Source organism: Oryctolagus cuniculus, chromosome 10 (assembly GCF_051225735.1).
Source record: "Oryctolagus cuniculus isolate XC-2025 breed Fujian yellow rabbit chromosome 10, ASM5122573v1, whole genome shotgun sequence".
NCBI classification, from domain to species: Eukaryota; Metazoa; Chordata; class Mammalia; order Lagomorpha; family Leporidae; genus Oryctolagus; species Oryctolagus cuniculus.
The window spans coordinates 31,898,632-31,970,002 of NC_142876.1; the positions used below are offsets into that span (position 1 = coordinate 31,898,632).

General features: G+C 48.3%; 1 protein-coding gene across 1 annotated transcript; it reads right to left on the minus strand.

Moving 5' to 3' along the window:
• Positions 1–833: 833 nt before the first annotated feature.
• SLC14A2 (solute carrier family 14 (urea transporter), member 2) lies at positions 834–28,596 on the minus strand (the record flags this gene model as incomplete). Its single annotated transcript, NM_001082340.1, is given in 11 exon segments — positions 834–1,878; positions 5,570–5,619; positions 9,666–9,800; positions 10,619–10,766; positions 13,385–13,577; positions 14,353–14,481; positions 15,105–15,294; positions 16,315–16,474; positions 17,418–17,500; positions 19,491–19,613; positions 27,802–28,596. Coding segments are annotated over 8 exon segments (1,194 nt in total). The 3' UTR covers positions 834–1,677.
• Positions 28,597–71,371: the final 42,775 nt, after the last annotated feature.

A 71,371-nucleotide genomic window follows, 5' to 3' on the forward strand; every position in this document is an offset into this window, starting at 1 on the left:
CCCCAGACAGCTATAATTCTATGGTTGTGAAAATACAGCCTGAGACCTTCTTGGCCTCAAGGTGTGATCGCAAACTCAGAGCTGGCCTCTGGAGTGTGACTTGCTCCCTTTCCTGCGCGGAGCACGCGTCTCTATAGACAAGTGCTCCTTTTTCCTGGAAAAGTCAGTGTACACTGGCTGTGATCTGGCAGAGAAATATGCTGCCCAGTGCTCTTGGGCTGGTGAAAGATGGCTGGGATCTTGGGACAGCCAGAGAAAAGAAAAATATAGAAACTAGCTTTTTCTAAAGGATTGATTTTAGTAAAATGTAATTCTTTTTGGAAAACTGCATTCAGAGAGGGTCTGTCTCCTCTCTCTTCCCTCCCCTGCCCCCTCTGCTGTCATCACCCATCATGCTAAACTGGAAGCGTGTGTGTAGAGGGGTTCTCACTGTGGCACTAGAGGAGGCTTGTCCTCCTCTGAGGAAGGGGTGTGGGGGCTGCCACGTGGCTTCCCACAGCAGAGTTCTGAGGTTTAGGAGCTCAGTGCTGTAATCAGTGACGAAAGACATTCAAGAGGGATTGGGTTGGGCTTGGGAGGCATAAGTCTAAGAAGTTCTCCCTGAAAAAGCAAGACAGATTATTAACAAATTGTGGTTAACCCAAACAGATGACAACGTCCCTGCTTGTTGCTGTATAATTCTCTACATAATCAGATCAAAGCCTTTCTGAGAATGTTGTAGCCTGTCCTAGTCTCTTTTCAGACACATACTTGGCTGTGGGAAACCCCTCAAGGGGGCAGTGCTGAGCCCCATTGTAGGGGAGCTCTTGTAAGGATACTCGGACACCTGCTGGCATCCTTAAACACTTTAATGACAGCATGATTATGAATACAACAAAAGGAAAGGCATTTGTTTACAATGTGATTTGAATGCTGAAAAAAATCAGTTTCTAAGGACATTTCCAGCAATGTTTGTGTTATGTAAAGGAAGGCACATTGGCGTTGTCAGTGAATTTAGGTTCTTAACCCCAAATCTGAAGAGTATCTTCCCATCATCCAAGAATAACCCTGCATGGAACATTAACATTTTTTTCTGCCTCTTCTCAGGGTAACCCTTCTATCTTTTCCTTAAGGCAATTACTGGTCAACACTGATTTCATCAGTTTATAGGAGAGAGAATCAACAGTTCTAGAGTCGAAGGGACTTTGGAGACCCTCCCTGTCGTGAAGAAATCCCTGCCAGGCAGAAATCAAGGCTGAGTGGGAAAGGACCTAGTGGAGCCAGGAGCAGAACCCAGCCCTTGGGCCTGCCAGGCCCAGGCACATTTCCTGGCACTGGGCTTTGCTATACTCAGTGACCATATCACCCATCTCTGCCCTCTCCTTGGGGACTTCCCTGTACATAGGACACTTCTTTTGCAGAAGAGGGCAAGTTCTTCACAACAGGAGCTCTTATAGGCCCAGCTATGGGTACAAAGTCTAACATATCTGATAAGGGTTGTGCATTTAAGAAGGGAGAGCTTCTTAAATGGTGACCACACATGTTTCCCTGTGTTTGGGAAGAACTGTGGTGGAGGCTTGATTGGCAGGGGTAGGGGAGAATCACAGAATAGTCAGGAGGGGAGGTTGGGTGGCTTTTGGCCTGGGGACCCGGGCAGCCTCGTGAAGGCTGAATTTCCAGTGTTTTGGAAAGGGTAACTTAGGAGACATCGTAGGCCTGATACTTCGTTATGGTTGATGACCTTCTGTTTCTCTCCTGGGTCAGGTAGTAGGTGCGGTTGGCTTCTGGGTAGGTGACTTTGCTGAGCGGGAGTTTGTAGATGGCAGGGTTGTTGGTCGTCAGGAGCAGGAAGATGAGTGCTGAGATGCAGAAGGGCCAGGTGCAGGTTGGTAATCCAAACTGGAGGCAGGGAGAACATGAGAGAAGCCTTGGTTACATCAGATGGTTGTGCCTGTTTGTTTAATCAGCCCTTACCAATCACCGCTGCCTTGGGTGCTCTGTGTGCATTGCTAAGGATAGTGTTTGATTGACAACAAATATAAATAAAATTGTTCCAGTCACCTAGTTCTGTATTGCAATAAGTGAGCACACACTCTTCAACATGTGGGCATTGGGACCCTAATAGGGCTTAATAAGCCTTTATGTTTCATCTGAGGGCTGTGGCTGACCAGGCTACATCCTCAGCTTTAAAAACTACGACCATTCTATCCCATCGCCCAACACCCTGTTGAAGGACCTTTTTCTCTTTGGTCACAGCTGATTGGGCTGAAAATAGGCACCTAACTCAAATGCAGCTTCCCAATGGCAGGTGACCTGAGCCAATAGAATCCCTCTCTGATAATTTGAACTAAGAAGCATCGACAGAATGCTTATAGGGCTCTTGAACAGAAAAGACTGGAGAACAACCAGCAATAGGTGGTCATCTGGGGGCCATGTGCAGTAGAAATCCATCCTAGAGAGACACAAGGAAGCAGAGCAGACATGGGGAGAGGTCGAGGTACCACATTCGGTTCCAGGGAGCTGGGGGTGGAGAGTAGCTGCTTCTCTCCTTAAGTTCTCTCCAATCCCCAGTTACCTTTCTCATCATATTGATATGATTTTTCTATTTATTTAGATGCCTTTAGGCTTTTTAATACTCCTTCCAAATCTTCATTTGAGATATCTTAGTGGATTTCTAACAAAGAGTACAAACTCAGCTACGAGGCAGATCAGACCACAACCCCTCTCCTCCAAACATTGCTTTATCAGAAGTAGTACAAGCCTCAGATAAGACCATGGGAGTAATAATGCCAGTCATCAGGTGTCCAAAGATAGCACAATCAGATGGGACTTGGGGAAGGACAAGGACAGCCTGGTACCAGAACTGAGGCTGTAAAGAATACTCATGAGTGATGAGCTCCATTCAAAGAGTCTTGCCAAAGTCCTACTGGGGACTGCAAAGGTGTTTGGGAAAACATCCCCTGGGGTCCTACAATGGCACAGGTGTGAGTTCGGAGTTCCACAGACATAGACCCAAGTCTCAACTCTAATCCAATCTGACATTTCTGGGAGCTATTTCCTCAATAGTGAACTAAGGATACAAGTACCTGTAGTTCTGGCGCCGCGGCTCACTAGGCTAATCCTCCGCCTTGCGGCACCAGCACACCGGGTTCTAGTCCTGGTTGCCCCTTTTCCAGGCCAGCTCTCTGCTGTAGCCAGGGAGTGCAGTGGAGGATGGCCCAAGTCCTTGGGCCCTGCACCCCATGGGAGACCAGGACAAGTACCTGGCTCCTGCCATCGGATCAGCCCGGTGTGCCGGCCGTGGCGACCATTGGAGGGTGAACCAACAGCAAAAGAAGACCTTTCTCTCTGTCTCTCTCTCTCTCACTGGCCACTCTGCCTGTCAAAAAAAAAAAAAAAAAAAAAAAAAAAAAAACCCAAGTACCTGTAGCAGCTATCAAAAGTTGGTGCAGGGCCGGCACCGCGGCTCAATGGGCTAATCCTCCACCTAGCAGCACTGGCACACCGGGTTCTAGTCCCGGTTGGCACGCCAGATTCTGTCCCTGTTGCCCCTCTTCCAGGCCAGCTCTCTGCTGTGGCCAGGGAGTGCAGTGGAGGATGGCCCAAGTGTTTGGGCCCTGCACCCCATGGGAGACCAGGATAAGCACCTGGCTCCTGCCTTCGGATCAGCGCGGTGCGCCGGCTGCAGCACACCAACTGTGGCGGCCATTGGAGGGTGAACCAACGGCAAAAGGAAGACCTTTCTCTCTGTCTCTCTCACTATCCACTCTGCCTGTCAAAAAAAAAAAAAAAAAAAAAAAGAGTTGGTGCAGAGTACAGACTAAGTACTTAGCAAATGGTCTTGAGTACATGGTTACTATCATCAAGCAGATGGTGGTATTGTTGGAGACACGGGGCCCCGCATACATGTGACAGAAAGAAAAAAAAGGCAGTTTCTAAGAGCTCATCTGAGAAAACCTTAAATGGGCTTATATTAGACAGCATTTTATATTCTGTTCCTCAGTGAGGTTGGAAATTCTGCCTGGATGAGTTAATAGCCTGTATGTTTTTGTATTCCTGACAGTAGTCAACAGCGTGTTAAACTCAGTAGCACACAGGAAGTAGATTTGATTTTGTTTTGAAAAATATCTGAATTGAATGGCATAATATATAACCTCCTGGTGAATAGAGGAAAGGGCCAGCCACTATGGTCAAGGCCTATGATCAGGAACCAAGCCTCCCAGTTTTGTACCTCTTCCAGGGCCAAAGAAGGCACATGGCATGGATGGAAGACAGGGCAAGTGGGTGAGTGCTAGAAGAGACAGCAAAGCCTGAAGTGGAAGGGAGCTTCAGGGCCCACAATCCATCCTTTTGATTCCATCACTCTTTCTGATGGTTGGCTGTTCATCCCCAGTTCTTGTATTCTCCATGGTGGAGGCTTACCATCTTAGTGCTTCATTCAATCAGTATTTCCTGGGCACTCACTACCTACTGGGCACTGTACTATGTAAAGATAAAGATGAGAATATGACACGGCCCCTGTTCTGCAGGAGCACATGGGCTGAGCTGGAGGAGGACCAGTGAGTATAGACTTGTCACAAACCATACATCAAGTGTAATAGCCAAGGTGTGTACAAAATGTAATGGTGCTCACAGGAAGGACTTAGTCCATTGCAGGAGACAGTACAGTATCAGAGATGGCTAACTCTACTGCTAAGAACGTCCCCTTCCATGCTAAGCCCAAGCTCTCATTTCTTTTTTTTTTAACTTTTATTCAATAAATATAAATTTCCAAAGTACGGTTTATGGATTACAATGCCCCCCCCCAACTTCCCTCCCACCTGCAACCCTCCCATCTCTCGCTCCCTCTCCCATTCCATTCCAAGCTATCATTTCTACCAGAAACTAGGGAGAGGTTTAGTCATGCATATCCATCCTGTCCTCACCTGCAGCATCAACAGCATTTTTCCTGGTTGTTCATGAGAAATGTGCTCTTACAGCCTTGTCTAAGATGAAGAGGCATTGACTGCAAGCTGAGCCATGAGCACTCAGTGCAGGGCTTGGGCTGGCCAGACGATTCCTTCCGTCCTCACCCACCAGTCTATGCTGGGGCCCAGATGAGGTAGGGGTTCTGGGACTGCTTCATGTGCCCATTAGCCAGCAGCTCTGGCTACTCTCTGGCTTGGTGAGGGCTTGGTTCCCCCCTCTTCCTTGAAGCCTCTCATAGTGTCCCCCCTAAAACATGATGATTTCTAGAGGACAAGAAAGATGTTTACTGACCCGCAAGCCAGTTGGGAGCATGATTTAGGGATACCCACAACACTGAGAAAAGGATTAATAATAGTTCTAGAGGATGATACAACTGAAAGGAGTTAGTTTGTCCTATAAAGAGGCCATTGGCAATGGACTTGGTTGACTGGCAGTTGACATTTAAACTTTCGAGACCCAACTTGTCTGTCTTGGAGATGATGAGGTGGATGGTGTGATCTGAAACAAACGGGATGAACCAGGGAAGGGTTTCTGGAGGAAGGGTTTTAGAGCTAGCTTTGGAAGCTGAGAGCAGACCAGGGGGTTCTGTGGGCACACTGACAGCCCTCCCTCATGGACTCACCACAGATAATACGTTGGTCAGGGCAGCACCCACGTAGGCCGCAAACAGGGCTGGGAAAAGAACCAACAAGACTCCAGTAAGGATTTTTTGAAAGTGCCTCAAGCTTAGTCCACATATATTCTCCCCATAAATTTTATGCTACAAATGCAGGTTCTCAGATTAAGAAAAAGTTGTATTACATTTCCATTGCTTGGTAGCTTTAAAAGGGCTAAATTCCTTGCAAATGTCAGCACAGTTAAGATAGCAGATGAACTTTGTTCAAAAGGGCCAGAATTTAGCTGTTATGGTTCTCTTGGGTCCTACCACCTTGCATTCCAGCGAAGAAACATTCAACAGTATAAACCATAAGTGGAAATTTTACAACACAGCAAAGGCAAGTAAGTCCCAGAACTCCTTGCTGGAATATTTCATCACAAGTAATTAACATGATATGGGTTTCCATGGAGGAGTGGCCTCCTGCAAGCTTGAGGAAGACCAAATGCACCTGCCCTCCTTTTTTCTAAGCTATATGGGGGGAGGGGGTGAGCAGGTTGGCTACCAGAAAGACCCAAGGGCACTGAATTGAGAAGCTATAAAAATGGGTCAGTGTCATTGGGCTTTGTATCTGAACTCTTAATTTCTCAACTGAGAGCCTCTCAATTGTCCTTAAGATGTTAACAATGGTTAACCTTTATTAGAAAGTTACCATTAGCAATGCCAACCATTTTCTATAGCATTGCTTCAACATAAGTATGAGTATATCTTCAGTTCACAAATGAGAAAACTGAGGTGCAGAGAGGTATAATAACATGACTGTACTGCCTGTCTTTGAGTTGGAGATGTCCCTATTGGTTTAGAGGTGGGGACTCAAGGTGAAAGAGTTGGAGGAGATTAAATATGAGTTTATGAAACATGAGGCAGGGAAGAGTTTCATGGTTTCATGGGTCACACTGGAGAACTGATTTTTCAAGAGGGAATGGGAGCCCATGCCATTCTTTGTAGTTCTCAATGACTACAGATGATAAGGGCTCAACACTTCTTGGGCACTGCCTATGTTTCAGACATTATTCTGCTTATATTCATGAATTACTGGGTTTGATCCTAACATAGCTTGAACAGGTGGGCGTGGTTAGTGTCAGAGAGTTCAAGTGACTTGCTCAAGATTACAGGGTTGGGGCCAGCGCTGTGGCTTAGTGGGTAAGGCCGTTGCCTGCCATGCTGGCATCCCATATGGGCACCAGTTTGAGATCCGGCTGCTCCTCTTCTGATCCAGCTCTCTGTTATGGCCTGGGAAAGCAGTAGAAGATAGTGCAAGTCCTTGGGCCCCTGCACCTACATGGGAGACCCAGAAGAATCTCCTGGCTCCTGGCTTCGGATCAGCACAGCTCCGGCTGTTGCAGCTGTCTGGGAAGTGAACCGGTGGATGGGAGACCCCACCCCCTGCATCTCCTCTCTCTTTGTAACTGTGACTTTCAACTAAAATAAATAAATCTTCTAAAAAAAGAAATGGTGTTATTTTATAATACATTATTGGTGTATTTGGTCTAGATATTTCTTGAATGGATCATTCTATATATTATCATTGCTTTTACATGGTTGAGAAAAAGCCTAGCTGTTGTTCTAATTATCAGCTATGTGCAGTAATAATCTATTAGTGGATCCATCCAGGGAAATGAATTTCCCTGGTGACTGGGCACTTCTGGGGATATTTGGATGAGCTCTATCAGAGCAAAATTAATTGGTTCATGTTTCAAAGAAGATTAAGAATTATTTAGCATTTAAATGCTATGACTTGCAGGATCCTAGATGACTAACCCAAATAGTCATTACTGCTGTGCACCTTTCTTTTTTTAAGATTTATTTATTTATTTGAGGGGCAGAGTTACAGGGAGGCAGGTACAGAACCCTGGCTGCTTGGCGCCAGGAGTGGGCTTTGAACCACTGTGCAACACAGCCTCTAGGATCTGAGGTTAGAAAGAGAACAGCACTTGGAGAGGCAAATCCAAGCACTACCAAGGCCTTAGAATCCAGGGCAGCCAGAAGGCCTTTGTGGAGCTCTGGAGCTGGTGTTTGAGGAATGGAAAGCCCCAATGCACCTGACTCTTTCTTGTACTCTGGGATCCAGAGCCAGAAGATTCAATCTCACCTTATTCCTCCTTATTATTATTATTTTAAACCAATTTTTGCCTGTTACTAGCAGGAAAACTCTCTGAAAACCTCAGCTTTGGGCAATTTGTTCAGCTTCCTTTAGCCCCAATTCTCCATCAGTAAAACGGAGGTAGTAACAGTATGTTCCCACTTTACAGGGTGAGGATTAAATAAGGTGCTGTATCTTGAGGTTTCACAACCTTGGGAACACTGGCATTTTGGGTTGGGAATTGTTTTTTGGTGGAGTCTGTCTTGAACATTGTGGGTTATTTAACAGTACCCCTGGCCTCTACCCAGTAAATACCAGTACCGGTAAGTATGACCAACAAAAATGTCACCAGACACAGGCAAGTGTCCCTGGAGAGAATCACCTCTGGTTGAGAGTAAGTTTCGCATTCAGGACTGATTTGGTGAACATGAACGTTCCTTAGTGAGTAACAGAACTTGAAGTTGGAAGGCAGGGATATCCCCTATTCCCATGTCCCAGCTGATATCCCAGACTATTGGCCTCTGAGTGCCTAGACAAGGCTACACCTCCAGGCCTCTGACTGTAGACAGAGGCTATGATTCCAAGCCCTTGACACAGCCCCTCCCCCCAGGCTACCTCCCTGCTCTGACCCTGGGCAGAGTTGTGGGGCAGGTGCACTTAGAGCCAGTATCACCACCACCCTGAATCCTGATGAAGTCTTCAGGCCTCCTTGACTTTTCTACTTTTGAGTAGATAGTTTTATTTTAAATAGAGCAAGGTCAAAATCAATTTAATAATATCAATGACTACTGATTTTAAAGATGTCTGTGAAAGTTCACAATTTTCGTCATTAATGAATGGAAATAACTAAGCATGGGTCTGAATTTCAGGTCATGGAGTAAATTCTGGCTTATTAAAAATTAAAGTCATTGAAATTAAAATATTCACGGTGACATTGCTTTCAAATGGACCTGGTCTGCCTGATAAAGGAGCTGTCCAGACCATTGCCTCCTGGTGTCTTTCCTCAGGCGCCATATCTGAGCCAGCTGACGGGTGTTCCAGATTCCCTGTGATGGTTTCATCTTAAAATCATCTGCTCATTGAACTCATGAAAGCACTTGACTATGTTATAAACTTCTTTCCCGTTTTTGATCTGAAAGGTCATCGCTGGATGCTTCCAGATCTTTCTCTGACTTGCAGAAGGACGGTTGACTCTGCCTGAACCTCAGGAGCCCCATCCGCAAAGCAAAGCTCATCTCCAGCTTCCACAGTGAACGGATGCAATGATGTGTGTAAAAGTGTTTTTGTAAAAAAAAATGATAAACATTAGATGTTGGTATCACGTGGTCCTTAAATTCCACAGGTGCACCCAAATAGACATCTTTCAGGGCCAGTTGCCCACACACTTTTTGAAGTTCCCTCATTTAATAATGTTGATAGTCTACAGCTGTGCCAAGATTGAACCTGCCTTAATTGTCTCCGTCAGAGGAGCTTTATTTGGTTTCCGTTCATGTGACATGAAGAAATGAAGGCTGTTAGAGGCCAAGAATAGGTAAATACACCAAATGGTTATGGTCTAATTTCTTAGACCTCAGAACCGGTATGTAACCAGGAGGGATCCTTTGAAGGACATGTGTCAGTTTGCATCCTTCATGGTTATTGCTTTGTATGATGCAAGTCATCTGATTCCATATAGAGGACTAACTGGCATGAGTTCTCTCCAAGCAGGTAACCCACAATCATGACACAGCCATAACAGCCACCAGACAACAGCCAGCTTAGACAATCTGTCTTCATGTGGCTGAACATTGTGTCTTCAGTGGACATAGCTTTTAATGCATCCATCACTCAATAACCATTGGAAATAGTTTAAAAGAGCAACCTTCTTAAAAAACAAGTGATCCCTCATGTTTCTCTCGGTGGGGGGAATTGCAGAATTTTTACAGGGATAGATGCAGGCATCATTTGAGGTGGGAAGGGGATGCTGTCCATGGTACCTACCGCAGGCAACAGCAAGGAGGTGAGTCTGCCAGGTGATGACGTAGAACATGCCTCCGACAGCGATGCATGCCAGCGTGCTGTTGAAGCCACACAGGCCAAAGTAGATGGAGTCAAAGGGTGTGGCAATCGTGAGTGCTGTGGGAGAAGGCGGGTGTCAGTGTTGTGTTGGGGTCTTATAGTGGCTCCCCTGCCTGCCCCCAAATCTACAAGTCTTCAAAGCCCAGAAACGGTTATCCTCTTAAAAATTATAATATTTAATATTATAATGTAATATTAATATATAACATGTAATATAGTCATATAATTTTACATATATTATAATTATAGAATATATTAATATTCTATAATATACAATATTTATTATAACATTACATTTATTCTTAAATATTATAACATATAATAAATTATATAATATGTTATGTAAGAATATATTCTTACATATCTTCATTCAATAAATATGTATTGAATAAGATCAGCAGTCCTTTGAATGCAAAGCATTTAAAGGAGCCAGATGGACATCAAGAGCCACATGAACACCAGTAGTTAAGCCGGCATGGGCTGAAGAGACTCTTTGAAGCAGGACAACTCTGAAGTCTTACTGAAATCATCCAGAGAATACCCTGCTGCTGCCCCAAAAGGAGCTCTTTCTGGGAATAAATCCTTCTTTTTGTCATTGGAAATGAAAGTTAAAATATAAATCTGTCTGGAAGAAATTTCTCCCAAACTTTAGATTTATACTAGGGTGGAAACGTCTGATACTAAAGCCTGCTACTGAGGGCCGCCTTTGCTCAAGGAAGCATGGAGACATGAGCACCAAAAGTGGAGAAGTAGGGCACAGTGGCAGGGAGGAAAGTTGACAGGAATCGGTGTGCATCAAAGACACATGCTACAGCTTTCTATGGCCCCAGGCACAAACAACTTTATAATTAATGAGGGAAAGAGATGGCACAGACCTGCTAACATCCCCATGGTGGATCCAATTGCCGCATGCAAGCAAATAAGAGGTGAAGATATGAACAGAGCGATGAGGAAAATGCCTCCAGTCCAGGGGTTATCACAGCCATACACTTGGCCGATTCCAACGGGGATGGCTCTCAAGAGCTGTAGGTACAACAGGGTCACAAGCTTATTATGCAGGCAAAAGAGACAATTTGAACCTTAGCTGCAAAACATCTGGCACCCAAGCCTCTATGCTAACATTTTGTAACAGATTTCCAAGATACATCTATTCCAATGGAAGAACTCTAGGAGGAACAAAAGCTTTAGCCTCCGAACTTTGACTTCTTAGGCCACTAAAGAGTTAGGATGTTGAATTAGCTTTATTCAGAAACATGAATATAAGGCATTTATCTCTCAGAGAATACCTTTCAAATTAGGCTATTATTCATTAGAAAAATAATTGATGTCTCATCAGAGTTGGGGTTTACAAATCTTCTGTATTCTCTTAAACTAAAAAGATGCCAAAAAAGATTGAATATTAGATGTAAGGGTGGTATTGTGTGTTTGCAAGAACCACATGTTTCCTGTTGCCCTAGGACTGAGGACAGAGTGGGGGCCTTAGCCCCAACCTGCAGGGCACAGGCCACAGGGCACAGTTGAGAGAGTTTTGCAGAGGCACAGCACTGGGCAGCTTTGTCCCCTGCCAGCTGCACCCTTATGTGGTGGTTTGGTGAGGTGGGCAGGGCTCTCCAATGCTCAGAATAACAGAGGAGTCCTTGAGGATTCAAAAGCTGGGGAATTTTAGTCTCTGACATTCACCATGTGTTCCCCCAAAACCCAAGACTCCAATTAGAACTGTCAAAAAGGCAATTGCATTGCCACAACCCATTTATTAGCCAGAAAGTTATTCCTTAAATAACCATCACCAACATTTAAAATTTTTCTTTCTTCTTGTGCTCTGGGGTTCTAAACTGCCTGAACAGGATTATCTAGTTTTCTTTCTTCTTCTACCATTTCTAGAAAATTCCTAAATATCCTTTCAACTGAAAAAGTGGCCTGGGGCAGGTCAATACCTGACACTTGAGTTTTCTATCACTGTCTCTCCAAACCACACCAAGCAGAGCAAGTTTGTCCCCGAGGGATGGAGAGGGACTGGGCAAAGCACAAATGGGAGCAACGTTGCTGCCTCACTGGCCTGGCCTCTTCTCGCCCTTCTGTACAAAGGTCCTTGCACATGTGGATACTCAACCTGGATGCACCCAACACAAATATTTGTCTTCCTAAAGGAAGAGGCTTGTTAGAGCAGTGTAGGGCTTTTCTAACCGTACTCTGAGTGCTGGTGACAAGAAGCACCATCATTTCTGAGAGGACGTTCTCCCACAAGCCCAAGTGACTCTAGGGTCAGATGCTGCCCTGCCAGCGGCCAAGTTTCAGAGTGAATGCAAGATCGGGGTGGGGCCTCAGTGTAGTAGAAAATGGGAGGGCCTTGGAGCGAACCTGCCTGTTAGGTAAGGAGGCTGGGGACGTCTGTCTCCCTGCTGATTTAATACGTTTAATGCAGCTTCTTACTCACTACCCTGGGAACCTTCCAGAGGGCAGGATGGCATACAGGCAGGAACACCTGGGCTTTAAGCTGTGTGGGAACCTCTGCGAGTGAATGGAAGGGACCCTGGAGGGCTAAAGGGTGACTTCTTAAGCCAATGGATTGGAACGTGATGTGTAAGTGTTCTTAATGATTCAATGTGGTAGGAGGAAGGAAACATACATGACATTAAACTAGAGCAAAGCAGCAAAAGTACTTGGTAAAAAAAGGAAAAAAAAAATCAAAGAACCCAGGACTAGAAGCCAAGAGACCGGAGCTCTAGTCTTGACTTTGACTAAAGGACTGTGCGACTGCGCAGGTCTCAGCATGGCTTCTGTATCTTCCTCTCTGCTATTTCAGGGTGGGACTGAGAGAAAGGACAGTAGCTCACAAGAGTTGTCAAACTCTCCATCTGCATGCACAGGGAATCAGTTCCAGGACCCTCTGCAGATATTAAAATCTTTGGGTGCCAAAGCTCCTTATACAATGATGTAGTATTTGCATAATGCTAGCATTCATCTTTCTGTATACTTTAAATCACCTCTGGATTTCTTGTAGCACCTAATACAATGTAAATGCTATATAAATTATTTTTTTTTTTTTGACAGGCAGAGTGGACAGTGAGAGAGAGAGAGAGACAGAGAAAGGTCTTCCTTTTTGCCGTTGGTTCACCCTCCAATGGCTGCTGCGGCCGGCGCACTGCAACCGGCGCACTGCACTGATCCGAAGCCAGGAGCCGGGTGCTTCTCCTGGTCTCCCATGCGGCTGCAGGGCCCAAGGACTTGGGCCATCCTCCACTGCACTCCTGGGCCACAGCAGAGAGCTGGCCTGGAAGAGGGGCAACTGGGACAGAATCTGGCGCCCCGACAGGGACTAGAACCCGGTGTGCCGGCGCCGCAGGAGGAGGATTAGCCTAGTGAGCCACGGCGCCGACCGCTATATAAATTATTGTTACTATCTGGGTAATCATTGTTAGGGAATGATGATAAGAAACACTGTTTTGATAATGTTTGATCTGTGGTTGTTTGTATCCACGGACGTAGAATCTTTGAGTATGCAGGAAACCACATGCAAGCTTTGTAGTGTATAATTGTTAATGGTGATTACTCATGAACATGTATGATGTGCAAAATAAGTAAATGCCCTTGTAGCATTCAGTTCGGACACATGCTGACTTTCCTTCTTCCAGGATACATACCAAGGGCACCTGGATCTCTGACCAGGTGATGTTGGGCACGGAGGATACAGGCTGCAGCAGTGTTGTGGGGAAGAAGAGGTTGTAGTGGCCTGTGGCTGCCAGGTACAGGGTCACGGCGATGTTGAAGGGCAGTGTGAAGACTGGGAGGTCCCACTTGCTGAAGATGGTGCCCAGGGCACTGGAGAGGATGGGGCTGGGGGCAGAAGCATGATGCTGGTCAGAAAGTGGCTGGCTTCAACAGCAGACTGCAACCACAGTGGGGACCCCTGCTCAGCCTCCCCAGGCCTGAGCAGCCCCGGGCAGGCCTTTCCCTGGACTTTCTGCCTGTGCCCAGCACAGAGACAGGGCGTGATGGCCCTCCCCCGGCTTCAGAAAGAGGGCTTTCTGGGAGATGTTTAGAGGCAGAGCTTCCGGGGAGGCTCACACAGCTCCATTTCTGGGCACGAGGAGAGAGGATGGATTGGGAATCACATCCGTCCACTCAAGTAATGTTTGTGGAGTGGCCAAGAGCAGGGGCCTGTGACTGGAGTGCCCCATATTTTCTGGACACAAGGGCTGAACCAGGAGCTTTGAGGCTCCAGGGTTGGGTTTTGGTTTTGCCTCCCCTGGGAGGTTGCCATGGTCTGGGCAGGGATCCCAGGGATGGACAAAAGCTGGGGAAACAGGAAGCATGATATTTCTAGAAACTGACAGGACATTGGAGTGCAGCTCTTAACCTGTGTGGGCCTTGGGTTCTTGCTCTGTTCTTGGGTGGAGTGAGACCAGAAATACTTTCCACCTTAAGCAAAGGCTGACAGCGAATGGGGCAGTGTACGTAGATGACCAGCATGGTACTGTCACCCTATAACAGTGTGATTATTTCTAGTGTAGTTGCTAGTGGGCAGCTAACCACGCTCTACTGGAAAATGGAATGGACACAGGCAGTCCAGGGAGAAGGGTGGCTGCCCTGGCCTCTGAAAGAAACTTACCAGGACATGGACATCACGATGACAGGGAGCAGAAGCCACCAGTAATAGTCGCCCTTGTCGGAGAACACGGCTATCAGCAGCCCCACCAGCACGCCGTTGTAGCCGTGGAGTCCGGAGGCGATGGCTGACCTGGGCAAGAGAGAAGGTGCATGTGGCCTGGGACTTGCCAATGGCCTTTTGCATTTCCCTTTTAGGGCTGGGGGGCATTTAGTGGTTAAGATGCAGTTTGGGACACTGCATCCCCTATTGTTCTGCCTAATTCAAGTCCCGGCTCTGTTTTGGATTCCAGCTGCCTGCAAGTGTGCACCCTGGGAGGTAGCTGGGGATGCCTCAAACACCTGGGTCCCTGCCACCCATGTGGGAGACCCAGATGGAGTTTCTGCCTCTTGGCTTCAGCCTGGCCGTTGGGGGACTTTTGGGGAGTGAGCCAGTAGATAGAAGATTTCTATGCCTTTCAAATGAAATTTGAAAATGAGTAAATAAACTTCCCCTTCAGAGTCCAATTTTTCTCAGTTTGGGCCCAACCATTCACACCTTGGAACAGATTCCCTTCCAGAAATGGGAAGGGAGACCACAATCAGTCCTGCACAACTCTCTAGACAATGCGTCGCTGGGAATAGATAATCGTCACTTACCAGTGTCCTTATTTTAAGGATTTGGGGGCTGAGGGTGGGAAGGGGGAGAATGAGTGGCTCCCTACAGGGAGTGACCTCGGGACCTCAGGCTTGTAGGCTGGGCCAGAAGGGACTCACCTGTCCTGGCTCAGGATGAGGGCAGTCAAGGTGGACATGACGGTGCCCAGGCATCCCGCGATGGCCCACCATGGGTTCTGGACAAAGAGGCCAATCACGATGAGGATGCCACTGAGGGGGTTGTTCACAAACATCACCTGAGATGTGCCTCGGAGAACCCAGTCGAGGAACTGGAACACGGGGGACTTGTCTGAAATGGACCAAGACAGGAGGTCAGCACATAGGCTTGGGGGCAGCCCTGGGCAAGACCTGCAGCAGATCGAGGGTTGAAGGGCATCTCAGCATCCCAGCCCCTGCTGTCACCTGCCACAGAAGAGGGTGAAGAAGGACCTGGGGGAGGGGGTAGCATTGGAGTGTGTTAAGCTGCTGCCTGTAACATTGGTCTTCCCGTGTGAGCACTGATTTGAGTCCCAGCTGCTCCAGTTCCCATCTAGCTCCCTGCTAATGTGCCTGAGAAAGCAGGGGAAGATGGTCTGAGTGCTTGGGTCCCTGCTACCCATGTAGGGGACTTGGATGGAGTTCTAGGCTCCTGGCCTCTTTCTGGCCCAGCCCCAGCCCCAGCCCCAGCCATTGCTGAGGCCATTTGGGGATGAACCAGTGGATGGAAGATCTGTCTCTGTTTCTTCCTCTCTCTCTGTAACTCGGCCCTTAAATAAATACATAAAATCTTAAAAAAATATGAAAAGAACCCGAGGGACCCTTGGGCTGCCCATAAACCCCTTGAGGCCCACTGCTGGCTGGAGGTGGTGTTCAGGTTGTGTCTCCAGCGGCTGGGGTGAGAGACCCTACAAGCCCATGATAGTGGCACGAATATCCCAGAAAGCTCTCTTGCTGCATGGGGGCATTCCATCCATGAGCTGAGCCCTAGGGAAGAGTGCTAAAGAGAACTTGTTGGCCTAGTAGGCACCATTCCCCTTGAGACTCCAGAGGAATTTTTTGTTAGCATTTTCTCTAGAAAATTCTAGAACTTTCTAGAATCCTGTCTGTGAAGTCTGGGTGGGAAATTGGGAGAACAGAACCGCTATGTTCAGAAATGGAGCTCACCCACTTCACGTCCTGTATCAATATCCCAGGAGACTGTCTTCACAGCAAAGCTCCTAGCTTCTCTGAAGAGCCATGGAAACAGAACTCAGACTAACTGAAAGCCACCCTGTGGCCATGGGCTTCCGAGGGGCTGTCCTTTTGTGGGTCAGGTCTCACAGGACTTTACCTTTAAGCCCCTCTGCACACTCCTTCATCTCCCCGGTGATGTAGCCGAGGGCCCTGCTGATCCTTTTCCCACCAGCAGCCACGGAACTCTGGATCCAGGAAGTCCTGGAGCTGGCGGTCTCCACCTTTATCTCAGAGCTGTCCTCCATGGGGCCCAGATTCTGTTCGGGAAGGGAGACGAGACCTTCAGAGCTTGTCGCACTGAGAAGCTGAGATTTTCACTTGGAGTTTATGTAAGTAGCCATTTCATCATCTCCCCGTTTCTGTCTTTCATTTGGTATGTTACCAGCCACCAGGAGATACAATAAACAGCATCTTTACCCTCATTTTGGGGTGAGGACTCAAGCCTGCAGAGGTTCTCATTTGCAAAGGTCAAGGTCACATTCAAGCACTGAGATTAACCAAAGATCTTTAGATTTTTAAAAAAAGAAATATTATACTCTATTATAGTCTTTTCTAAGAAATTGCTTTTCTCTTGTCCAATAGATTATTTTTGAAAATTGGCACCAGCTCATTTTGTAAATGCTTGAGTGCTAGCTTTGGAGGAAGCCTGATAATTAATCATTCAGACAAAAGGAATATGAAAGTTGGCAAAGTATGCTGTGAAAAATGGACATTTTTATCACAGGTAATAACATTTCTGAAAATACAAATTCAAGAAACGTTTGGCTGAGGCTAGTATTGTGGCACAGTGGGTTAACCCTAACCCTAGCCCTAGCCCTAGCCCTAGCCCGTGATGCTGGCACCCTGTAACGGGAGCCCATTGGAATCCCAGCTGCTCCATTTTTGGCCCAGCCCCCAGCTAATGCACTGGGAAATCAGTGGAAGACGACTCAAGTCCTTGAGCCCCTGCTCCCACGTGGGAGACTAAATGGAGTTATAGGCTCCTGGTTTTGGCCTGGCTCAGCCTTGGCCATTGCAGCCATTTGGGGAGTGAACCAGCAGAGAGAAGAGCTCTCTCTTAGTCTCTATCTCTGTAACTCTGTCTTTCAAATAAATAAATAAATCCTGAAAAAAAGTTTGCCTAAGTCAGAGGACTTCTTTGAGTGGCCTCAGCCCCCATCTGCCAGCAGCTCTGACAGGTGCGGGCCACTCAGTACTCACAAGCAGTTCCACCGAGGGCTTCCGGTATTGATAGGGAAGGGGCACCTTGGGCTGTCTCTCCTGCTGCTCGCCTTTCCCAAACACTGCAGGTGGAAGGAAAGCATCATCAGATGGCACGGCACCACTCTGGCTCCATAGCCGCTCATCTTGCTCCAGACTCTAGCTAAGTATTCTCTATTCCTCATCCCACCCAAGGAAGCACAGAGCCTTGGAGCTGGAACCCTCTTCTACCTTCTATTAGCCATAGACCTGTTTGGGCTCTCCCTTTAGGGGAAAAGGCACATCTTCACACAGACAAAAGATTTTACAAGATTTATGGGGAATTCATAGTCTCTTGATCGTTAACTGAAAAGTCCTGATTTAGCTCAATCCCTGTATTTTATGGATGAGGAAACAGCAGTCCAGAGGTGTGATGATTTCTTTCTCCAACACTGCATGGAGGTCTTGCAGGTGCACGAGGAAAGGAACTTGGATGATGCTGAAGCCCTGAACTTCCTACTATTCATACAGTCTTAGGCTTCTGGTCTTTTTTTTTCTCTCTGAATTTTAGGCTTTTTAGTAAAAATTGCCGGCTGGACTGGGACAGGTGATATCCAAATACTAGTTGGAAACAGATTTTGGTGGATTTCATTATAACTCTAGACATGTCTCAAAATGTGGCTCTGGACATAGTTGTCTTTACTACAGATAATTTACTTTTTGAAGATGAGCAATCTCGATCAGGGTTTAAGCTTGGGAGAGAGGCTCCTACCCTGCAGTTTCCGTTTTGGTGCCTCTGGTTCCCCCATGTGGTCATGAGGGAGAACAGCAGGCCAGGCTCCCACTGGGTGGCTCCCAGTCTGAGTTCTGGAGCCTCAGGGTGGCTGACGCTAGACAGGATGCTTCAAAGGCACTGTGCTTGTATTTCTGAAGGAACAGCGACTGCAAATATCAATGTGGTTGGGAAGTCACAGAACTCAGGGGGAACTAATTTAAGAAGCAGAAAGGATTCTTATGAACAGGGAGCCCAGTGTGTGTGATGTCCCAAGCAACCCAGTGCTTCTGCCTGAAGCTCCCCTCTGCCTGCCAGCGACTGATCTCCCCCTGCCAGCCTCCTCTGCCTCCTCCCTCTGCTCTTCCCTTTCCACCCAGTCCCCAGCCACGGCTTCAGGAGGATGTCAGGAGGGAGCTTGTTAGCCTTTCGGGGCAAATCACGCAGTTTTTCACACTGGCCGGGACTCCTGTCAAAGACAAACACCTGGCCTCAGGGGATGCTGAGCGCTGCAGGCCCACTCTGCTTTGTGTGTTTGCCCACAACCACTCCAGGCCCGGCTTTCGGTGTGGCACAGGGAGACACAGACCAACTGGAGGCAGAAACAGCCGCTGCGCCTCTTCTGAGAGGTGTGTGATGGAAAAGGGGGGACAACCCAGGGCTCAGCTGTGCGCCTTGCAGGGCCCTGAGCCAGCTATGTGCCTCTGGGCAGTTCTGCTCCCCTCTCAGGCTCTTCTCAGGGCTGCTCTAATCTTGCAGGTGTCTGGGGGCTCGCCCCAGACTCCTCCCGGTTGCCATGGCATGCTCGGGCTTGGTGTCAAAGCTCTGGCTCCCCAGCTGCTCAACACGGTTTCCCACTGGCCTCTCCCTCCCCTCGCTTTGGGAGCCCCTGGCCACCAGGGCTGTCTATCTGTCCCCTGGGTCTGGGCAGCCCCACCACTACTACAGGTGAGAAGTTTCCTCTCTGGCCTCCTCAACCTGTGTTGGCAAACAGGAATCTCATGGGGAGATTTAGAAGCTCCTGATGCCTGCCCAGGCTGCCCCCCAGGTGAGTGACATTCGAGCCGCTGGGGCAGGATGCTGGTGATCGCGATGTGTGACCATGCTGAGACCCCCACCTCTCCAGGAGTTCACGTTTGTCCCGGCTCCTGTCCCCTGACTTCGAGGGAGTCATCCAGAGCCCAGGGGGACCATCAGGTGGGAGAAGAACAAGCTGATCCCAGGGGTCTCCTCCCACCCCATGAAGTAGCTACTGTCACTGCCCCACCCCTATTTGATGAGCCCAGGGAGCCGGCCCTGAGTGCCAGGGCAGGAAGCCACACCTTTGCTCCTCCTCCGTATAGATGACCACTCGATGTGGAACACGCTCCTGGGCTTGGGGCCCGCAGGCTCTGAGCCCTCCTCGGCCTTCAGGCCGGCTGCTGGTGGCTGCTCCCCGCCGCCGCCTGGCGGGGGGCAAGAAGAGACAGGTTAGTGTCTGCCCAGTCTGCACCCCTGGGCGCCAAGCAGACAGCAGGGAAAAATCGAACTGGAAGCCTGGGAGGAGAGGGCAGCAAGCCTGATGCTGGAGCCGCAAGCACACCTGTGTTTGCGCAAACACCCACTGCCCTATTTCTCCAATTCAGCCCTCACTCCTCCCCACAGTGTTCTAAGTCAAGACTGGTGAGCCAGCCCACCCTCCTTCTCAGGCAGGGAGCTGCTCTGAGCCCCACTTCCCGGCATCCTGGACCCGCATGAGCAGGTGGCCCATGGGCTGACTGCCTCTCCACTTCTCTTTGGCCAGTGCTTTGGAAGCAGGGAACTGCAAAGCTGGCTGCATATTGGAATCCCATGGGTGCTTTAAAATCATCCCTGAGTCCTACCCCAGCCCAAGTTAACACAATGGAGGCTTTGCAATGCCTGTGATGGGCCAGGCGGCTCTTGTGGGCAGCTTGCTCTGAGAACTACTGATGTGGGCTCTTGCTACCCAAAGTGTGGTCCTTGGACCAGCAGCACCAGCAGATAGTGGTTAGAAATGCGCAGTCTCAGGTCTTACCCCAGGCAGGTGCAATCAGAACCCATTTTCCTACAGGATTCCCTAGGTGCTTTCTGTGCCAATCAATGGAGAGCTAGGAGTCTTGAATCTCTGATGAGCCACACACAGCTCTCTGCTGGACCTCATCGTCTTTCACTTTACTCCCCACTCTGTCTAATGGAGCCAGGGTTTCTCAGTGCGTGGTCTGGGAGCCCCCAGCGCCAAATCACCTGTGTGGCTTCTTCAAGTGCATGCTCCTTGGTCCACCACAGGGCTGTCCATTGGAGGGCTTGGTGACCCTTGGGGTGTGCAGTTTTAACACACTCTCCTGAGGGTGCCGTGCACACCTGAGTTAGATGGCCCAGTGGCTTCCTGGGATAGCGGTAGCGGTAAGAGTCGCACGATTCCCTTTGCACACCTTGTAAGTGGGCCCACTCAGTCCTCTCAATAGTACCTTGAAACTGATAGGCATTATCATCACCAAGAGAGGGAAAATTGAGCCTAAGAATGATCCCTGTAGCATCCTATCAGTAGTGAACCAGGCAACTCTCAGCTCCCAGTTCTCTCTGCATCTGATCTCTGCATTCTTCCAGTTCATGCACCAGTTTCTTGGATGTCACAAGAGGATTCATGGAATTCAGAAGCTCAGACTCCACCCTAGACCTACTAAACTGGAATCAGCTTTCTAACAAGACCCCAAGCTGATTTGTGTGTATGTTAAAGTCTGAAAGCATGGGACCAGACCACATAGCTGATGTGGAAATGTTAGCAAAGCTCAGAGTAGTGCGGAAGTGCCAACATCCAGAGCAAGGAGAGAGGTTCTGTCTATACTTCTAGATTGAAGGGTGACACTCATATGGCCAGGTCCCTGCCTGGTGACTCAGGATGGAGAAGCAGCTCGTGTTTCTGCACGCTGTCCAGAGGTCAGCGCTGAGCCCTAACCCTGCAACTGAAAGTGCTACTCACTGTGCCCTGCAGAGATGCCTGGAACATCGATGTGCCCTGTGACATCCCTGCAGACAGCAGCCATGCAGGACGAGGACTGAGGGGGTCTCATTGCACACAGGACACAGTGGGCTATTCTTCCACAGAGCCAGTCCCCAATGCATATCTGTCCGACAGGAACATCAGCTCTGCCAGTCCATTGCTTCTCATTCCTCATCCGCCAAGCATTGGCAGAGGTGTGTGTTGACCTTGGCATCATAAACGCAGAACTGGATGAGCACTTCAAGGTCACAGGCCACTGCCCTTGTGCAGAGAAATCAACTCACCCAAGTCGCATAGCTCATTAATGTTGACAACACAGGTATTGCACCTGGATGGCAGGCCCCCAGTTACTGCTCTTGCCACACCAATGTGGCACTGTACTGTACAACACAGACCTGTTTGGTGGAACAAAGGAACTTTCCTTTTAACCTAGGATCTGGTCCTGGAAATTGGAGGCCAGGACAAATGCCAGTCACTAAACTGTGTTATTTTTCATATACACAAAGAGGTGCTTCAATTTAACAAAGTAAGGTTACACCAACCTGGGAAGTTCTGGAAATACATAAAGAAACACTTTTGGTTGTTAACATATCCCGGATTTTTTCAATCAGGAGTCAGCCAGAGTAACACAGGCAGAAAGGGTGGTGGGGCTTGCAGACAGAGTTCATGGGGTGGGTGGGCAAGTGGGTGAGTGACTGCTAGGTGGGGCTGAGACTAACCTTCTGCAGAGCTTAATGATGGCTGCAGGAGGCCAGTGGCTCAGCCTCCACTCCCTGGTTCTGCAGCAGCTCAGATTCTGCTGCCTGACTAGAGCTGAGGAAAGTAAGACAGGATCACACGTTCATCTCTCTCACAAGGGCAGCACTAGAGGGCTGACCTGAGACGGCCAGGGAGGATGGCAGCCCCTCAAGATGTGCCAGCCAGGAGTTGAGAATGAAAAGTAGGAAGAGACGCCTCAAAGGAGACTGGAGATAAAATAAACTTCCTAAGATTAAGACTACAAGACCAGAGAGAAGGTGATATCAATTTACTGTTGGCCTCCGGGACACATTCTCAGGACTTCATGATGGCTAAAGGCAACTTTGCAAATATTATGAGCCTGTCTATCCGATTTTCCAGAAATGTGATATACCACTGGTTTGCAGAGAAAAAAGAAAACAAGAACAATACTGGCTGGGAACCAGAGTTCACTAAGATGCCTGACATTTTCCAAGTCATGTGATCTCATTGACAGGTGCATCAGTGGCAGACAGGCAGACATGAGAATCTCCCAGAGAGTAGTATACAGACCCTCCCTATGGGGCTGACCTTGCAAGCTCAACCTGTCAGTGATGACAGACATTTCAGAGGGAGACCTACCACTTCTTATGAAGATGAGATAATGCTTGCAATATGTTCTGGAAGATAATGTTGCAGTGCTCACAGATCTGGTGCCTCCCTGGGGAGGACGCTGCCCTCTGATGGCACCAGGTCCCTCTCCTCCAGGCGGAAGGCTCGCTATCCTAAGGGCATACCTGGGATTTCACAGCTATCTGTCCTGTCTCTTTCCTTGCTAAGAATTAATTGTGTGTTCTTGACCTTTGCCTTCACAGGATGGTAAGATCCTTGACAGCCAGGGTTTTACCAATTTACACTGGCACCTAACCTTAATCTGGTATACTGCAGGCACTCAGTAGTATTTGTTGAATAAATAAATGAAGGAAAATTAACCTACAGACTTTAATTTATAAATGGTATAATGAACAAGGGCAAGATATTTCAGGGCATGAACTATTTTTGAAGTAATATGTCTTAAAATGGTTCGTGCTTAAAAATATTGAAATAGAGGTGAGAGTGTAGCATATGTTGGTAAAAGAGATTTCTGAGTTGAGTAGGATCTTGGAATTTTCAGGGTAAGGGCTGATCATTTCCAGTGTTACTGAAATAAAAGACTTGAAGTTTATAGTTGGTGATGAAATGGTTGGTTGCCTATGATCAACCAACCAGAAACCCAGGTCTTACAAGAGTGGGAGGAAGACCTTCATCCATGAGAGAGAAGACAACAGGCCATTGAAGAGGGTGACCTGGTAAGATGTGATTTGGTTTGGTCACAAAGATACCACATAAGTTTACTTCACCCAGCTGTGAAGCCCTAAGACACTTGGAGTTGGGGCTGGGCATTCTATAGCTCACAAGTGAGATTTTGTTCACAATAAGCACTCAGTAAATGTACATTGCGTTCTTCCTCTTTGCAATGGCTTTGCAATGGCACACAGAAAACAGCACTGGTGTGGCACAGATGGTGTTTATGGTCAGAGGGCTTGGGCTGGGGACTCCAAAGGACTCCACCTGGCTGCTCAAAGGGCCACTGTGCCTGCTTTCTTGGTGCCGCTGCATTTGTGCTGTGGCATCTGTTTGGGGAGTTCAGATCTCAATAGCCCTTGGGTAATCCTTAGCAGCTGAGTGACTCCTGGGCTTGCCTGCCTGGTGTAGGAACCGCTGCTCTCTCCTCCTCTAACAAGCCTTATTAAGTGTCCCAGTGCATGTAGCTTTATGCCGGGCCGTTCAGGACCATTGCCCACGAGGATTGCCACTGTCCCATGTTTTCTCAGCCAAGAGTCCAGTGATGCTTTCTTCCCATTGACTCAGAGTAGGTAAGCATAATTACGAGCCATAATGATTTGTCCAGAAATGCTTTCTCTGGGGAGTCGTGATCAAAGCACTCATGCCTCTACTGACTTCTAGTGCACAGAAAATGCCAACTGTTCACATTATCAATGGCAAAAAAAAAAACCATTGAAGGGCACATCTTTGAAAAAGACTTTCGAAGCTTGTTACAGTTTCTTTGAGGGGAACAAAACAAATGCAAGCCACTTGACATCTTTTAGAAGGGGAAAATCAGCTAGTCCTTCTGAAAACCAACATTTACCCAAACAGGTCCATGCTTGGACACTTTCTACAAGTTGTCTTTCTCAGCTGTTGAATGAGATTTCTTCCCTCCTGGAAGTGGAATGATGCTTTCAATACATGCCTTGCAATGTCCAACATATGGAGCATCTGCAGTCTACCAGGCAGATCCAGACCCACATGTCCCCTCTCCCAGATCCCTGGTCTCGTAACTCTTTCAAACTGCTATTTGTGGACAAACACACCACAAGATGAGTTTCCGGCTCCAATGCCAGGATGACTCTTTTTGTGGAAGTGACACATCAAATATGAGTTTTTTCCTAGAACTAGTGGCCATGATTTGTACAGATATTTCCCTATATAGAAGTTGAGTTTTGCACTATGTATTGTGTTTTTGTGTGTCTCTGTGTTATGGGAGGGAGAGGGAGGAGAGAGAGAGAGAGATGCTGGTGAGTGATATATGGGGTGATACCATTTTTTTTTTTTACGTTGTTTTAGGTGACATGTTCACAGATCATTCCGTAAGCCATCAGAGGTGTTGGATGTTTGATTTGGAAAAAGTCATTGAGTCTTTTTAGTCAAGCCCTCTCATCTTACAGATTGGAGAACTGAGGCCTAGCGAAATAGAGTGATATGCTCAGGGCTACATAGTTATTGGCAGAGCCAGGAGTAGGCATTAATTACATAGCTCTCTTCTATATCTTACCTTGCAGTCTCAGATTTATTTCCCAAAACATTACTCCCCATTAGGGTTTATTTTTGGTCTGTCAATTCAACTCTGTTTTTGAATGCAACAGCCTAATTAGGTATTCTAGAATCCATTTCTGTTTAAACTGTGGCTCCCTCTCCTTCAAGTAAACCACAAGTGTCTGGAGCCTTCCTCATCTGTCTGGACCAGGAGGTGGGTTGAGAAAGGGAGGGGATAAAGAGGAAGACCAGGTCCACAGGAACACTGGGGATAAATGACTTGGAAACATCAACTTCTTAATGAATTAGTCATTTAAAATATTTTTTAAGAAGTTGGAGATGAGTAAGTATGACACTGAAATAAGCGAGACTTACCCTTATAGTAAATGGTTTTTTTTTTTTTGACAGGAAGAGTTAGACAGTGAGAGAGAGAGAGAGAAAGGTCTTCCTTTTATTGGTTCACCCCACAAATGGCCACTACGGCTGGCGTGCTGCGCCAATCCGAAGCCAGGAGCCAGGTGCTTCCTCCTGGTCTCCCATGTGGGTGCAGGGCCCAAGCACTTGGGCCATCCTCCACTGCCTTCCCAGGCCACAGCAGAGAGCTGGACTGGAAGAGAGGCAACCGGAACAGAATCCGGTGCCCCAACCGGGACTAGAACCTGGAGTGCCAGCGCCGCAGGAGGAGGATTAGCCAAGTGAGCTGTGGCGCTGGCCAATAGTAAATGTTTTAAACCCTTTCTCTTCTCCTTCCCCACACAGCTCCTTACTTGGCCAATGGACTCACCTAGATCTTGTTTCTTTTGACGCCTTTGACTCATTGTGTGGGGAAGCCATTAATAAGTATACGTGAGTTAATACTTCATTTAGCCTCATGGTACTTTATAATAACCTCATAAATTAGATGAAAGGGTGCAAAAGTCAGAGTAACCTGTGTGTGACTGGGGTAACCCTTGGCCGATTTTTCTCCAGAATGACTTTGCATTCTGCTGTCATTGTTCCAGCCCTAGCCCATACCCTCAGGATTCATATCTACATCATTATTCTCCCTGGTCTGTGTCTTTCCTGTTCCATTCTGTGCTTCCTATCATTGTGTCACTCTTTTATTCAGTAATCTCTATGACTCCCTTTTGCCAAGAGTCTAATGCTCAGTCTCCTGCCTGGCATGCCAGGTATTCCACAAAGTAGATATCTTCATATAGATCCTCTTCCTCTTCTCTTGCAACACATGTCCTACTTTGGCATTCTGGCTTTTTCTCTGGCCCTCTGTGTTTCTTCCATCTCTCTTCTTTGCCTAAGTTCTAGCTACCCTTCAAGGTCTGGTTTATGCTCTACTCCTTCCATGACACTGTCTGTGGCTTATTGGCTATATGGATCATTCCATTCTTTGAATTCCCATTGCAACTGCAGAAGGAACTCTCGAGCACAGCTTTGGAAATTTGGACCACGGTAGAGTTTTATATTGGTAGTTATGATTCAAATCAAAATACCCAATAGATATTTTCCAATCTGGTCAAACTACTTGGAGTTATCAATTATGGATAACCAAGCGACCTTTGCGTCCAGGCATTGGTAGAAGGAAACAGAGATCCAGAGATAGCCAGCTTACCTGAGGCTGCACACCTGGTCAGTTTCGGAGCCAGCTTTGGAACTCCTTATCTGATTCTTTACTCGGACAGTATAGGTGTTTTACAGACAGCTGGAGTCTTCCCCAGTGATCTTAATAGATTTTTTAACTTTTTTTGAGAAAGATCATGAACAATATCATATTCAAAAGGAGTAATAAAAGTTACAAAAAAATAACAATCACCTGGGTAACATTATGTTAGTGATATCCACTGAAAGGCCAAGGAAGGTGCTGAGCCACTGTATATTGTCTCCTTTTGTGGCAATATTTTTATGGTCCCTTCCCCCACATCCTCTTTCATGTCCCTCTTATTGCCTATTGCAGATGTAGCTAACTGATCACAGCACTCTTTCCCAATAAATTTAAATACGATCTCAGAATCTTTCCTAACAACCCAGAAAACCAATGACCTTTAGAGTTGGTGAACTTATTTTCTTTCTCTCTAACCTCTCAGAAGGGTGTGGATATTGTACATCTTTGAGAGAAGGGGTACTTGAAGGTCAGGTCGGGGAATGATACTAGGCAGAAGTCTGATTTTAGACGTCCAAGCCTAACATGTTAGCTTTTCTTCAATCAAGTTCACCCTGGCTCATATTTTTTGGGGCCAGTTTTAGAAGAGATCACATATTTTACAAGGATATTCATTTTGTGATCAAATGACCTCAAAATTTTAGAATATTGCTCCTTGTTGCATGGCTATCTGTCTTCCAGAAATATCCACTCTGAGAAGCTACACAAAATAAGTCTACAGTAATCTAAGATGGGGCACCATGGAGACAAGTTGTTGAGGAGCTGGAATGGTCCAGTTCTACTGGTTTGTTAAGGGTTTAGCACCCAAGAAGTGAGACCAGGGAACCTAGAGCAAGTGCCTCTTTCCTGAAGGCAGTGGTAATGGGGCTTAGGCAGAAAGTGTGTAATTCTACCTCATTAGCCAGAGGTTGCATCTCAGAAGCTTGATACAACATGCTGCTGCCCTGGCACCCACCCTGAAGTCAGAGCTGTGGGTCACAGCATTGAGGAAAGGAACACAGATGATATGAAACCTCATTCAGAGGGCAGGTCCGGCGGGTGAGAGGATTTGAGAGCTGATTGATTAAGCTGATTCCATCACTAGGTGAGCAGGAATTGTTCTGGGTCATAGGCTAGGACAGCTGGATTTTTGACCAGGCTCTTTTACCACTTGAACAAGTCTCTGGACAAGCTGTGGTTTCCTCATCTATAAAATAAGGGATTAGAACTATAAATATTTAAGAACCTTTATAGTTTGAAGCTTCCAAGATCTAGATACTCCCTGGAGTGCTGAGTGAGTTTCCCATCACACGATTGTCTTCCCCAGATGCAGCTCAACAGAAGAGAATTTTCCTTTGAAAAACCAGATGGGCTTGTTGGCTAGGGTGGTCTGCCTGGCTCACTTGTTTCCCCCAGGGCTTCTTACCTGGGCTCCTTTTGGTTTCCTGCACAGGGCTGGAGGAATCTAGACCATCAGGGCTTGGGAAGAGGCTTCCTTCCGACTGGACGGCGTCTCTGGTCCTCAACTCCAGGCACGGGGACTCCTCCTAAACCTGAAATCTTTCACTTCCTTCAGGCCTCCAGTCCATCCTCTTGCCAACTTTCTGTAACCTCACTGACTTGCATCCCCTAAGCCTATGCCCAGTGCATGTCTGCCAGCCGAGGAAGAGCACCATGGAAGAGGAGGAGGGAGGAGAAAGACAAATGCCCCTTCTGGAGCTCTCCCACGTCCCTGTGGCCTCTGTACCCCAAGTCTCTTTTCTAAACTCCTTGGGCAAGAAGAGCTCTAACTACCATGGTTCCCCCCTCCCAACCTGGGTGGACTTGGCAGGTTTCCTTTAAAGGGTGGAGCTGGGGACTGTCTAGCAGCTTCCCTGTAGTCTCTCAGGCATTACCTCCTCTCATTAGAATTCTAGCTCCAGGACTTGCCTTTCAAGCTATTATCTACGTGTTTTCTCCTTATGAGGTCAATTTGCCTTCCAACCTCAGTAAGCTCCCTTAATTCCTTGTGCAGGCCAGGCACAGCCTGGGGATCAACACTGCCATCAGCGTCTTGGTGGAAAGTTTGGCACCAGCCCCATGCTAGATGGTGTCTTTCTGGTTCTATGGAAAATTTCCAACCTTTCCTGCTAAATCCTGCTGACCAGGGTCTTGGGGGCTGATGGGGACCCTCTCAGAGCAAGAAGGGTGTGGCCTAACCCCTGTATCCAGAAAGGTCTCTGAGGTCTACTTATTAGGGAACCTTCCAAGGCCCATGAGGCCCTGGAGTCTAGTGGGCTGGAGTTGGGAGAGGGGCTCCACCCAGACATGTTTTGTTTGGCATGATGAGTGTGATGGGTCACGCATCAACCCCATACCTGTGTTCCACCCCTGCCCCAACACACGCTCAAAGATGTGGTGTGAGGTGGCCTACCAGGTTCAGAAACAAAGCCTCACACTGAGAAAATTAGCTACACCTGGGTAGACAAACATCCCCGCTGACGTCAATGGCCCCCTTCCCACTGCACCAGGTGTTTTAGAACCGGGAATAGGGGTCCTGATCACAGAGAGCTTTCTGAGCAAGGAAAGCAAACAAAGAGGGGTGGGAGGAGCCCAGGGGGCCTCACATTCCAAGGAGCGGTGGGGAGAGCAGATCAGTGCCCTGCACAGGGGCCTCTCCTGGATGTGGCTTGTTCAGAACCAATGGCCTTCACTTTCCCTTGTCATTCTCCTCAGGAGAGGGGGAGTCTCTTATGCCCTGAATGCCAACCCTTGCCCTTTTTGTTTTGGCCTCCCCTAAGGGCCCCTGAAGGTCTTGTGGTGACCTTACTCCAGCTCCCCATGTGGCCATCCTCCCCAGACATAAAGGTGAATGCCACCTGTGAACAATGCATAACCGATCTGTAAAGACGGGACGTGCTCACCCCTGAAGAAGCCATCTGGGCAGCTCACACTTGTTCCACGAGCTACATGGAACCGTGGTTCTTAGAAGGGTTGAATCTGTCATACACGCTGGACCTAGGGTGGGGCAAGAAGGGCTGTCCTGGAAAGCAATCAGCCAGGGTGGGATCTTGGCCTCCACAGGTCCTACTGAAGTTCTGGAGGTCAAGAACCACAGACTCTTTCCTTGATGGCTCAGCCAACCAGAATTCTCTCCAGGATGAAGTTTCCTTCACAATGCTCATGGCTCCCTTCAACTCGATGAGAGGGAGGAGACCTGCATTGACAGCCAGGGCCTAACCTTCGGGAGGTCAGATTCCTGCAGGGGAAAGGGCCAGGTTCGCTAAGCAAGATGGAGCCAACAGTTCTCCCAAGAGCTGCTTTCTTTGCTTTGGTCTGCTCCTGCAGTCCATGCAGCTGCAGGAGGAGGCTGAGGGCTTCCTGTTATCAACTCACAGAGGGTTAAAAAGGACCATCATTCTCTCTTCCACTTTCTCCTTGGGACCTTGGAATTTATAGTTCAAGTCAGGGTAGAAGGTTCCTGTCCCCGAGGATTCTTCTATTTTTCTCTGAATGGCCAGAGGCAGGAAAAAGCAGGCAAATCAAGAAATCTCACATAATATATGAGTGCCTTTAACATTGCCAGATGAGACTGGTTTATTGAATAAAAGTCATGCCCCCACTGGAACAGCTAGCCCTCACCTGGTTTTAGATTATAGCAGTCCCCAAGCCTTCCCAACCTTTGTGATGTAAGAAAACAACACTCAGACTCACACAGGAGGCAGAAACAAACTGGGGCACCCTGGTTTGCTGTAACTACAAATGCAGGCCAGGGAGATCAAGTTTGTTGATGGGCAGATCTTAGAGGATTGAAGGATCCCCTTCCCCCATCCATCCACACATTCAAGGAGGGAAAATTCTGGGGTAGGGGCTGGAGAAGGTCAAGAACAGTGCCTAGTTGAGTGAAGCTGGTCTTCCAGCTTGTGACCACCCAAGCAACTGTGTTGTGTGCATTTTGCAAAACTGACCAAATGACTAGCTGGCCAAGCTCTTCAAAAAACTGTTAAGGCAATAATCATATACTTTTCAGTACCTCTGTTCTCCATGTCCTTATCTTTTTGCTACTTCAGTGGTTCTTCCTCCTTATTTCTCTGTAGGAATGCAGGGCCATGGAATGATAGAAACTTGGAGGTGGAAGAAAGAGGCTGCGATGGTTGTATGTGTCAGCCCCCACACTCAAAACAAGTGTTCCCAATAGGCCAGTCCCTGTTCCTGCATTGCCCAAGCAAGGAGCTCAGTGTCTCATAGGACTCCATTTCTCAGGCAAATTCTATAGTTACAAGCATTCCTCTCCATGGATTCAAAGTCTTCCTGAATTCACACCCACCTGGAAGCCACAGCCCTTGCCATTTCTACTCTTCAAGCCAAATACAACCAGTCTCATCATAGTTCTACAGGAAGCAGAGGGTCTCCAGACTCTTACTCATCCCAGCTGGCCTTTTCCTAGCATAGTCTTCTTTGCCAAAGACCCCCTAAAAATGTGCTACCCGTCTTTGCTTTGCACTCTCACTCCTTTATCATCAAACCTATTTTCAGAAATGGCTCCTTTAACTGAAGATGCAAATGATTGCTCTTGCTTGATGTGTTAGCTTCCCAGGACTGTTTACATTTTAACAGGTTCAAAGCCTTAGAGCAAAGGCATGTCTGGGAATGCTTGGGCAGCAGGTGATTGCAAGACGGGGGACAGAAAAAGAAGAGCACAGAAATGTCCCTGGAATCCTTAAAATCATGCTGGACACATTTCCTAAATAGAAGACCAACCCAACCCAGTCTATTCCCTGAAGATAAAAACTGGCACTGTGAACTTCTGTGGCTCAGGAAATCGGTGATACTAACTTCATGGTCCCCTCAGGTGAGACTACTCATCTGGGCCAGAACTCCTCATAAAATGAACTGTGTGAAGGCAGGAGTTGCCCTGGTTCTTTCCTGGTTTACTGTCAAGCCTAGGGCTTGAGTAATTAATGGCTCCTCATGCAATGTCTCCTGGGTGAATGAGTGAATGAGGCAGAGTTTTGTAGCTCATGAAAGTTGACACATGGCCCTGGGCAGCCAAAACAAGAACCCATCTGGGATAGAATAATGGGACTGGGCAGAAGTTTGGGGTCACAAGTTACCAGAATCTGTGTCTGATTTGGGGAACAAGAAGATACAGACAACAGCAAAAGAATAAAACATACACAGATTCACTTTTAGTTCCCATCCTGAGGATTTTATGAACCCCCAAATATGATATTTTTGCATTTAAAACATCAGTGTGTTGAAAGTTTGGACTTGAATCAGTGGACTGGAAGATTAAAGAGGAAGAGACATCTCAAAGCAGAGCAAAATCACCAGTAGTAGAAATTGTGAAGAGGAAGAGTAGCAGCTTGGAATAGAGATCACAGACATCAAAGAGGCCTAACCTCTTGATATAGAAGTTCCAGAGGAGAGAAATGAAAAGATGGAGGAAAAGCAATAACAACCAAATAGTAGGAGAAAAGTAGCTGAGCTGAAGAAAGACTTGTGTTTGCAGATTGAAAGGCAGGATTGAAGAGAAAAGACATACTTGTAGGCTTAACTCCATAAAATTCCTGAATACCAAAAATAAAGAGAACATTTTAAGAGTACTCAAACAGTATATTTCACTTTGTGTTTCTATGGGGGTGCAAACTGTTGAAATCTTTACTTAATGTACACTAAACTGATCTTCTGTTAAAAAAAAAAAAAAAAAAGAAACTATCAATTCCCAACTTGACTCTCACTGGGATTAAACATGACAATAGGTCTGATCTGATTTCATCATCATTTAAAAAAAAATCATCTATTATTTTTCACTTTATGTTTCTGTGTGGGAACAAACTGTTGAAATCCTTACTTAAGGTATACTAAGCTGATCTTCTGTATACTAAGATAATCGAAAATGAATCTTGATGTGAATGGAAGGGGAGAGGGAGTGGGAAAGGGGAGGGTGGTGGGTGGGAGGGACGGTATGGGGGGGAAAGCCATTGTAACCCATGAGACGTACTTTGGAAATTTATATTCATTAAATAAAAGATAAAAAAAAAATAAGATCATCTAGGAAGAAAGAACAGGCTATTACCAAGGGAGAATGAGATTGTATCAGTTTCCTCACAGGTAGCACTCAGAAGCCAGAAAGGAAGGAACAACATCTATAGACAATGAAGGGCCAAGACTGCCAAGACTCCACACCCACATCCAAGGAGGGAAACTCTGTGGACATGCAGTCAGAGCACGTGCCAATCATATGACCTCAAATGTTATTTGAATAAAATGCTCAAGAAAGAATGTTAAGCAAGTAAAGGTGCTGCATTTTGTCACAGCAAGTTAACCTGCTCCCCCTGATGCTGGCATCCTATATGGGAGCACTGGTTCGAGTTCAGGCTGCTCTTCTTTTGATCCAGCTCCCTGCTGATGTGCCTGGGAAAGCAGCGGAAGGATGGCCCAAGTGCTTGGGCCTCTGAGACTCATGTGGGAGACCTGTATAGACCTTCAGGCTCCTGGCTTTGGTCTGGCAGAGTCTTGGCCTTTGTGGCCATTTGGGGAGTGAAACAGTGGATGGAAGATCTCTTTCTGTTTCTGTCTCTCTGCCTTTCAAGTAAATAAAATAAACTAGTAACAGGTGACCCAGAACAGAGACCACAAGATGGAAGATGAAGAACAAAGAGGGATAAAGGTAGCACATCCACTTACAATCATCTCCAAACAGTGCAGAATTTTTGGGAAATGGTGAGGTAGGGCAGAACACAGATATGTGCAAAGAGAAGAGGCATATTGCAAGACAAGAAAATGAAAAGCAATAATCGACCTCAGCAAAATGTAGGGGTGGGGCATGACTGCAGAAGTGCAGTATTGTAAGCACTGGGGCAGTGGGAAGGGGAAGAGGGAAAGTATTGAAGCTTCAGTTCCTACGGGTGGGGAAGGAGCATTGGAGAAATGGGGTCTCTGGCCAGGGTAAGCTGTTTGGCCTCTGGTTTCATATAACAATAGAGAAATACCCTGTTGATCATGGGCGCTTGGAAAAGGGCATTAAGCTGTAGAGGAATGGAAAACACGATTGCCCCAGACCCCTTACTCAGCACTTTTAGTGTCCCAGTTGTGCCTGGTTTGACTTGACAACTCAAACAGTGTGACCTTTCCTTTCCGTGTAAAGCTGCACGTGCCCACCAGCCATCTCTCTGCATTTTAGGGTGCTCCCTCTCTACCAGGTCTCCCTGACATGCCCACCGTGTGTCTACCTGAGGACCACTCAGCAAGCTCAATTTCACAGCATCTGTTCTTCACCTTCCCAAAAGATTAACGAATGTTTTTGTTCTAAACCAACAATAGGTAAAAGACACTGCTGGCTTCTACCTCTGGCAAGCTCATAACCAACTTCCTTTAATGTCACACAATAGATACTTGGGCAGAGAGAGACAATCAGCTTTCAGGGCAAGGGAGTTACACTTGTGTTTGATTCGATACAGAGGCAAGGGCAGGCAAAGAAGCGGAGTGCGGCAGCTGATTGGCCCAGAGCTGAGATCCCAGGGGCAGACCCTAGCTGCAGGCAAAGGGCAGGTCTGCCTGGGGCTTGGCTAGTCACCGCTTGGGGACTTCTCTTCTTCACTGCTCTTCATTGTCAGGTAGTAGATGCGGTTGGCCTCTGGGTAGGTGACTTTGCTGAGTGGGAGTTTGTAGATGGCAGGGTTGTTGGTCGTCATCAGGAGGAAGATGAGGGAGGACACGCAGAATGGCCAGGTGCCTGATGGCACGCCAATCTGGAAATAAAAGTGTGGGGTCTGAAGAGTGTTCCCAAACTCCTGTGTGGGGCCGGGAACTCTGGGGAAGAAGGATGTGGTGGGTGCTGATGATGGAGAGCCTCTCCAGCGAGGCACTGGTGTTTCTGGATTCAGAATGTCAGAGTAGCTGGTCAAGGAATCTCAGATGTTGGTATCTTTGGGCACAGACTCCTTTAAGGATGGAGCCGAAAGATAGACCCAGGGACGGTTTCCCACTTCCAGTCCCATCTGCCTGCTCCTGTTCCCTACTCTTAGTTATATTGTGCTCTCTTTCTTTCAACCCATCTGCCCACCACACACACACACCCTAGAGGCACATGTACCAAATGGCCAGTCCTTCTCTGGACAAACCTTGGATGAACCCTGACAGAGGCATTGAGCAGAATACCAGGAACCATAACACATTCAGGAGACTTCCGTGAGTTCTTCAATGTCCAGAAGTCTGGCAGGGGAAGGGCCTTTTAGGGTGGTGTTCAGGGGGATCCAAACTTACCACTGCCAAGATGTTGGAGAAGGCTGTTCCCATGTATGCACAGAACAGGGCTGTGGGGGAATAAGGACCATTAGAGGCAGCTTCCCAGCTTCCCATGTTTTCCCATGGCAGGACAGGGAGCTCCGACCAAGAGCAGGGGTCCCCTCTCCTTCCTGTAGCCCCAGCGTCTGCTCCATACCCTTCGTTGGGAATGCTTGCCTGACACTATACTATTAGTTACCTTTGCAGGCAGGTGTGGCCCATCTCCCACCAGACTTTGCATTCCCTGGATGTAGAGAGAAGTCATATATCCTTAATCTTAATTCTCTCTCTGCTTTCATGGTGACCCTGCATAGAGTCTGGGGAGGAGAACCATCTCTTGCTTGTTCCCACTGACTTTGAGGATGGGTTAGGCCAAGCTGGGTGATTTATGCCAGGGAAGAGAATGGTTACACGTTATATGAGCAGAGGACCCTTCTCTCTCAGAGGTTGAGCTGCTATTGTGCTGTTCGACCTTCTCCAAGTCTCATCAGGACTGGACTTTGGTGGGCACCTGAGCCAGTCCCCAGGAGCCAAGCAGTGGGGTTCACCTGCAGAAGCTGGGCCCCAAGCATATTGAGGGATTTGTCTACCCTGCTGGCACCTCTGGACAAGCACCTTTTCCTTCTCCTCTGTTCAGAACACTTTACCCTTCTCTCTGTGTCTATCACTACCCAGAAGTGCTGAGATAAACCCCGGCTTCTCCCGAGGCCTTCCCAGGTAGTTCCAGCCACTTTACCCTGCCCTTCTTGGAAGGTCAATGGTGCCTACAGTCTGAGCCCCCCAACATGTGGCACTTTTCTACAAATATTTACCAAGCCCCCTGTCTCCATGCCTGGCTTCATGCTGGCTGTTGAGGGGGATACAAGGGACATGGAAGTCATTTACTGCTTCTACACTAAGTGGGGAAAAGCAAAGTGCAGCTGTTCCAGATGCTATTCTGCCCTCTACTTGTCTTTAGTTTTACTTATTCAAGTCCTTTCCTGCTGTTTCCAGGGAATGTAAGAACTCCAGGAGAGGAAAGCTGATGGAAAGATGGGACTGGTTGTTGGCCCATTCCTTCCACCATGGATAGCTGTGCTCTGGGGCAAATTCGTTAACTGTTCTGAGTCTCATTTCCTCTCCTGTTAAAGGGAGCTGACTATCTATGCCTGGTGGTATTCTTGGGAGGACTAAGTGAGTTCAAATACTTTCATAAGACAGAGCTTGGTGCTGGGGTACACTAAGGACTGGCTGATTTCTTGTCAGATGGCACATTCTCTAGTTCCTGGATGGAAATCAAGCTTCCATAACATCGCCCTGTGATTATCTGAGGTCTCAGTTCTCCCAGGGACATCAACTCATTGGGTCTTTCCAACAATCTTTGCAGATACCACAGCCTTAATAATAATTTGTACAGTTACTTTTCTTCTACTAGCCTGTGGCATCATAAAGATGTGGTCATCAGCATATCTTCCTTGTCTAGCCTAAGGCCTGGTGTGGCCATCTAGAAACAACTGTTGAACAAAGAGTTGTAGCACACAGGAAATGCATATGCGATGGTCCTTGTATACTTCACAACAGTGTGTCTGTGCAAGACCATGAGGTGGTGGTGACCTCACTGGACAGGAGGAACCATAAGTGCCCCAGCTGTTAAAGGCAGCATTGGCGTTAGGCCCCAAGCAAGTGGTCCTTCTGTCACTGTTGCTCAGTACTTCAGTGGTCACCATGGATTTCACATAACCTGAGGGAAGGCTTAATTAGAGTGAGTTGGTTGTCAGCTTTTCTGCATACTTACCGCAGAAGAGGGCCAGCAGGTGGGTCTGCCAGGTGAGCGCGTAGAACATGCCCCCAATGGCGATGCAGGAGAGGACACAGTTGTAGCTCCAGAGACCCATGTAGATGGATGGGAATGGTGTGGCCACGGAGAGAGCTGTGGGACAAGGTGTGGTGTGTCTGGTTGGGTCTGGGCCACAGAATGAGAGCCACCCTGTGGTTGGCACCAGGTCTCAGGGTGGCCTCTGTTCTGCTGTTCACCCCACACCTCCAACTCTGCTTATCAAAGGGGACTCTGCCAAGAGTCTAAGGAAACCAAGGATAGGAAGAGAACAGTGGTTTTCAAGTTCTTTTTCAAAGCTGGAGGTTTCACTCTGAGGTCAGACAGCTTTCTGGGTGAGGGGAAGACAAGGAGGTGGTACTCTAGTCCCTTCTTGCTCCTTTGGCCAGAACAACTGCATCTTTTTTTTTTTTTTTTTAGAAAGAAATATTTTAATTTGAAAAAAAGTTCTGTTTCAAATGGTTCAGGAAAGTTATGTATATTCACATATATGTATATGGGGGTATTACAAAAAGCTCATGGAAAATGGAATTAAATGTTAAATTTATTTCGGTGCAAAAAAAATTTTGAAATCCATGTATAGTTATCTCATGTCCATGAGTTTTTTGAAGACCCCCTCAAACGTGGAAGAAAGTTACAGCCAAAGAAATAGGCTATGCATCTGGATTTAGAACTTACGGGTGCCTCTTGCATTCTTTTTGTTTTTGAAATTTTTGGAAGACTTGAAATGAATGCCAATGCAAAGAGAAAGCAAAGGTTTACTTCCCAAAGTTTTTGGAAAACAATGGATGAAATAAAAATCAGGCTTCTCCTCCCAGTGCCCCCTGCTCCATCATCTGACCCTGCTGTCAGAAAGAGCATCGTGATATAGATGGGTGTGTAGTGGCTTATATATACAAAGATGCAGGAAAAGGAAATCCCATTTGAGAAACAGCAATCTAACTTTGGGAAAGCCTTTTCCAGCTTACTCAAAATTTCCAGGTGTCAGGCCACTTTTGCCCAGCTTGGTCTGTTACTGTTCCCTGCCCCCTCCCCGTTCCACTCCTTTGCCCTCAGGGCCAGGGGTTCAGTTTGCAGACTCCGTGGGTTTCCTCTCCACGTGTCCTCTGGCTGTAATCTGCAACCTTTGGAGCTTCGAGAGAGAGAACGATAAATCCTTACCCCTGACAGTGTTTTAAAACTCTGGGGGAAGAGCGTACGTCTAGAAGATTTACTGTGTGCCAGGGAGAAATGACGTCTGGGAAATTGGCCAGAGGGCCTTGCTGGAGTGATGGGGTGCTGTCCTACCTGCCAGCATCCCCACGATGGACCCAATGGCTGCATGCAAGCAGATGAGTGGCGAGGAGATGAACAGAGCCACCAGGATCAAGCCACCTGTCCAGGGATTGTCGCAGCCGTACACCTGGGCGATACCGACAGGGATGGCCTGTAACAGCTGCAAAGTCAACAGAATCCGGGTTACTGGAGCGTGGACCCAATATGCAAAGAGCAGGCCCCCAGGCCAGGGCTGAGCCACTGCTGGGGTTGGGTAACAGGGTGGAACAAGAAATGGCTGGTGCTGGCCAAGGTGAGAGAACAGGAGGGGAAGGCACAGGCTGGAACAAATGACTCTGCACTCCAGCACCAGCCAGGCATCTGAGCGTCCCTCCTGCAAAGCCAAGGGGGGCCCTCAGCACATGGGCTGGGCCTGGGTGCTTCTGAGGAACACATGGCTTCTGCTTTAAGAAGAGAAGCTTGGAGTGGACCAGAATATCCCTCATCACTATTCTGCCATTGTGGGTTTCAGAGCACTAGCAGATTCCCTCCAGAGCTTCTGGAATCCTGGAAATATTCCAGAAATATTGGAAATATTCTAGGCCATTGTGATGGATGATTCAACCAAAGGTCACTCAGCTTCCTGGCAGTCAGGTACAAGCTAGAGCCTCTGAACTTGACCCCTAGTCTAAGGTCTCTAGCAAGCCTCTGTTGACACGTCCTCTGTGGTGGCTGCTGCCCATTCAGAGCCAACTTGGAAGGAGGAGAAGTCGTTTTCTTTGTTCTCAAGGAGTGCTTAGCATGGCAGAAAAGTACTGTGTGGATCATGGAGAGAACTCACGAGGCCCACACATCCCTGAGCCTGAGAGTGACTGGTGGTGCGGTGGCTATCAGTGGTAACTATCAGTTGGGACTGTCAGTTAAGTTGGCAATGATGTCAGATGGTGTTTCTCTGGCTCAGCTGACCCATCCATATTTTTGCAGTCCCTTATGAGCACAAAGGAGTGGGGAGAATGGCAGGACAGGGAGAGCGCAGGCCTGGGAGTCGAGAGCTCCAGCTTCCAGGGTGCTTTGTATGCGTGCATTGTGCAAGCAGGGGCATGTCACTTGCTCACTCTGGGTGATGGTGTCCTGCTTGTGTACTGGCCTGGCAGGTGATCTTCCAGCTCAATAATTCTCTCATTCTGTTCTCCATTACTGGGTCATAGGACCTCTTTGAGGGCAGGGCTCTTGATGGCTGGGCACGTGAAGGGTGCTTAATAAATATGTATTGAGTAACTTAGTGGCTTCCAAAATTGCTGTACACTAGAGTCAGATTGGGATCTTTTTAAAAATAGTGCTGCCTTGGCCGGCGCCGTGGCTCACTAGGCTAATCCTCCACCTAGCGGCGCCGGCACACCGGGTTCTAGTCCCGGTTGGGGCGCCGGATTCTGTCCCGGTTGCCCCTCTTCCAGGCCAGCTCTCTGCTGTGGCCAGGGAGTGCAGTAGAGGATGGCCCAGGTGCTTGGGCCCTGCACCCCATGGGAGACCAGGAAAAAGCACCTGGCTCCTGGCTCCTGCCATCGGATCAGCGCGGTGCGCCGGCTGCAGCGCGCCGGCCGCGGCGGCCATTGGAGGGTGGACCAACGGCAAAGGAAGACCTTTCTCTCTGTCTCTCTCTCTCACTGTCCACTCTGCCTGTTAAAAAAAAAATAGTGCTGCCTGATCCCTCCCTGAGCATTCTGATTTGATAGGTGTGGGGCATGACCCAGGCCTCAGGTGAGTCTAACATGCAGTTTGGGGATTAGTTATAGATAATCTATGGTAGATATGGGAAGCTAACTGGAATTACCTCTCTAGATTAAAATTTTTACTTAAAATATTCTTTTTTTAAAGATTTATTTTATTTATTTGAAAGACAGAGTTACAGAGAGAGGTACAGAGAGAGAGAGAGAGAGAGAGAGAGAGAGAGAGGTCTTCCATCTGCTGGTTCATTCCCCAAATGGCTGCAATGGTCAGAGCTGCGCCCATCTGAAGCCAGGAGCCAGGTGCTTCTTCCAGGTCTCCCATGTGTGCACGCAGGGTTTCAAGGACCTGGTCCATCCTCTGCTGCTTTCTCAGACGCATTAGCAGGGAGCTGGATTGGAAGTGGAGCAGCCAGAACTCAAACCATCACCCACATAAGATGCTGGTACTTCATAAGAAGTCTGGGACTTCAACCTGCTGCACCATAGTACTGGCCCCTTAAAATATTCTTTTAATATTGAACTGTGGATTCATTTATGTGAAAGAGAGAGAGAGCGAGAGAGAGGGAGAGGGATATACAGAGAAAGGGGGAGAGAGGGAAAAAGAGGGTGAGAAGGCGGTGGGGAGGGAGAGAGAGAATCTGCCACCTGTAAGCTCACTCCTTAAATCCTTGTAACAGCCATGACTGGGCCAGGACGAAGCTAGGAGCCCAGAACTCAGTCTGGATCTTCCAAATGGGTGGCAGGGATGTAAATAGATAAGCTGTTGTCTGTTGCCTCTTAGGGTGTGCATTAGCAGGAAGCTGGAATCAGAAGCAGAGCCATAACCAGAACCTAGACACTCTGATATGGGATGGATATGGGATGTAAGTGTCCCAATCTCTGTGCCAAACACCTGCTCCGAAATTTTAGACTTTTAAACAAGTTAATTCTGGAACCAATCTGATTTCTTTAGGGAACAGTGTTATGGGGGTCCCAGAGAGCTGGCACGCTGCTTTGCTGTCCTTGTCTGCAATTGGGCGGCACTGGACCAGAACCCATAAACTTGTGAAAGGAATGGAATGGTGGAATCCAGTCTTATTTGTGGTACTTGGGAACTCAGCTTACCTATGGGGAACAGGCTGGAAGTCTACTCAAAATATCTCCATGGGTTGTCAACCTCTGAGGAATGTGGGGTGCTGAGGGCAGTCCAGCTTCCACCTTTCCATCCAGGAACATGGGTTTTCAGCCCAAGCAGTCAAGAATGAGAAGAATGAGGGAACAAGAGGCCTTGGAATGGAGCCTGGGTTTAGAATGAAGCTCTGTCTGCTGGGACCCATATTTCAGCCTGGTAACCTGTGCACCGGGCAGCCTGCCCTCCTCCACGCTGCACTCCTGGCCGCAGCAGACTCCCTGTGCTGAAGGGCAGTCGGGTGTGCGGTGGAAATTTACCAAGAACCCAGCCTCTTCTGTCCTCCTGATACTCTCATGTAACAACAGCAAGCAGGGTAAACAAAAAGGAAGCCACTGCACCCTGTCGTTTGACAGAGCAGGAAGGACATGGCAACTACTCTTCAAAGCTCAGGCTGGGGAGGAGTGCAAGAGAAGGAAGCTGACTGTTGGAAAGATGGCTGGTGGGGTGAGGAGAGGGTGAACTGGGGCCTCAGGGGACCCAGGGTTAGGTCCAACCATGTTACAAGTGGCCATCTTGAACATGGACAAGAGACTTCTCTCTGACCTACAGCACACAAGACCCTTCTGCTGGGAGGCCTGTAGCTGTCAGTTGGACAATACCTCTAGGTAGTTCAGGGATTGTGGGTCCTTACACCCAAAGGCAGTTGGCCTAATTGCTGGGTGGCTGATCCTTGACCATTCGTCAGCTGAGAGTTTTGTCCCAGTTCTACCTGCTCTGGCCATTTTCCATATCCTGAGGTGGGCTTTTCCCTAAAGGCAAGAGTTCTGTCTTTTCTGTTTCTTTGGGTTGAAACACAACTGTGGCTAAAGCCTCAGCCCTGGACAAAACTTAAAAGATGAAAGCAGTAGATTTTTGTGCTGTTTGTAGCAGTGTTTTGGAGTGGTTACTCCTCTGATGGCTTAAGTTTAAATAAAAAAAAAAACACTATTTAAGGGTGGGGGGAGAGAGAGAATAAACTACCATCTTTTGGTTTACTCCTCAAATGCTTGCAATGGCCAGTTACGGACTAGACTGGAGCCAGGAACCTGGAACTCCATCTGGGTCTCCTCTGTGGGTGGCAAAGACCCAAGTACTTGAGCCATCATCAGTAGCCCCCAAGGTGCACAGTAGCAGGAAGCTGGACTCAGGAGCTGGAGGCAGGTGTCAAATCTGATGTGGGATGCAGACATCCTAGTGGGCAACCTAACTGCTGATCCAAATGCCCACCTGGGTTTAGGTTCAGAGTGTGGTTGTCCCTGCGGGACCCTGAATGGTAGTCCTGGGGTGCTGTGCCGGCAGCAGAGCCGTGTGAGGTTTCGGTGCATGGCTGGGTAGTAAGGGCTCTGCAATTTCATCACACAAATGGTATTTGAGGGTACAGTTTGTTTTCAAATACTAACATTACTACTGCAGACCAACATTCTGGACTACTCTAGAAAGTAGTGCTAGACTAGTGGGGGTGAAAGAAAAAGGGAGATGGATTTCCAAGGAATGCAGGGAACTTGCAGACACCTAAAATACCCTAAGATGGGGTGGTCTGCATTGAGAAGCAGGGAGTTTTGTCTCACGGTGTGTGTCCTGCCTTGGGTTAGGAGGACTTCCCATGCTTTGAACCACCTGCGTCAGGCTGTCTGAGTTTTAAGCACAGGCACTCATATAGTTTGACCTTGGGCTACTAACTGTCTTGTGCTGTTGTTTTCTCATTTGTAAAATGGGGATAATGCCAGCAGTATTAGGTTATTATGAAAGTTAAATGAGTTAATATGTTAAGGTCTTGGAACACAATAAACTTGCTTTGATATTAGCTCTTGGCTATCTCTACATTCATGAACAAGGCCAAAATTTACAATTCAATAAATTTAATCTTCTTCTTCTTCTTCTTCTTCTTCTTCTTCTTTTTTTTTTTTTTTTGACAGGCAGAGTGGACAGTGAGAGAGGCTGGTGCGCTGCAGCCGGCACAACACGCTGATCCGATGGCAGGAGCCAGGTGCTTCTCCTGGTCTCCCATGGGGTGCAGGGCCCAAGGACTTGGGCCATCCTCCACTGCACTCCCTGGCCACAGCAGAGGACTGGCCTGGAAGAGGGGCAACTGGGACAGAATCCAGCGCCCCGACTGGGACTAGAACCCGGTGTGCCGGCGCAGCAAGCCTAGTGAGCTGCGGCACCGCTCTAAATTTAATCTTAAGTTAGATTTTGATTACAGTCCTTTATCCTCAGCGTCCAGAGATCAGTAGACTAAATGAATATGTGTGTTTGTGACAGTGGGGTAGGAGACAGAGTTTCTCAACTTTGGCCGCATTGACATGTTGGATTTTATAATTCTTTGTTGGAGGTGAGGAGTAGCTTACCTGTGCAAGTTGAATGTTTAGAATTATCTCTGGCCTCTACTTACTTCCTAGGTGCTAGTAACACCTCTCCAGACTTGACAATAAAAAATGTCTCCAGACATTGCCTAATGTCCCCAAGGGACAACATGGTCCTGGCTTGAGCACCACCGATACAGGAAACATATGAAAATTCACCCCTATCTTCTACTGATAATACCTTTAAAACCCTAATTTTAAAATTTAATTTGATCTCTTGTCCCTTCACCAAACCATCCTATCTAACATTTTCCCTTCAACTACCACCAGTCTATATTGTCAACTTAATGCTTATCTATTCACTTGTTTGTTATCTATTTCCCTGTGTAGAACATTGGTTTCATAAGGGCTAGAGTGCTTTACTCCTCATGTATTCCCAGTATCTGAACAAATGCCCAGCACATACTAGATATTCAGTAAAGATCTGTGGAAGGGATGTATGGATATGGTCAAATTTCTGAGGTCCACCATCTTTAAGGGATGCTTCTAGAGAAGCTGAGAGCCTGGGAATCCACAGACTGGTTAGAGAGAGGGCCTGGTAGGACTTGAGGGTCTGTACTCATCACCACTGGGGAACTTACCAAGGGCATTTCGATCTCTGTCCAGGTGATATTGGGCACTGAAGACACAGGCTCTACCAGTGTTGTGGGGAAGAAGAGGTTGTAGTGGCCAGTGGCTGTCAGGTATGTGGTCAATATGATGTTGAAGGGCAGGGTGAAGACTGGGAGGTCCCACTTGCTGAAGACTGAATTCAAGGCACTCGAAACAACTGGGCTGAGGATGGAAGGGGAACAGGGTTAAGTCTGTGACTATTCTTACGTATATGTTCAGCCACTGGGCTCTCCTCCCTTCTCTCTGACACACCCATTTCTGGCTCCCTTGAAATTCTAGTGATCCATTGACTTGAGGTTGGAAATGAAATATTCAATTTAAGCTTGCCCTTGTGAGAAAAATATTTAAAAAGATAACTCATTTTAAGTAGATTGCTTTATATATAATTTAAATATTTTCCAAGAAAACTAAACTGAATGTGATCCTTACAAAGTGTAAAGATTGTTCTTGGATCATCAAGTTGTACAACGATTATTGTCCTGGGCTGGAATCTGACCTTCTAGGAGGGGGCTGCCAGAGCATGGAGGTAATGCAGTAAAAATACTGGGAGCTATCAATATGCAAATGGAACTTTTGGTCGCTTGTACCTTGTGTCTTTTTGGCCTCTTCCTTGGAAAGAGCATGGATTTTGGAGACAGAACAGGATGCAAATCCCAATTCCTACATTTAAAGGTTGAGTGAGCAACACCAGACAATTCATCTCTGTTAAATTTAAGTTTCCCTTGAAATGGACCCTATTCTTAACATCTCCCATCTCCCATACTCTGTGAACTTCTGCACAAAATAGGACATCACACAATCTGGTTGAATGGTCTACCTTTAATTAATGAGTATGAATCTCAAATGGGTACTTCTGACTGCCTCAAACCCTACTACCTAGGAAAATTATTTAAAAATTTTCACCTTTCCCTTCAAGTCTTGGCTGTCTGCTTCTCTTCACTCTCAACCAACCACTTGGCTTTATTTCATCAAGAAGGCGGAAGTGGTGAGATGAGAAATGTTTTGTTTTCCTACACCTGCTGCTGGTTTTGTTCCCACGTCCCCTGCCTCTCTGCCTTTTTTTTGACTGTTTTTTTAAAAGATTTATTTACTTATTTGAAAGGTGGGGGGAGAGAGAGAGAGAGAGAGAGAAAGAGAGAGAAACTTCCAACCATTGGTTTACCCCCAAAAGGGCCTCAACAGCCAGGGCTGGGCCAGGCCAAAGATGGGTCTCTCCTGTGGGTGGCAGGGGCCCAAATACTTGGGTCATCCTCTGCTGCCTTCCTAGGCACATTAGCAGGAACCTGGATTGGAAACAGAGCGGCTTGGACTTGAACGAGCACTTCAGTATGAGATGCCGGCACTGCAGGGAGCAGCTTAGCTCATTGTACTGGACCCTCTGCCTTTTTCATATGATGGAAGTTTTTCTGCTGCTTCATCAGGAGGGTGAAGGGGTTTTGGCTCCAATCTATCATGTCACGGACTTCACTCCTGTAACATTTTCCTCTTCCTTCTGTGGCTTCAACCACTTCCTTTTCTCCAGATTATTCTCATCACTATATAACATGCTTTAGTATCTTCTACCTTGAAAAATCTTCTTCATTTAACTCGAGGTCCACTTCAGTAACTGCCTCCTCCTCTGCCCCTCTTCTCAGCTGTACTCCTCAAAAATTCATCTGTTTTTGCCTCCTCAATCCTTCCGCTCCTACACATTCCCAAAACCAATCTCATTAGATAATGTTTTCTCATTACATCACACAAATGGCTCCGGGCCAGTTTGTGGATGGCACCTGTCTTGCCAAATCTTAGCTATTCCCTGTCCCATTTCAATGGGCCCCGCCCACTGTACTGAATTACTTTCTCCTCTGACTACCATCGCAGTGGACTTTATCTTGTTAGCTCATTCTCAGGATCTTTCGATGGCTTTCCCTCTTTTCTGCCAGACATCTAAATGTCTGAAGACCCTACAGCTCTGTCCTAGATCTTTTCTCTTTTTAAAAGTCTTCTGTCCGGTGGTGAGCTTGTGTAGTCTCATGGATGACATACCTTCTTTCTGCTCCACATCCTCACACCACCCAGTTCAAGACCTGTGTATTTGATCACCTTCTCAAAATCTCTGCCTGGACAGCTGAAGTACAAAATGCCCAAACAGCTCTTATTTGGCGCCCATCTCCCACCACAAGTGTGTTTTTCTGTTAGTCTGGTCCATAACCAAGGGCTGGGGGAAATTATGACACTGTATTAAATCTTCTTTCCTTTTTCTGTCTCGTCTTCCACAGCCTCCAGGCAAGTCCTGTTGTCTCTGTCACCTTAAAATACCCCTCACCCTCAAGCACGCTGGCCACACCACAGATAGCATCCACGTCCAAGCCGCTCTCGCCCCTCTGAGGGTTACTATGGCAGGCTCCTGGGCAGCCTTCCAGCATCTGCTCTTGCTCCAGCTGGAGTCTGCTCTCCACACTGCAAGCAGAGTTATTTGTTGGAGTTTAAGCTGTATCTCCCTCCTCTGCTTCAAACCCTTTAACTGCTTCCTATCACAGTTGTTTTAAAAACCAGAAGACTGACTGAATCTACAGCACATATGGGGCCCAGCCTTTGCCTTACTCTCCACCCGCAGTCCCTGCCGCTTCTCTCTTCACTGGCCTCAGTCTCACTGGTCTTGCTTCTGTTTTCTTTTTTTTTTTTTTGGACAGGCAGAGTTAGACAGTGTGAGAGAGAGAGAGAGAGAGAGAGAGAGGTCTTCCTTCCGTTGGTTCACTCCCCAAATGGCCGCTACTGCTGGCGTGCTGCGACGATCTGAAGCCAGGAGCCAGGTGCTTCTTCCTGGTGCAGGGCCCAAGCACTTGGGCCATCCTCCACTGCCCTCCCAGGCCACAGCAGAGAGCTGGACTGGAAGAGGAGCAACCGGGATAGAACCGGTGCCCCAAGTGGGACTAGAACCTGGGGTTCCGGCGCCGCAGGCGGAGGATTAGCCTAGTGAGCCACGGCGCCGGCCGCTTCTGTTTTCTGAACAGACCATACCTCTCTCACTGGAGTCTTCTGCCTGTGCCATCCTCCACTGAGATCTTCAGATGGAAGATGCCTTGTTATCATGTAGGAGACAGCTCAGAAGTTCCTTTGCAAAAGAGCCTTGCTTGATCACCAAGTCTGAAATCACTCTTTGTCCTATTTACCCATTCTGCTTTCCTCAAGGCACTTATCACACCTCAAAATGATCCTTTTTAAATTAACTACTTTATGAGTTTATTTCTACTTTTGCCAGGAAGAGTGCAAACTCCAAGAGGAGAGACTTTTCGTGTTTGTATCTGTAACTATCCCTGACAGTAGAATGGTCCTTGTACTCAGCAACTTAACCCAGGCACTCAAAAAGTTTGTTGCATGGAGAAATTTGGAAAAATAACACCATAAATACCTACCTTGCATTTTGTTTGAATTTTGAGAACTACATGAATGGTCTAATGAATGTACTGGAGCAGTAACACAGAGCTCAGCCCAGGGTAGGGTGTCAATGTTTGCTTATATTTTTAATTAAAACAAAGTTATTTGTGTATTTATTTATTTGAGAGAGAGAGAGAGAGAGGGAGAGAGAGAGAGAGGCAGAGAGAGATTTTCTGTTGTTTCAGTCCCCAAATGCTTGCAATAGCCAGGACTAGGCTAGACTGAAGCCAGGAGCTAGGAATCTAGTTTGGGTCTCCCACATGTGTAGCAGATACCCAAGTGCTTGGGACATCAACTGCTGCTTCCCAGGGACCACAGGAGCAGGAAGCTGGAATCAGAAGCACAGCCTGGTGTTGAGCCCAGGCACTTTGATTTGAGGAATTGGGATGTGAGTGTCTTAACCACTAGGCCAAATGCCCAACTCTGTCTTTTACTCTGGGACGTGGAGGTGGGGGCAGTGAGGTCTAACAGCCACCTGGTGCAATGTGGCCAAGGGGCTGTCCAGAGGGGCTTAATCCATGTACTCATAAATCAAATGTATGCCAATGAGGACAAATTCTCCTCACACAAGGGCAAAGGCATGTGGGGGGCTTTAAGGAAACCTTCACAGAAAATGGCTGCCTTGGCATTTTGTCCCAATGGATTAAGAAATAAAGAAACCCTCAGAAGAAAAATAAATTGCCCAGAATCCTTAATGTAGTAATTTATTTGCAAGCACTACTAAAAAGTAATGAAACAGTCCTTAAGCTAAATTAAGCTAACTGTTTTTCATAACTCCAGACTTTGAAACCAAAGAAAGATATTTCCTTCTTAGAAATGTTAAAAATAAATCACTGAGTCTGATTTATTGCTGAGAACAGGAATAAATCAGCATGTCTGAGAGGAGCCGAGAACAGGGAGGCGCAGACACGTGAAGTCAGGAGCTGGGGACAGGGTTCACCGTGACAGCAGCAAGCGCGGTGATAGCACACTACTGGGACCCTCAGACACTCTGCAGTGACTTTTAAGTCTAACTGCAAGAGGAGGTGATTGTCCAGTAGGACTCCAAGCAATGCTTCCAGTTCAAAGACTATGCATGGGGCTGATGCTGTGACACAGTAGGTTAATCCTCCACTTGGGGAGCCAGCATCCCATATGGGTACCCGTTTCTAGTCCTGGCTGCTTCTCTTCTAATCCAGCTCCCTGTTTAAGGGCTGGGATAGCAGTAGAAGATGGCCCAAGTACTTTGGCCCCTGCACCCATGTGGGAGACCCAGAAGAAGCTCCTGGCTCCTGGTTTTGGATCAGCCCAGCTCTAGCCATTGTGGCCACTTGGGGAATCAACCAGCAGATGGAAGACCTTTCTCTCTGTCTCTCCCTCTCACTGTCTGTAACTTTACCTCTCAAATAAATAAAATCTTCTTTTAAAAAAAGAGACTCTATGCTTTATACAGGCCAGTGATTCCATCACAGGCAAGCTTTCAGCTTTTAGAGCTTGGTTAAGCCACACAATGGATGATTCCCATGTGACCTGGATTACATTGGTTTAGTAGCGCATACTGTGGATTCGGAGTGCCTTTTACTGGGTGTGCACCGGGGCATGTTATTCAACCTCTGCCTGCCTTGGCCTTCCCTTCTGCAAACTGGGGATAAACATGATCCTACCCTGCCTAGCGCTGTGTCGGGTGTGCAGGAATGACTCAGTGAATGCTAGCCTTCATGAGTAACTCTATCCTTCAAGGTGATCAGCATGGTAGAAAGTAGATGACCTTTTTTTGCTTTAGAAGGTCTCTGTTAGTCCATATTCCAGAATGACCCCTTTGTGCTGCAACTGAATTCATAGGTTTTCCTGGCAGCTTGCATGACAAAGCAGCCTGGCTAGGAAGCCACTGGGCCCCATAATGGTACATGTGCTGTCCCCTGTCCAGTCTAAGACACAAGTGCCTTGGGACCCTGTGGACTCATGAGAGAGGGAGAGGTGCCTTACCAGGCCATGGTTGCAAAGATGACAGGAAGCAGAAGCCACCAGAAGTAGTCATTCTTCTCCGAGAACACAGGTATCAGCATCCCCACCAGCATCCCGTTGTACCCGTGGAGTCCTGAGGCAATGGCCGACCTGGGGGTGGAGCAGGGTTAACATCACTGCTGCTGGGTGGGGCCCTCCCTCCTGAGAGTCTGAAGTTAGGCTTAGTTAAGCTGATTCCTTTAATAATAATGCTTAGCCAAGAGTCAGCCCACTTAGTGAAAACTGGGTGGTCACAGAGCTGCCATCATTTTCTCAGTGACAACACACACACACACACACACACACACACACACATCCTGCCCTTTGCTTCCCATTGCTGCTGTAGAACTAAAACGATGGCACTTTTGTCTTGTCTGTGGCTTTCCTCTGTTTCTCAGGGAGTCTCAGACTTCTTGGTATAGAAAGAATCTAAGTAATCAAAATCTGACTCAGGGTGTTTGTGTACATGAGAAACAGGCAGTAGAGTGAGGGGAGGTGGGGGGAAGATTTGACTCTGCATTCTGTGGGGTTCTCTGTAACTGAGGTCCGAGTGCTTCTCCTCTCTGCACCTGCACAGAGTGGATGCTGGATGAGATGGGGGGGAAAGTGGGAAATGAGAACAAGGGACCCTCCAGTTGAAGCAGACATGAAGTCTCAGCTGGAGTCCAGGTGCTTCTTATCCCCAGACCTGCCTCCCATCCATGGACCTAAGAGGCCTCTCAGCTTGCCAGATGCAGACTGGTGCCCCAGAATGGTGCACTAGCAGTATGTGGGCAGCTTCTCTCTGAGATGAGCCAACCCATGCATTAGCCTGGATGGGATGCTGACCGGCAGGTGGGCCTGGAGGGAGTGTGATGTTGGTTCGAACATCCTGATGCTCTAGGCTCACCAGGGACTTCAGGCCACAGTGATCATGCAAGTGTCACCGTGGAGGCAGCAAGACCCAGATCCTGCGCCGAGCCTGGGGCCTGCCACCACTGACTGTGGCACCTGAGATGAGCCTCCCAGGCTCGTCCCTGGCTTGTGGGTTCCATGGCCTTCACCATCTGCCTTGTGAAGTGGTACTGGGTCCTTGGAACAAAGGATGGTGGTGTTTTCAATTGCTTTCAGGGAAGCCCACTGTAAGGAATTAATTTTCTATTCCGACCTGGCTCTCCCTACACCTCTCATAGCACATACATCCCCACATTAAGTGGAAGAAACATTTTCCAAAATCATCTGTACTTTTATTATCCAAGAATGATTCTCACCAGCTTTATTGTATTCTATTGGTTTCATTTTTAAAGTGCTATTGACAATCAGTCCATGATCTGCAAATGGTTGGTGACCACCAAATTGAAAAATCTTAAGATATGGACTAATGCAGTATTTTCTAGGCTCTCTGACCATCGGAAGCACCTGGGAGGCCCTTGGTAAGAATGCCCCCTCTGGGACGTGTGGAATTGGCACATGGGAGGGGGCAGGCTGAGGCTGTGTGTCTCAATGACCATACCATTGATTCTGGACACCAGGAAAGCTTGGGAACTATTGGGAAGGCAAAGTCTGCAGAAATGGTCAAATTCTACAAAATGCCAGTTGGTGTTGTGACTTGAGAGCAGTGCCCGGGCCCCAGCAGAGCTGGCTCCTCCCCACCTGCCCGCTTCTGTGTCTCCAGCTGCTCCATCTGCTGAGGCCCCTCCCAACTGTCCTCCCCTCCCTCTTCTTCTTGCTGTATCCAGTGTTCTTACTTCGAGGCTGCCCTCCCTAATCTCCCCAATGCTTAGATATGTCTCACTTCTCTGAGGATTCAGTTATACAAGGGCACTTCAGCCAGCTCATGGAAAATGGGATGAAAGATAAGTCTATCCGGGGGCAAACATTTGAAATCCGTGCATAGTTTTTTCACGCTGCACATTTTCATGAACTCTCTGAACACCTCTCACGTACCGTCTTAAATTACTCCGAGACACTCGTGACCAGGTAGTCTCTGCCCCTGGGCCTGGACTGTGGGCTCCTCAAGGGAAGCGCAGCCTAGGCATTCCTCGGCATCCAGAAGGCTCCACAGTCGGTCAGAGCCTGGCCCTGTCACTAGCTGTGGGCAGGAGCCAGCAGTTCCTGTGACTGGCTCACAGCCGACACTCAGGGGACTTTGGGTGGTTGGCAGGGGAAGGTTGCCTGATTGCACAGATGCAAAGCTTCACCTGTCTTCCCCACACATCCTGCCAAGAGGACCATAGACAAGGACTTACCTGTCTTGGCTCAAGATGAGGGCAGTAAAGGTGGAGACCACTGTTCCCAGGATCCCAGTAATGGCCCACCAGGGATTCTGGATGACAAGCCCCACGAAGATGATGAGTCCACTGAGAGGGTTGTTGACCAGCATCACCTGGGCTGTGCCCCGCAGGACCCAGTCTATGAACTGGAGGACCAGGGGCTTGTCTGCAAGAGATACACAGAACCATCAGCAGGGTCCAGCCTGTGCTGTCCTGCTGGGCCATGGTTGGCATGGCAACCATGGCAACCAGGGATGCAGAAGCCAGGGCATGTCTCTTATTCAGCCTGGTCTGGGAAGGGAGCAGTGGGGATGGATGGAGTGGGGAGAGGTGGGTGCCCAGCTCAGTCTCCGAGTGGCCCAGCGATCCGTCTCCAGTGGGTGGTCATTTCTGCCATGCAGGCTGACACACCATGCATGGTCCAATTGAAGGCAGTTATAGCCATTGGCTTGGCTGGCAAGGAAGCCCCGGGAGGCTGTGGAGGGAAGGAGTGGGGAGGAATGGATGCTCTTTGAGCACTGTGATATGGCTCAGTTGAGGACTGTGAGCTGAGCAGCAAGTTGCCTGAAGAAAGGAAGCAGGGAAAGAAATCAGTGTAGCCCAGCTGTGAAAACTGTTATTGAGTCAGGGCCCATAGAAAACCAGGGGTGGCAGAGGGGACAAGTGTTCTGCTTGTTCCTGGGTTTGGTTTCCAGGACAACCTGTGCAGGAGGGAGGCAGGTGGGGTGGGGTGGGGAGGGAGGCAGGTAAGGATGGGGAGCTTGCTGCATTTGTTCAGGGCAAAGCCAAAGGAAAAGACCCCTGGGACCTTGGGGAGGGTGATGTCAGTGTTTTCTTGGCACACAGTAGATGCATAATAAGTGCTGTGGAACCAGTGAAGGAATGACTTATTTGGGGAAAAGCTTATATGAGAGCACTTCAACAAGCTCATGGGAAAATGGAATTAAAAGATAAGCTTATTTTGGTGCAAAAACTTTTAAAACCCATGCATAGTTTTTGTCATAAAAACTTTTTGAAGGACCCTTGTAGGCATAGATTTCAAAATTTGTCAATTCCGTTTTTCATGAGCCTTTTCAAGTGTCTTTGTGTGTTGCTAATGTGGTGTACAGAAGTCGGGGAATGCATTTCACTGGGAAACTGTGGGATTCCCAGTTTGGTTGGGTATGTTGCACCCATGCAGAGTCAGCTCTGAGTTGGTGTCTCCTTTCTCCCAACTGTGGGAGCCCTTGCCATGGGCAGGGGGCGGGGAGCGAGGGAGAAGCTGCCTTGGTCCCAGGTGGAGGGAGGTGGCTTCTGGCCTGGGCTGGCCACTCTGGCCTACCTTTCAGGCAGTTTCTGTACTCCTTCATTTCGCCGGTGAGGTAGCCCATGGCTTGAAAGAGGCTGAAGCCACGTTGGCCAGAGGACCCGCGAGGGGGCACCTCGCTCTCTGTCTTTTTACTCCTTTCATTGAGTTTTTCGATTTTCACAATGTGGCTGCCTTCATCAGACGACCGAAGATCCTTTTCAGAGAAGCCATAAGAAGATGTCAGAAAGATGGTGAGATAAACAGTGACCCCTCTGTCCACTGTCTGATGCTGCCCCATGCACCCTGAGCCAGCCCCATCTCCTTCCCAGGACCTCAGCACCTGCCTCTGAGGGGACATTATTCAACATTTTTGGGCCATGGATCCTGTTTGGCAGTGTGGTGAGTTCTAAGGGCTTCTTTCTGGAATCATATATTTTTTTAAACTTTTATTTAGTAGATATAAATTTCCAAAGTACAGTTTGTGGATTACAATGGCTTCCCCCACCCCATAACTTCCCTCTCACCCACAACCCTCCCCTCTCCTGCTCCCTCTCCCATTCCATTCACATCAAGATTCATTTTCAATTCTCTTTATATACAGAAGATCAATTTAGTATATATTAAGTAAAGATTTCATCAGTTTGCCCCCACACAGAACACAAAGTGCCAAATACTGTTTGAGCACTAGTCATATCATTAATTCACATTGAACTATACATTAAGGACAGAGATCCTACATGGGGAGTAAGTGCACAGTGACTCCTGTTGTTGACTTAACAAATTGAAACTCTTGTTTAAGGCATCAGCAATCTCCCCAGGCTCTAGTCATGAGTTGCCAAGGCCATGGAAGCCCCCTGAGCTTGCTGACTTTGATCTTATTTCGACAAGGCCATAGTCGAAGTGGAAGTTCTCTCCTCCCTTCAGAGAAAGGTACCTCCTTCTTTGATGACCTGTTCTTTCCACTGGGATCTCACTCGAGGAGATCTTTCATTTAGTTTTTTTTTTTTTTTTTTTTTTTTTTTTTTCCAGAGTGTCTTGGCTTTCCATGCCTAAAATACTCTCATGGGCTCTTCAGCCAGATCCGAATGCCTTAAGTGCTGATGGAATCATATATTTTTTTTTTTTGACAGGCAGAGTGGACAGTGAGAGAGAGACAGAGAGAAAGGTCTTCCTAATCATATTTTTAAAAAAATATTTATTTTATTTATTTGAAAGAGTTATAGAGAGAGGTAGAAAGAGAGAGAGAGAGAGAGAGAGAGAGAGAGAGAGAGAGGTCTTCCATCTTCTGGTTCACTCCTCAAATGGCTGTAACAGCCAGAGCTGCACCAATCCAAAGCCAGGAGCCAGGAGCTTCCTCCAGGTCTCCCACGTGGGTGCAGGAGCCCAAGGACTTGGGCCATCTTCTACTGCTTTCCCAGGCCATAGAAGAGAGCTGGATCAAAAGAGGAGCAGCTGGGACTAGAACTTGCGCCCATATGGGTTGCCGGCGCTTCAGGCCAGGGCGTTAACCTGCTGAGCCACAGTGCCAGCCTGAGCCCCAGACTTCAACATTTTTTTGCATTAAGATAAACATGTGTGTTAATTCCATGTCCATGAACTTCTTTAAATGTTAAATATACTCATGTATCACAAGTCTTTTTAATGTGATGATAACTATACTTCAGTAGCACTGAATTTCCTTATAACCCTGTTTATTTTTGTACATTAAAAAAAGTGATTCCATGGGGCCAGCACTGTGGGAGACCCAGAAGAAGCTCCTGGCTCCTGGCTTCAGATTGGCGCAGTTCCAGCCATTGTAGCCAATTGCAGCCAATTGGGGAGTGAACCATCAGTGAAAATCTCTCTCTCTCTCTCTCTCTCTCTCTCTCTCTCTCTCCCTCCCTCTCCTCTTTCTGTGTAACTCTGACTTTCAAAGAAAAAAAAAAAAAAGAAATCCGGGGCTTATATTGTGGTGTAGCAGGTAAAGCTGCCACTTGTGGTGCCAGCATCCCATGTGGGCGCCGGTTTGAGTCCCAGTTGCTCCACTTTTGATCCAGCTCCCTGCTAATGCATCTGGGAAAGCAGTGGTAGATTGCCCAAGTCCTTGGGCCCCTGTACCTATGTGGGAGACCCGGAAGAAGCTCCTGGCTCCTGGCTTTGCATTGTCCCAGCTCTGGCCATTGTGGCCATTTGGGGAGTGAACCAGTGGGTGGAAGATCTCTCTCTCTCTCTTCTTTCTCTGTATCTCTGCCTTTCAACTAAATAAATAAATCTTTTAAAAAAAAGTGGAAATACGTGTGTAGTTTTTTCATCATGTGCATTTTACATAAACTTTTTGAAGATGCCTGTATGTATGGATGTCAACATTGGTTTGCACCCAAATAAGCGCATCTTTTAATTGCATGTCTGTGAACTGTTTGCAGTCTCTCCGTATATCAGGAAGGGAACCTGTGCAGCCTGGGGCCCCTCTGCCTGTGCTGCTTGTGCACTGCCATGTTCAGAGAGCGCTACAGCCCTTCCTGTGGAGATAACAGAGTCATTTGGGAGAGTGAGCCAGAGGAGAACGACCGTGGCGTGTAAACGAGCGCCTTTTCAACTCGTCAAGAGCATCACGTCCCCTCCAAGAGGGTAGCGTTTTCTACCCAAGGGCTGCTAGGACCCCTGGGGATGAGCCATGTGTGCTGGCTGTGGACCTGGTCCCCTGGGCTGGGGCACTTCCTCCTACAACAAGTGCATCGGGAAGCTTGGGGAACAGCACTTTCCACCCTCCCCTCCCCCACCCCCAACGTCCTGTCCTCACCTTTTCTTCCGGCATTTCCAGGAGGGGCAGTGCGGGGTGCGTGTCCTGGGGGCTTGGGGGCCAGGTGGCGCTGGCGAAGTCTGATTCGTAGGCTTTGCGTCTGCTGGACGAGGGCTCTGGCAGGAGAGGACTGCTGTGGCTGTCCTGCATCTGCTTCAGGGAGTGATCGCTCATCTGGCAGGCCGTGGGGGAGGGAAAGGACAGGTGTGTGAGTGTGGTCTCCACTTCCTGCCCCATGCCACCTGCTGGGTGCCCCCTCTGACATGGCCTTTGACCCCAGGAGCCCCTTCACCCATTCGCTCCCCCAGCTGCCTGTCATCCCTTCTCTCCTTGACCACCATATGGCCCATTATTTTCCTCCTTTGCTCTCCCTGGCTCTTCCCACTCAGGAAGAACCCAGCCCTCTAGCCCATCCACACCTCCATCAAGTAATGAACATGGCCAGACAGCAACTGTAGGAACCAGGTAGACTGCGTTCACTTGAGCTCTGGGAGCTTCCTTTTCTTGCTGTTAGCCCACCTCAGTCTGCTTTCTGCTCCGACGGGCTTTGCTGAGGTCTCAAGACCTCCATGTGGGCAGATCCATCAGGTGTCTGTTCTCATCTTGCTAGGCCGCTCAGAGTCGCTCATCTCTCCTGGACCCCTGCGCCTCTGTCTGCTTCCTCCTCTCCCTCTCCTTGGCTGGCTCCGCCTCCCACCCATACAAGTTCCCCCACAGAATCCTGTTCCTGGTCACCTGCTCTTGTTTCTTTCATTTTTTTCCTTTAATTTATTTTTTAAGGCATACAAATTTCATAACTACAACTTTAGGAATACAGTTATTCTTTCCACCATAGCTGCCCTTCCACCCACACTCCCACTCCTCCTCCTCTTCCTTCTCCCCTTGCCAGTCCTATTCTCCATTAAGATTCATTTTCAATTAACTTTGTACACTGAGGGCCAACTCTATACTAAGTAAAGGGTTCAACAATTTGCACACACACACAGCTGTTTGAGAACTAGTTTTACAGTTAACTCTCATAATACAACTCATCGAGGACAGAGGTACTGCATGGGGAGTTAGTGCACAGTGACTTCTGCTGCTAATTCAACAATTAACATTCTTATGTATGATGTTAGTAACCACCTGAGGTTCTTGACATGAGCTGCCTAGGCTGCGGAAGCCTTTTGAGTCCACAAACTCTGTCAGTATTTTTTTTTTTTTGACAGGCAGAATGGACAGTGAGAGAGACAGAGAAAGGTCTTCCTTTTCCCTTGGTTCACCCCCCAGTAGCCGCTGCAGCCGGCAAGCTGTGGCCGGCACACCACGCTGATCCGAAGCCAGGAGCCAGGTGCTTTCTCCTGGTCTCCCATGCAGGTGCAGGGCCCAAGGACTTGGGCCATCCTCCACTGCCCTCCCGGGCCACAGCAAAGAGCTGGACTGGAAGAGGAGCAACTGGGACAGAATCTGGCGCCAGTGCCACAGGCAGAGGATTAGCCTATTGAGCTGCGGCACTGGCCACTTGGTCAGTATTAAGACAAGGCTATAAGGGGCCAGCGCTGTGGCACAGCAGGTTAAAGCCCTGGCCTGAAGTGCTGGCATCCCATACTTGTGCCGGTTCTAGTCCCGGCCGCTCCTCTTGTGATCCAGCTCTCTGCTATGGCCTGGGAGAGCAGAAGATGGCCCAAGTCCTTGGGCCCCTGCACCCACATGGGAGACCTGGAGGAAGCTCCTGGCTCCTGGCTTCAGATTGGTACAGCTTTGGCCATTGTGGCCATCTGGGGAGTGAACCAGTGGATGGAAGACCTCTCTCTCTGTCTCTACCTCTCTCTGTAACTCTTTCAAATAAATAAATTAAAAAATCTTAAAATAAACCTTAAAAAAAAGACAAGACTATAAGCAAAGTGGAAGTTCTCTCCTTCCTTCAGAGAAAAGTACATTCTTTTCTGATGCCCCCTTCTTTCCACTGGGGTCTCACTCACAGAGATCCTTCATGTAGAACATTTTTTTGCCACAGTGTCTTGGCTTTCTGTGCCTGAAATGCTTTCACAGGCTTTTTAACCAAACCAGGTCACCTGCTCTTCCTCTATGCTCCTACCCTATTGTCTCAACCCTCACCAGAGCATTGTATTCCAATGCCACGCTGACAACTCTCGGATCTAATACACCAGCCCTGTTCTGAGCACCAGATTCAGTTGTCCACTTTACGCCTGCACAGGGATGTTCAAGAAGCTTAAATTTAACCAGACTACAACAATCCATCATGTTGCCTCCCTGGTTCCGTCTGCCTGCATAGCACCCACCCCAATAAAATCCTCCCCTGCTTGCAAGCAGCTGCTTCAGACAACCCCCTCTCCTCCACTCTGCAAAGGCAGTGACTCCATCTCAAAAATGCACCTTCGTGTTAACGGTCACCACTCAGCTGCTACTGTCACTGTGTGCCACTTCTCCAGTGACTCTCACTTGGTCGACAGCCCTGTCACTTTTTCTCAGCTTTGACCTGTAAGCCATGTGCCCTGGGGCAGGGCACTCGTATGTGCACCCAGATTCACCTCTGTCAGTTCCCTGCTTAAACCCTTCCACAGTTTTAGAGGAAAAAACACCCCTTGCAAGGAGCTCGAGGCTCTGCGTCCTAGGCTCCCATCGGCTTAGTTCCCCCTCTGCTTCTCTTGCTCCATGGCTCTGGGCTTCACGCTGGCCTCTCGTTGCTGAGCTCTGTCTTCCTCCGGGCCCTGGCCATGCTGCTCCATTGATCTTGCTCTTTCCCTGGCTGACCCCTGCTAGCTCTGCAGGCTTTGTCTCAGTTATCACTCTTCAGAGAAGCCATCCCAGCCTATCCCCCAACTTCCTTTGCAGCAGGAACCCAAGAGTTTCCTTATAGCAGATCTGTATATTTCTGTGTATGGTTCCTGTGTTGCCACCAGAACTGAGGCTCTATGAAGGGAGTGCTGTGTCCCACGCTTTTAGCACAGTGCCTACCATGTGGTAGGTGTCCAGTAAGTGCATGTTAAAGGAAGGAAAGCAAGAGGGAAAGGATTGGAATAAGGCTCCGGGGAATGCCGGAGAGAATGCTTCCTTGAAGAATTTCACAAATCTAAGGACGCTCCGGTGGCTTAGGGAGAGGGTAGTGCTGCCCACCAGCTGTGAATCTGTAGGAGGTAGAACCCCTTGCTCTGTATGGGACCTGTCCTCCCGCCCTGGAGGAACTCATTAAACCAGAGCGTATGTCTGCGAGTCTGAAAGATCAGATCCAATCAACCGTGATGCTGCATAGCTCTAGGATGGGGCCATTTCCTTTATTCTGGCCCTGAAGATGGGTTTCAGTGAGGGCTGGGGCACACTAGCCTGAAGGGGACAAGCAGGAAAGGTTAAAAGAATAAAATCCACCAAGAACTGAGAACCTGTCCCTCTCCTGCGCATGCTCTCCCTCTGGTGGCTAAAAGCTGGTACTGCGTCCCTGGCCCATAGCTCCCATTTCCCTGCAAGCCAGCGAGGTGAAAAGTGAGGCGAAGTCAGGGGTTCAGTACCAGATCTGTGTGATGTCATACATCTGGAGGGGCTAGAAATGTTATGGAAAGATCTAGAGTCAGATCCAGTGGCTACCAGATCTATTGAATATGGTAATGGTAAAGGGTTTCTTCCTAGATGTGTTTCATGGAGCCCAAGTTATCACCAAGAAGGAAGGCCATGCCGCCAGCCACAAGATGCATCCGATTTCCAACAGGTGAAAATATGAAGACAAGGTTGGCCATAGAGTCGAGGAGGTAGGTGGGTTTTTAAAGTGACGGTTCTCAGGTGCACAGGTAGGAGTCAAGCATGCGTTTATTCAGGGGTTATTTGTAACTACAAGCTCTCAGACATTGGATTATTTCTTTTGATGAAAAAAATGTATGTGTGTTATGAGTCCTTTAAGAGCGGGAACTGGGGAAGGCATTGTGGCATAGCAGTGAAGCTGTTGCCTGCATCATTGGCACCCCCTTTGGGTGTCAGTTCAAGTCCCAGCTTCTCCACTTCTGATCCAGCTCCCTGCTGATGGGCCTGGAAGGGCAGCAGAAGATGGCCCTAAGTGCTTGGACCCCTGCCTCCTATGTAGGAGACCCAAATGAAGCTGCTGGCTCCTGGCTTATGTGGCCACTTGGGACAGTGGACGGAAGACCTCTTTCTGTCTTTCCCTCTCTTTCTGTAACTCTGACTTTCAAGTAAATAAATTTTTTAAGAGCATAAACTGTCACCCTGTTGGTGTTTGCATTTGATCCACCCAATAGAAAGTGTGATACTTAACAAGCCCTTGATAAAAGTCACGTGAATTGAAGCAAGACTGGACGATGCCCAAGTGGAGCATTCCTTAGGGGTAACTGGCCAAAAGGCACTTTCTTCTCTACCTATGGTCCCTCCTGTGTGCAGGCGCTATTCCCACTTACAGAGAAACCAAGAACTAGAAAAACAAGACAGCAATTATTTCTGCCATGGATGGAGCTCTCTGTACTTCACAAGCAAGCTCGCCTCACTGGGTGTCTACACAAAGAGAGACCCAGGAAATCAGCAGCAGGCTGCAGAGTCAAGATCAGACTCAGTTCCCCACTCTGGGTTCCCTTGTTCTTGCCACTGCCCTGCAGGGCCCAGCTGGGGATGCAGAGCTAGGGGGTCGGCCCTAGACCCAGCGCTCAACAGGAGCAACGTGCTTGGCTTCTCCTTGAGGGAACACAGCGTCCCTCTGCCATGGGAATGTTTACTCTGTTTAAATCGGGGAGTTCTGGCTCCGGAATAGCAGACGTGTGTGGCAAAAACAGCCTTTTGAAGAGAAGGTTGCTCTGTCTGGAAGGAGCCCAGGAGGCGTGCGCTGCGCTCCGCATGGCCACCAGGGGCTGCGTGCGCCTCACTCCCCCTTCGGAGGACAGTCTCAGGGCAGAGGCGCGGCTGCCTCGGCTCCTGGCACATAGTAGGCACGCCGAGATATTTCTTGTGCTCCCGAGAAGAACCCAGTGAAGTACTAGCTGTCTGGTCTGCAGCAGACACCTTTCAAAAGTTTCCCTAAGGCGTCACCACTTGCTAGAACTGGATGTGAAAACCTCGCGCGAGCCCGTCCAGTCTCAGGGCGTCAGGTCTCGTTCCCAGCTCCTCTCGGAGCCAGTCCATTAAACCTGCTTCCAAGAACACATCATGATCTGCTTGGCTTGGTTCTCCTTGGCTGCTACCCCTTCCTTCTCCCCCAGAATTATGGACAGAAAGGGCTGTTTGGATCTGGCCCACGTCTCTCCAGAGAGCTGGCCTCCGAATATTCTGGCAGGGGGCTCCCAAAAACAGATGGACTCCTCCATCCTCTTAGTAAGAAGCCTCTCGGCTGAGAGCCTACTGTGTGCCTGAGGGCCACCCTGGAAGACTCGGGTCGCCTGCAGAGAGATCACGTTTGAGTGCAGGAGACAGCAGTGAGCAGGCTTGTGGGCAAGTGCAATGGCAGAGGGTAGGTAAGCCTGGAGCCAGAGGCGCCTGGAGCAGCTGTCCTGCCATCCCAGGGCTGGAGAGCCCAGGCCAGCTTTCCTGTTAGGGAGAGGAGCCCACTGCCCTCCAAAGCCATGCCCGAGAAAACTTAAACGCATGGTTTGGCTCAGGAAGTCATGGAGTGGACCCTAATGGCCCATGGGGAGGAATGCCCATCAGCAAAGCAAATCCAAGGCAAAGCCAGGCGGGGAAGGGTGCTTAACCCTGTGTTTGAACCCCAATTCTTTTTCCAACTTTTAGAAAATGTGGCTTCTACTTTGTCAGACTAATTTTGAAATCCTCTCCTGTCTTTTTTCTCCAAAGGATCACCTGTTCCTGGTGCTCATGCCCAATGGGGAGAATCTAGCATGTTTCTGTGCCACTGGAGGAAAGCGCCAGTGCTTGCAGGGGTCTCTTGAGCTGCTGCGTCAAAGCTCTTCCCCACTGCCTGGGCTCCTGGGTTTCAACAAGCAGTGAGCCAGACGAGGGGAATCAACCTTAAGTGGCCTCCTTCATACCACCTTCTAGCCAGGGGAGGTGCTGGGGCTATGGCAGCTCTGGGGAAAGGAAAGGGATTAGCAGGCTCTCCAAAGTATTTTTTTGAATTACTTAATTTTGCCCAGGCCCTTGCAATTGATGCAAGGAGAGTTTTTCCTTAAATGTCTACAACCATATGACCAAAGATGAGTGCTCTCTCAAATGATGGAGAACCCACTCTCTAGACCTCTGATGGATGGATTTCGGCTTCTGGGGGACCCCTGTGTTTGGACCCCAGGAGGCAGGCTGCTGTCACTGTGCACAGCCCTGATTATTAGAAACCTTTGTATCTATGGAGCTGACATCAACTCCAAGAGCTGTTCCAGCTGTGTCCATCTGCCTGCCCAGGATATGTGGTCTCCCTTTCCCACCTAAAGGCCCTCCAGAGATGGCTGCTAAGCCTTCCTTTCTCCAGGGCAGTCCCCTTGCCTTTCCTTCGGTTGGGGCTCATCACCATGACCCCCAGAGTCTGTCTGCCATCTTCCAGTAGCACCACAGTGACAGCGCCGCCCTGCAGGGAGTTTACTGAGTCAGGCTGGGCCTCAGGGGCGGGGCCTCTATCGATGCCTGAGCCAGTGGATGTTGGTGAGAGGGAGGAGTCAGGTGTGCAGGGCCAGGTGGGTGTTTGATCAGCCTGAACCCCTGAGCTGGGAGATCACAGCCTAGAGAGAGGTCAGGGAAGGGATGAAGTTGGGAGAGGCCTAGTCTTTAGGCAGACAGGGCAGGTGAACAGGCCAGCAGCTGGGTTAAGGAGGGAGGTGCCTTTCTCAGGGCTGGGTTGTGTAAGAGGCTGGCTGAATGCTGCCTTTTATAAGGAGTGGCTTTGAGCTTTCCTTGGTAGCTGCAGCCCAGTGAGTCTTACAAAAGCCTGACTCATGGGGCCAGAGGGCCAGGCTGGTGGGGCAGGAGTCAGAGGTGCACTCTTCTGGGCCATTGCAGGCTATCTGGGGAGAGTGATGGCTGGTGGCCAGTGGGCATATATTCCTCTGCATTCTCTGAAGGGCCAGGGCTGTGCTGCGGCTGAGACTTGACTCTAACCAGGGCTGGGCAGGTGAACTCTGACCCTCTGCTGCAAAGCTACCAGTAGCCTGTGGTGGCCATGGGTGGGGGAGGACCTCCTTCAGAGTCCCTCCCTGGACAGTAGCTTGTGTCTGGGAGGAGCTTGGAGGGGTGGTCACATTTTCTCCGTTGACTTTGATGGCAATCACTAAGCCATCGATTTTCCTTTAGTGCCTCTGTCTGGATCACCGACTGTCTCCCTTTGGGCCAGGCCCTCCCCTGCCCAGGTCAGCTCGTGGCACATCTCTGACTTCTGCCCTGTTCCTCTACACCTTGCTGCTGGTGATGGATAAGCAATCTTAAAACATGACTTGTTCCTATCACTGCTCAAAACCTTTCCCAGGTGCTCCATGTCTGAGTCCCTGGCTGTGTTTAACCCCCGGTCATGAAGCCATGAGCTGCGGTGGCCAAGGCCCAGGTCCAGAGAGACAGAGTTTCCTGGAATGTCAGTTGAACTTGTTGGAAAATAATAGAATAATAGTTGCCTATTTATGCAAACATGGCTTATGAAAGAGTGAAACACAGAACTTGCATTTCTGGGAAGAAAAATTTTGAGTCTATGGGCAGTTTCTTTGGGCTGTGCCCTTGGACTACCAAGGAGTGATATTGTTCTTTCCATCAGCTGGAGAGTTGAGGACAGTTAAGAAGCCTGAAGACAGCAACAGTTCAGTCTCCTACAGTTCTGCACAGGGGCTTCTCCCTGTGCCCAAGCCAATGGCTACTTTCTCTGTAGTACGTGCCCTTGTCCTGGGCAGGCGACCTCCTCTGGCCCTTGGTTCAGTGTTGCTCTGCTTCACCCACTCAGTCCTGCCCTCAGGTCCCAACCCTATCTTCTCCAGGACACCCTCTTGATCTCCAATGGGGAGCCTCAGGGTTCCTTTGGCCCACATGATGATTAGGATCTGTTTCACAGTGCCATGGTCTCATACACACATGCACTCACACATGCATAACTCATACACACTATGAACTGCCCCAAGGGGCCTTTGGGTAGTTAACTTCAATGCTATGGAGGAGATGCAGTGTAGGGGAGCCAGCCCACTGGCATTCAAACCCTGGCTACTTTTCCTACTAGCTGTGAATCCTTGGGGAAACTTCAAGTGACCTCTCTGTGCTATAATTTGCTTATCCCACCCATGAGCAGAGAACAATAATAATGCCTACCTCACAGGGTTGTTTTAGAAGAAACAATGTATGCAGGGTGCTTAGTTCAGTGCCTGGCATGTAAGTAGCAAATAAGCATAGGTAATTTTGTGTGTGCACACTTGTATTGCTCTGGATGGTGGGGTGTGGGTGTGGCTGAAGGTCTTTGGGGCTGGCATTGAAGAAGTCTTTCAACATGAGACTGCTGAATGCATGAAATGCAGCTCAGGGAACTTGTTTTATGCTTTTCTTTCTAATTAAACATGAATGTTCATGATGAGGTCAGGAGTGGGCTCAGGCATTAGGGAGGAGGGCAAGGAGCTTAAGGGAAATTCAGTACAGTGTAGGTAAGTAGCTTACCCTGTTGCACTGTCACAACGATCTATAGGTTTATCTTCTAATCAACTGAGTTACCGGGCTTGCTGGCCCACGGAGCCTGCTTCTGCTTGCTCTTTTCCCACCAAGCTCTAGACAGCTCTTTATGTTGATCCTGAGCTGGGAGAGAGGCTGGGAACACCTAGCTGTCCATGCAGGCTGAGAACAGCAGAGCCCAGTGCTTCATCTACACTCTGCCCAGGCAGCCTCAGCTCCTGGTCATTGCCGGTTATGCTCCTGTTTCACCCCCACTAGACAGACGAGAACTCCTTAAGGGCAGCATCCTAGTTTTCCTCGCAGCACATCATCTTGGACTTGGGTGCTCCGTAAAGACCCAATGAATGAGGCGAGTAGTCACTGGACTCCATGAGCCAGATTTGGCACCATTTTGAACATCAGGCACCAACATTTCACATGTGATAATGCACTTCCCTTCCTCTGACTGCATTTCCCATCAGCTTTGCTGATGATCTGTGGGTGCTGGCAGAGATCAGGGAAGAGCAAAGCTGACCTCAGGGTGAGAAAAGACTGGGAAGGGGCTGTGTGTGACTGCACTGGGCCAGACTGGAGGGTAAGGAGACGCCTGAGCTGGGATGGACCCAACCCCCTAGTGCTCTTTCCTTAACAACAGCACAACCCTCTTTCTGTGGGTCCCGGACACTTCTTTTCCTGGAGGAAGTCTCTCTCCTCCCCTGCAGTGGCCATAGCCAGTTCTTGAGTCCCCTCAGAGCCTGGCTGTATGTACTTTAAGTCTGTGGTCTTTGGATTCAAGCAGGCTCACACCTCCTGTTGGGCACCAGCCTGAGGTCTGAAGCTGGTTCTCCCTGTGTGCAAGCTGGGAGTAACTCCCTCTCTCCCTTTGAGCAGGCTTCAGTTTGCTCTCCACCTCCTCAAGGACTTGACCTGCTATGTCCATTAGGCCCTTGAACCTCTCTCTTGCATTTCAACAAAACCTTGGTCTTTTTTCCCCTGCACAGATGCTTCTTTTGTAAGAGCAATTTTGAGTGGGGAGGAAGGGTTGTGCCTGGGAGGGTGTGGAAACTGGGACAGATCCCACCAGGTACTGTCCCAGGAGCCTCATATGCGAGTCAGATGGCTGCTGAAGGTACTCACTGGGTTGGGTTGGGGTAGGGGAGAAGGGCAACTTGCAGACAGCGGGAAGGTGCTTGGAATGGGGTGAGGGTGGTGTTTGGGTGGGCGGAGGGGAAGCAGCTAATGGGCTGCTGTTAATGCTGCGGACAGAAGGGGCCTGGTTGGCTTCTCTAGCACAGCATGGGGGCTGCCCATTCTCTGTGCCTTTACACAGCACTCATCAGCAAGACAGCATGAGCCCAGGGGTCATTGCAAGCTCTGGCTTTCCCCCAGCAACCAGCAGTCCTTCAAAGCTGGCCTCCCGTAATGGCATTTTCTGGCTGTGATGAACACAGACTCAGTGGAAGACTGACTGGGTGAGTCGTGGGTGACGCTGATGCTCTGCTGATGATCTGTGGGTACCAGCAGAGATCAAGGAGGCCAAAGCAGACCTCAGGGTGAGAGAAGACCATGAATGGGCTCTGTGTGGCCACACTGGGCCAGCCTGGAAGTTCAATGGCCAGGTGGGATTACAGAGCTTCATGAAGCCCATGGTGCCTGCCTCCTGGGGAGGGCCAACAAGAGCAGGAACCCAGCGAGAGAGGTATTCCAGTTAGTTCAGCTGCAGCCTTACTTTTAGATCCCTGTCCCCTATTCCTTTAGCTGGATTCAAACGCTCCTTCTTTAAGCCCCATAACAAAGACCTTCAACCTTCACAGCATGCTCATCTTCATTGAGGGGGCTTGAAAAATGCTGATGCCTGGGTGATTTGGACTCCATCGGTTTGGTGTCTGGCTGGGGCATTGGAACTTTTCAAAGCTCTTCAGGTGATGTTAACATGCAGCGAGACTGAGAGCTCCTGACCTTGATCTTTGTGTCTGTGTTTTTGCCACTTGTATTTTACCCACTCACTACTCCAGGTGAGGACTCTGGGTCAGTGTCACCTGTTCACTTGTTAGAAGTGCAGGTTCTGAGCCAGAGCTCCAGAAACAGAATCTGCATCGGATGCAGCCCCAGGTGGTTTTTTTTTTTTTTCTCAGTCAGGCCTGGGACGCAGGATGCAGGCGTCACTGGGCAGTGCTGTGGCTTGTGGACTGTGAGTACAGAGAACTTCAGGAAGAGGGTGGAATGGAGGCAAAGGGCCTGGAGACAGTCCCTGCTGATTTAGAGAGTTTTGCTTAGTGGTCAAAGCATTCAGTAAATAAGCAAAACCCGATTAGAGTTAGCAACAGCAGAAACCAAACCAAACCAAACAATAGCTGGATTTATGACTTTAATTAGGTTCCGTTTATGTTCTCTATCTCTAGATGAAAGGCAGTGGCAAACACACCCGTCTTTTTTAGCAAGTGCCTTGGCCTGCAGAAGCTGAATCCCTGCTCCCTGCACAGCCCACTTGGGGCTGCCCCAAGCGAGGGATTAGTTTTATTTCTCACCCTGGACAGTGGAGCCTCACTCTGGTTTTGAAAAATCTGGAATGGATGCTCCCCTGTGCTTTGTGAGCTCATGTGAGATCACAGAGAACGGATACAGGCAAGGTGTGGATTTGCTCACCTCTAGAGGACAGAAACATGGGGCCCCTGGGTCTGAGTAGGGGAGAGTGGACGCTGGGGGCTTTAGTTTTGATGGCTTCAGGGAGTCTTGCTGTCAATCTCAATGAGGGAGATGCTGTGTGTGGTCACGGGTGGGAGGGTGGTGGGTGCTGGAATGAGGAGCCCTGGTGAAAGCCAGGGGCAATCAGACCAGCAGTGTGTAAACACCAGACAGGAGAGAGCAGAGAAGGCCCAGCCTGGGTGGAAGGGAATATTCTGTGGGGGTGGTGAGAAGAGGAATTGAACTAGCATTGGCTGGCAGGAAGAAAGTGTGGGGAGCAACCCGGACTAGACTAAGTTACTGGAATTAAGACTTATTCTATGCATCTGCTCTCCCACAATATGGCGCTGAGAAGGGAGAAACAGCTTCTACACAGCTGCCTCCAGTTCAGCCAATAAACTGTAGGACCTGCTCCTGATTGGAGGAGAGCAGCGTACTCGGCGTGTGGGTAGCAGAGTTGGGATTGGTGGAAGAGGACTATAAAGGAGGAGAGAGACAACATGCACCAGGAACATCTAAGGGGAACATCTATCTGAAGGAACACCTGTGCAGCCCCCGAGAGAGCCGGCCGGCGGTGTGCCGCTCCCCCGCGGAAGTGGGGAAGGTGGCAGGGGGAACTGCCCTTCCACGGAGGTGGAAGGGACGGTAGCCAACCCGGGAAGAACCAGCAGCAAACCCGGGAAGGGCCGAGCAGATAAAAGAACAGTGCAGGGTCCTGTGTCGTTCCTCCACGAAGACGGGGAGCGACAAGAAAGAAGTGGAAGGGTCAGGAAATTATAGACCACTCCAAGAAAGAAGAGCAGAGCAAGGAGGGAAGGAAGGGGTGAGGGAACAGAGGGGAGAAGAGGACAGGGCAGTGCAGGAGACTGGACTGGTGCTGCGGAGGATGTGCTGAGACAGACGTGAAACGAGGCTCACAAGCAGGTGGGGTGGGGGAGAGGTGCTCCTGAGCCACTTGTCCCTGCTCCTACTGGGGAAACTGCCTTGAGACCTTTAATGACCTTCCTTCCTTCCTTCCTTCCTTCCTTCCTTCCTTCCTTCCTTCCTTCCCTCCCTCCTACCTTCCTTCCTTCCTTCCTTCTTTCCTTCCTTCCCTCCCTCCTTCCTTCCTTCCCTCCCTCCCTCCCTCCCTCCCTCCCTCCCTTCCCTCCTACCTTCCTTCCTTCCTTCCTTCCTTCTTTCCTTCCTTCCCTCCCTCCCTCCTTCCTTCCTTCCTTCCTTCCTTCCTTCCTTCCTTCCTTCCTTCCTTCCTTCCTTCCTTCCTTCCTTCTTTCCTTCCTTCCTTCCCTCCCTTCCTTCCTTCCTTCCTTCTTTCCTTCCTTCCTTCCCTCCCTTCCTTCCTTCCTTCCTTCCCTCCTTCCTTCCCTCCTTCTCACCTTCCCACAAACCCTGTGCAGCATGCAGCAGCAGTCTCCCCTGAGAAGAGGCACTGGGGCTCTTTTCCATTGCCCTGTGGCTCCTGCAAACCATCTAGATCTGGCACCAGACAGCTCCTGCACCAGTTCCACAAGGAGAACCAGAGGGGCTCTCGCCTGGAGATGGAGACTTAATTATAGCTTTATTCCACCCTTCCTCCTCCCTCATGCCTAACCAGGTTTGCCGAATGACCTTTCTTCAGATTTCCAAAGAAGCCATGAGAGCCACATTAGTTCAATGTTGGGAATGTGCATGGTTTGGAGGTGGCTGAAGGCATTTGCCAAGACGCTTGTTATCTGACCCATGTTTGGTTTCATGGAGGTGATGGTTGGCCATATTTACATAGCCAAGGCTCTGGAAAGAAGGAATTTGTCTGGACATCACTGGAAAATAAATTGAGCTTGTTGTGAAATTCTTGAAGATGTGTTCCTAAAAGGAGGGTGTGTGTTGAGGAGCAGAGCCCACGGAGATGGTCACGGAGGGTGGACCAGGAGGAGCGTGCACTCAAGAGGGCTGTCAGATTCCTGCTCTGCCACTTACGACAGCACCATGCTGGGCATAGCTTCCTGCGTCTGTGTGCGGCAAGGACTGCTTTGTAAAGGAACTTGCCGAGGGTCTAGCGCACTGCCCAGTGCATAGGAAGGGCCAACCTTCCTCCTCCCACCTTTTCTGGGGCTATTCACAATCGCTAAAGACCCAGACTGCTGGGGACTGAATGACAACAGAATTACTGGAGCAAATGTTTAGGAAGTTTAATCTCTCCAAAGCTCCATTTTCTCCCTGGAAGATCCCTGTGTTAGATGTTCATTCATTCAAAAGGGTTTGTTGAGCACCTTTTATGTGCCAGGCACTGGGGATTCACTGATGAGCAAGAAGAAATTCTTGCTCTATTGAAGCCCAGACAGTGACTCCAAATGCCCAGGAATGGAGTTGTAGAGTTTCCTCCTGGATGATGGGGGTAGGGAATGGGGATGAGGGACAACTTTCAGTGCCTGAGAGGCACCCTAGTAGTTGTTGGATAGAAGCCAGGGATGCTAAATTGCTAGCAATATGCAGGACCAGTCTGCATAACCACAGATCATTCCACTCAAAATGCTTGTGAGAAGCATGGTACAGCACACATGGAAAAAGTCCTGGAAACCAAAAAGTTGCCCTCCGGGGGAAAGATGTTTAGTGCCATCATTTTCCTAAGACCAACTTTTAAGAGCACTTTGGACTGGGTGCAAAGGGGTCCTGGGTCCTGTTTTCTTGTGTTTTTCAGATTTGAATGGCACAGCCGTCTTCTGCCAGGGCCTTTTCTCCCACATGACAGCTCTGGTGCTTTTCTCGTGATGTCCCTAATTCCTGTATGCACAGTGGCTGATGCAGCCACTTTTCACTAAGAAGTGGGAGGCACCCTGGATCAGTGATTTGCCTTCACAAGGGTCTGGCTCTGCTCAGGGGTGTATGATTCAGGACAAGATAAAGGGATGTGGATGTGGATGTGGACTGACTGCCACTGGTTTCCATAAGCCCACACCCTAGCCCACTAAGTAGGAAGTAGGTGGAGCCCCCTCTAAAAATGGATGGCCCACCCACCACATCTTCAAGGGCATTTGAGACTTTCCTAAATGAACATTTCTGGTGATATGCTCTAAACATGAGGTGACAGTGCAGTCCATCGATAATCACAGTCTTTAATTTTAAGCTCCATATTATCATGTTCATAACATTCTACATACTTGCTGAGGAATACAAAGAAGAGATCAGAAACTTATCAGCATTTCCTAAAACAGAAATGGCCGTTATGGACCTCGGGGGACTGTCCTTCCAGATCTCTCTCTGTTCATATTTACAAGAAGCAAAGAAAGTGGACAGACAGAAATGATTTTCTAGGAACAGGATCATGCCATATGAGCTACTTTAAAATATAAATATATTACATTTAATTTGATATGAATTTATAAAAAGAAAAATGAATTACAGTGAAAAGTAAGAAAGTGCTAACCTTCAGATAAATGTTTGTTTATCACAGGAAATATTCTTATTTTTCATAACTCTATGAAGCTAAGAAAGCACAAAAACTATTTTGTAAAGAATTAAGAGCTTGGTATTTTAAAGAAATTACTGGTTTCATACTTAAGCATTATTACCTCTTTACTAAGAAAAATGAAAAAATTGCTTTTCTTATGCTTTTGTCAACTTTTATTACTTTCTTATTTATTTTCTAGTAATTTTATTTGCCAACAATATTTATTAATCATTTAATACTTTATTAATTTAACATTGTTTATAGATAATATTAAAAACTTACAAGTTAAATGAAAATATCCAAGTTATAAGAATACCTATTTGATAAGTAATCTAGTCATCAATAATCAATTAAGATAATTCAGTCATTAAAGAGTTCCTGCCATGTCAAAACACTTAGGTAGCCATGTAGAGTTCTTTATGGGGAGGAGCCAAGACCTGTTGCCAACAACCAGCAATGACTTGGCAGACATATGAAAGAGCCACTTTGAGAGTGGATCCCCCAGCCCAGCCAGGCCTTCAGATCACATCCTCCCTGGCTGAGTCATTGACTACAGTCTCATTAGAGATTCTAAACGAAAGCAATCCAGCTATGGTGCTCCTAGATTCCTGGCCAAAGACCTCGAGAAGTTAAAGAATACCTAATGTTATTTCAAGCTGCTGAATTTGGGTACTTTGTCACACATCAATAGATAACTGTTACATTAGCCAGTAATATCTCTTCAAGGATCAGATTAGAGTTGAATCTCTTAACAGGAACCTAGGAAGATGTGTGTGTGTGTGTGTGTGTGTGTGTGTTTAATGGAGGAAGGAATTTTTTGGGGAAGGAAGTAACCAATATTTATTTAGTACCTACTAGGTGGCAGATACTCTTACCTATGGGATCTTATTTAATCCTAGCAATCATAGTCTAATGGGCACCTGCCTACCAATCTGTTGCCATAATGGGATGACAAATCATGTAAGAGAAACCTGTTGGCTTCACACATTTGCAGCAAATCAGGTTCCAATTGGTTGAATCTCACAGGGTAGAAATGTCTTCTGGGGAAAAAAGCCCTCACTGGGGTCAGTTTTGAAGACACAATCTATTTACTAATTGAGTAAGATATATACTTAGCCCTGTGCTCAGTTAACTCTTTGCTCTTAGCAAGGAATTCCCATTTGCAAGCTTACAGTTCAAGAGTGTGAAATCTCTGGTGCCAGGTCTCTGGGAACTGGGGGGTGGTTAGATGCATAAAAACTGCATACCATGCATTATGCAAAAAGTTCTTGGGGCTGGTGCTGTCACGTAGTGAGTAAAACTGCTGCCTGTGATGCTTGCATCCCACATGGGCACCAGTTTGACATCTGGCTGTTCCACTTCCAGTCCAACTGCCTGCTAATGCTCTTGAGAAAGCAGCAGAAAATGATCTAAGTGCTTGGGTCCTTGCAT